The sequence below is a fragment of the Aulostomus chinensis genome, chromosome 18 (assembly GCF_037954235.1).
Source record: "Aulostomus chinensis isolate RoL2024-O1b breed Wild chromosome 18, RoL_Achi_v1.0, whole genome shotgun sequence".
Classification (NCBI taxonomy): domain Eukaryota; kingdom Metazoa; phylum Chordata; class Actinopteri; order Syngnathiformes; family Aulostomidae; genus Aulostomus; species Aulostomus chinensis.
The window spans coordinates 16969746-17039058 of record NC_141337.1 but is presented as its reverse complement, the minus strand read 5'-3'; the positions used below and the strand labels follow the sequence as shown (position 1 = coordinate 17039058).

The window sequence follows — 69313 nt, the reverse complement described above, 5'->3', positions numbered from 1 at the left end:
AGCAGTTTGACTGATGATGTGTCGATATTGCTGATGGAAGCATTAGTATACCAGCGTTATTGTATTCTTGAGCAATTTCCCTTCTGCAGAATCGGTTAACAACAGTACAGTAGAATATCATCATGAGGCTGGGTGATACAGTACACTTGTCCCACTGCTCAAAGCAACATCCTTGGTTTACCGCGCTTTGGTGCCCTAAATGCAAAAACTGATTTAGTTAAACTTTCATGTTCCCCCAGCTTGTTTTGCTGAGCATGCATGCGGCTCCTCATTTATTCAGTCATTCAAACACACGCACCAGGCAGCTCCCCCATGTCGTCCACTACCTTATCCATGGGATTTTCTCACACTTATATTATGTGTGTGTCTACTATTTTGTCAGCAACACAGTGGCGAGAATTACTGAAAAAAATACTATGTAAATGATGAAAATAGCGTCCTCTGCTGCAGCTCTCAGTCAGCAGTAGAATCCTATTTCAAGTTATTTGTCTCTGTAGGCACATTATGATAAAATTTTAGAACCAGATAGGTTAGGAAGTTTAAGAGAATCTTTCTTTGATTGACAATAAATAAATTATTGAATAAAAAACCCTAATGAAAGATATATATTCCAAAGGTCGGATTATTGTGACTGTTAGTATTCCATTCACTAGCATTTAAATAAGGTAAATTAAACTTATTTTACTGACAATCCCTTCAAGACCTTTGACCCCACTTTGAGAGCAACTGTTTTACTTGACCTTGTGGTGCAGGTTGTCTATTAAGGGAGGTCTGCAGAGACGTATTCATCGTTAACAAAGGACTAAAGGCAGTTATGGCAGACGTGTTTTTAAAAGGGTCACAAAGTAAGCTAACAAAGTGTAATGAGGAGTCATTTATCATCTTATATTTTAGGCTTTAATGGCAATGGTGTGTGTGTGTGTGTGTGTGTGTGTGTGTGTGTGTGTGTGTGTACACGTCTGAGGAGAGCAGCTCGACACTGACCTATTTTCTTAGTCAGACGCTCCCTAGAGGGGGCAGCATATTCTCTCTCCTCTCCATCTCCTGAGACTAGAAAAAGGAAACGAAGAGAAAGGAGAGAGATGGGCAGAATGAGAATGAGACAGAGATGGAGCTGTGAAATATCTCCAAAACGCCGGCTCCTTATCAGTTAGATGACACAGATGATTTATTTCATCTTCATGGTGGGTATTTCAAAGTGTTTCAAGTTGTAATAGCTCATAACTCTCCCAAACCAAACTGATTATTTACATTTTCAATTAAAGTGAAACACGATAGTCTGTAAAAGAGATTGTCTTAATATGGCAACAGAGTTGTGAATTTCTTGGAGGCGTTAATTTGGAGGGGTTCAATGGTCCAAAAGTGCATATATTTCCTTCCAAGTGAGAAGTGGAAATGGTGTGTGTGTGTGTGTGTGTGTGTGTGTGTGTGTGTGTGTGTGTGTGTGTGTGTGTGTGCGTGCGTGTGCGCGTGCGTGTGTGTGTGCGTGTGTGTTTTATCTGTAGGTCACTTCCTCTTTGTACCGTCTGGCTTCTGGATCAACACATCCCTGCTGTCTTTCTTCATCCCTCTATCTCTCCCCCCTCATCTCTTCCTCTCTCTGGTTCACTCTGTCCATCAGGAAGCACTCAGGACTGATGGTTGGGTTTAAATTGGGATATAATGTGATTAGGCAGCACATGCATTTCTGATTGCTGCGCTGTTTTACTGGCTCAGAATGCCCACCCCACCCTCTCTCCACCTTAATATGAACCATTCAAGCTCACAGTGCAGAAAAGATAGCTTCTATTGTGCTAAAAAAACTAAATAAAAAGCATATCTGGGTTTCTCTTACTGGACTGAAAATGTGAGGAAAATGCTTTTAATCTATTGGTCATAAACATCCAAGTATAAATGCATGGCTTCCATAAACCTAACCAAGAAGATACAGCCTCTAATGCTGATAAACTTTTATGCTTATAATCTGTTTTTGAAGTGACTTATTACATAGTTACTCACTTACTCTATATATTTATTTTATCCTTCCTTTTTGAATTACACATTACCCCAGATTAAAGAATATACATATAAATATATACCTACTGGCCTCTTCATTAGTATAGTTCTTCCGTAGAATTTAAAGGTTTTAAGGAAGTTTACAATTTTGCTGTTTTTGTTGACACTGTCAAAAAGGAACAGCAGATGCTAATATCCTGCTAATGGAAACTAAGACTCACTGAAATTTTTAGACAACAGTTGAAAACACACAGATATACTAAGGGTCAATACACTGCTAACACATTCCTTGGAGAGGCTAACACTCAGGTTCACATACACTCCCAACAGTTGCAAACACACTGTTAACAGATGCTAACACACTGCTATCAGACGCGAACACTCAGCTAGGTGTATATATACACTCCCAACAGTGGCAAACACAAATTACAGATGCTAACACACTGCTATCAGATGCGAACACTCAGCTAGGTGTATATATACACTCCCAACAGTTGCAAACACAAATAACAGATGCTAAAATACGCCTTATACAAAGCGAGTAGAAAGCAACAGAAGCTAACTCTTTATACATACTTCCAAAATTTGCGAACACACTGCTAACCGAGGCTAACATCTAACTAGGCCTGTATATATGTCCAAGAGTTGCCAACACACTGCTAACCGAGGCTAACACCTAACTAGGCCTGTATACATGTCCAAGAGTTGCCAACACACTGCTAACCGAGGCTAACACCTAACTAGGCCTGTATACATGTCCAAGAGTTGCCAACACACTGCTAACCGAGGCTAACACCTAACTAGGCCTGTATACATGTCCAAGAGTTGCCAACACACTGCTAACCGAGGCTAACACCTAACTAGGCCTGTATACATGTCCAAGAGTTGCCAACACACTGCTAACAGAGGCTAACACACAACTAACATAGGCGAGCGCATGTCTGTTTAAGTTTTGGCACACACAAAAATAATTGGGCAGGCTAAGATTACTATATGTAGTTGGTAACATCCATCACAGTGAGTAACAAAACGGATATTGTATTGAGTATACAGCCTCGCTCCACTCCAAGTGGCCCCTAAAAATTTGAACATGGGTTTACAATCTCAGTAGGTCATCCCATCGACTCAATGGGTTTGACCACAAGCGTATCCGTTCCCTGCTCCTCACAAGGATGCAGCCAACATCTTTTTTTTTTGGAAACGTAATAAAGCTACAGTAAAGACTTAACTGCTCAAACCATGAAAGTCCATTTTTGAAAAACACTTTTGCCCCTTAATCATCTCCAGGTTGCTATACCAGTACATGATATGATATTTGTTTGAACCAGCAGTGTGAGCACAACAGTGAGTCACTTTGTATGTTGTCATCATCATGAAAACATACACCATATATCTAATGTGATGAAGCACTGTAGCTGATGATGTCATGTGTTCCATGTTGACCATGAGTCAGAGGTGAAAGTATTTATACACCTTCTAGCTCCCCTCGCTTCTTTCACCTTTGCTATTGTGACTTCTCTTCTACAGCACTGTTGCCTGTTTTCTTAATTATCATTTAATGTAGGTGTCTGCAGTACATTTTGCTGCGATGCTTCATTTTCTAGCTGCGAGTTTTCACTTCTTTCATTTGCAGAATGTCTTAGCACGACGAGTGGCTTCTTGTTACTGGCTCACTGCTGCCGTGAGTAATCTTGTTGTTTTTTTGTCCAATAGACCCTTCCAGTCTTAAGGAGAAGACATTCACCTTAAAGGAAGGAGTGAAATACAGAATAAAGATAAAGTTCAAGGTAAGCTGGAGAGACCAAGTTCCTCTGGTACAACTGGATTTACTGGAGCATTACAATATGGACTGGTTCAGGTTGCACGTGTAGGGGGGGAATCAAGTCATGGTTCTGTATTTACTGAAAGTAATAAAGATGTAGACAGGAAGAGAGGCTTTTCAGAGTCAGCCACCACACAATCAAGACCTGATATCAAACAAAACCATTATCTTTTAATGAGTCTTTTCAGTGCTGTTTCGATTCAGAGTGCCGGTAAGGATTAATGCTTGAGAAGGAAGTCCTTTAACAGCAACAGATTAGTTACCACGCGACCGATACTTGCCTGCATTGTTTTCATGATGATGTTTCTGGTAGCTTCCTATCGCGCAGTGAAAAGGTGATGTAAAAAAAAATCCTGAACGTGACCTTTTATTCAGATCCTAACAGGAACGGCTTCTTCCATGGCTCACACTCAACCCTTGGCAGAAGTTAACTTTCATGAAAGAAAATCCATTCTGTGGTAATATGCTAATGTAGTCATGATAGGCCACTGGTGACTGTGTTAGAGATGTCACCTGAATGCTCTTCTCTGGAGAGTGAGACCTTCTCAAATGTCAGACTGGAGAGTTTCCCGAATATCAAACTTGTGTGTGAGGAGGTTAAAACTCCTGTATGGAGGAGGTGGGATCAGATTTAACAACTATTCCTCTTCAGGACCGGACGGTGACATCTTGCTGGATGCAGATAATAATCCCACAAAGAAATCTGAAAAAAGTTTCAATTTTGATTTGGCGTGAATTTTGATTTAGATGGATGGAACACACTTGTTTATGTTATTAACAGATTTTTATTGAGACAGAGAGGTTGCATGCATGGTGCATATGTGTGTGTGTGTGTGTGTGGGGGGGGGGGGGGGTGCGGGGGAAGTGCATGTGCATGTGTAAACTAGAGGAAAGGGAGATGTGCTGAGAATGGCCAATCAGCTCAGCTGCCTCTGGTCAATTGTTATGGCCCCTGCTGGACAAGTGGCTGCACTGCAGCCTTTTACATCAGTATGTGCTAAAACACAAACCCGATAAACTGTGTCTGGATTAGGTGAGTCACTTTATATTGGTCTGGTTAGATTTAAGATGGATCTGGTCTTGCTTTTTCCTGTTCTTATCTTGTCCAGTAGTTACTGAATAACCTATAGGAGTGGATGTGCTTGTGTCATAAAAAGCCAGTGTAGGAAATTGGCTCCTCTATTGTGGATAGAAGCACATAAACAACTAATAACTTCATGTTGTGCTACTCCAGGGCTACTTTTGTCAGACAATGCTGCCCAGATTTTATTAAGAAAGAGAAAAAAAAAACCTCTGTATGTGTGTGCAGGTCAACGATGACATTGTCTCTGGCTTAAAGTATCATCATGTGACCTCCAGGAAAGGAATAAATGGTAAGTTCACTGCAGCATCCAATGTCCTTCCATCTTAGTCACACTAGGGTGCCACAGGGAGGACATATTTCTGTCAGCCGACCTGGAAATTAGCATCACCGCAGGTTTGTTCACCAGAATTTTTGCTGAAAAATACAAACAAACGTTTATGAGACTGACAGGTTTTGGATTGCAAGATCAGCTCTCTTGAAATGTAGACGCAGTCATTAAAAGGTCAAAGCTGATTCTTGGCTATGAACTAATGACACCGCAGACACGTGACTTTTACGTTACCACAGTTGCCCCACAATGCTTTGGTGTGTGATGTCATGAGGTTTTAATGTCCCCGACAACCTTCACTGAAGGAAGTAGTGTCCTCAGGAAAAGTGAGCAAGGTGTTTTCATCTGTTTTTCCACATTCATACCTTGAATCCATGTCTGTCCTCCTACAGTCGACAAGGTGACTTACATGGTGGGGAGTTACCCTCCACGGGCAGAAGAGCTCGAGTTTCTGTTCCCTTTAGAAGAGGCACCCAGTGGCCTGATGGCCCGTGGCCAATATCAGATCCAGTCCAAGTTCACTGACGATGACAAGAACATCCACTTGGCCTGGACCTGGAACCTCGACATCAAGAAGGACTGGGACAACTAGAAGGAGAGAGCCACAGGGATCCTCCCCTTTCACATCTCTTCTCTCCCTTCTCTACGTCCACCTCACCCAGTCTGAGCAGATTTGCTGTTCTTCTCCTCGTCTATCCTTCTTCCCTCTAATTCAAATTCAGGTCTCCTGAAACCCACAGAGATGTTTAGAGAAGAGACCCCCCCCCTTACCCTGCATTATACACATCTCCAAGAATCCTTTCCATCTATATCCATCCATCTCCCCTCTCTTCTCCCTCCCTCCCTCTCATCCAATCAGGTTCATCCATTCAGCACAAGTGGATGGTCTGCAGTAGCAGTCGGAGGCCAAAAAAGAAGAAATACTACAAGTAGATGAGAAAGTCCTTGAAAAGGAATCAAAAAGCAGCAGTTGCTACTCCTGTAGGTGTAGCCTTTGAGATGTAATCGTTATTTACATGGTAAAGTCGGGATGTACGGCGGAGCGGCATAGAAGAGCGTATGAGCTGAAAGGTGTTGATTCAATACACTCAGTACATTCCCAAAGAGAAGAGGTGAAACATGCCGGGGCTTGTCTGTACAATACCCACCGAATCAATAGCATCGCCATGGGTTCCAGTCCTGCACGCTGAGAGAGGAGATTATTCCCAATAAATCTAAAAATGTGTAGAAGGAAATGAAAGGAGAGAAAGCTCGACTGAGATTTGTTGATTTTGATTCGCTGCCTTTAATGTCTGTTCCATCCTCCAGCTTCAGGGGTGGGTTCCATGTCAGCTGGTAGTGGTTCTCAACTTTTTACATGTAGAGGATCCTAATTAAGATGAAGTTACACTCACGGGCCCCCGTTTGTTGAAATGTAGCCTCTCACACTGAAATCTTCTCTGACGTATTGATGTGGCAGGGAGACGGCAGGCAAACGTTGATCAGAGTCATAATTAGTCTCCATTCTCTCACTGCGTTCTCTCAATGAAGTGTTTTGTTACTTTTACGGACCACCTGCGACCCTTCAAGGACCCCTGGTGGTGGAGAACCGCTGTCTTAGGGTGTTGGTTGATTTTATCTGTGGATGAAGAGGTTCGTGTTTGTCTTCATTTTATATCATGACCTCAAAAAAAGGTTTAAAATAATTTGACTACTTGTTCTTTAATTCTTCGATCTCAGGATTGTTGCCTTTTATTTGCAGACACATTTTTTTGGGGACGTGTGTGACCATTGTGACAATTCATCGCACATCCTCGACTATCAATCATAAGAAAAAACAAATACAGGAACCTCCTATTGACTTAACCCCTAAATTTTCCTGATTACTTATTTGCAAACCACTGGGATGCATAAGATCTTGGACTTTGTTTTCAGTGCTTTCAAAAGCCCTGTTTTGTAAAGTCTTTGTGGAGCTTTTTGAAAAAGCAGACCAAGAAAAGACTGTACCTGAACTGTGTATATTGTAGAAAGAAATGCATGTACGTCCTGTAGGATTTGATACTATTCGATCTGTAAAATCAACTAAATTGGACCCATCTAAACTACTCTTGTATATCGAGGACACAAGATGTCACTGTACTTAAATGAAACACTCTACGATGGTAGCTGGACCATGGTACGTCAGAGATGTATGTCTCTTTAAGAAAAAAAAAAGGGAACTCATTATTGTGTTGGATATGATATTGTCATTGTCGCTGAACATATTGATAATTGAAATATCATCTGAAATTGTTGTGATCTAAGACTAACTGTACATGTTGGCTTGTTGGGTGTTGCATGGTTTAGCAAGATTCTCTCTTCCTTTTTTTACGACTTTATTGTAAAAATCTATGTGATTAAAAAAAAAAAATACTGACATAATACCCAGATGTCAATGGTTGCCATATACTGCAGATACAGTATTTAAATGGGTATTTTTCAAGGCACGGCTGTCTGCAGTGCCTCGTACCCCAGCCTCTAACCATCAAGTGCTGCAACTTTAAATATTGGTGTCAAATATCCTGTATCTTTTAATAAAGGCAATTCAAAGAAAGAATAATGTCTTGTTCGAAATATTGCGTCCCAGTTTTTATTCAAATTTATCGTGGAACTTTGAACATAAGAAAAAAAAGATCACCTTAATAATGAAGAAGATCATTGACGTCAGTTAGCACAGCTAGTGCTTAGCTTAGCATGAAGAACGTTTAGCTTATCTTAGCATAAACGTAAGTGGAAACAGCAGCAAGACTGATCCTCGCTGTGTTTTAGAAATTTTGATATCTGATGCATCCTATCATGCACTCACAATCAAGAGTTAACAAATCAGAAAGAAGCGGCGAAGGAGGCTCAATGAGAGAAAGACTTGATATTGAAGCATGACACTTATGCACATTGTTATATTTTGCATTGTTTTTTTGAAGTGCATTTCATCCAAGTGCTCCTTCAACCAAATATTTAACCGGAAGGAAAAAAAAAAAAACAGATCGGGACACAGGCCAGTGCGGGGGATTGCACCGTTAGCAGCTAGCAACAAGGTTTCTACATGTACCTCGTGTTAAAACTGGCGTTGACAAAATACTGCAAATAATTTTCGTTAGATAATCATTGACAACACAACTTTAATAAAGCTGCACAAACACATGCTTGACCCTCGACCTTGTGTGGCTTCAGGACGTAAACGGGGAACTCCGAGTAACCGGCGGAGGGCAGCGACAGGCTTTGTCTGCATCACGCCGTGAGTCACGACTGTACATCGGTGATGGAGGCTGATGAAAAAAGGTCGTTTGGTTCTGTTGTGAATAACGGGAATTGTGGCTCGAGATGCTCTTTTGGGAATATTTGCTTCACATTTTTGGTTGCCACTGTTATACACCTATGAACAAGTAAAAATATTCCGCACGTATGGAAAAGCATAAAAGATTTTCTGTTTGTTTTTTTTTTATTCTTTTTTTATTTTTTTAATTCACATCTTAATAAAATATATTTCAACTGAAAACTATTAAATGCTTTTCACAGCCAAAATTGTTCTTTTTAATCGTTTAAAATCTGTTCCTCTCTGTCTTAGTCTTGTTCTCAAAATCAGTTATTTTATTTACAGTACTGTTGCCATAGCGCAGGACTCTTAATTATTAACCATTTGAACGTGATCCTGTATTTCACCACTTATATCTACAGAGGGCGCTGGTGCTAAGCTAAATTACATGTTGGTTAAAAGGAACCTTTTCAGTCTTCCATTGAAAGCTGAAGTTAATTCTACAGCTCCTATCCACTTTTATGCACACACAAAAAGATAAGTACAATTATTAATTTTTAGAAAAAAAAATGCATATTTTCAGCTCCCAGAAAATGCAGGTGTGTTCTAGTGAGATTAATTAAAAAGGCAGTCAGGTATGGAGTTGATGACAGATCAATATGGCAAGCTAATCACTGTATCACTAGTATTGCCCATCGATGCAAATATTCAGCTTGACAAAGTCATTTTTTGTCTTACAGGAGAGTAAAAGCCAGACCAGCTCTTCTCTCCGTCACCGCCTGTTCTACTCCTCCGTGAGCCAGGCTTCCCCTCCAGCAGGTGTGGTCAGTGCAGTGGTGTTGTTGCTGCTGATGGCGTGCTCCAGCAGGGCTCGCTGGGCTGCAGCAGGCAGGTAGAGGAAGGCGTAGAGCAGAGCCAGCAGCAGCAGAGCCAGCAGCAGAGGGAGGCCCCAGTCTGATGTCATTATCGGCTCGTCGCAGCGAGCCTGCAGGAATGACTTATTCGGCATGTTTACAGAACTAAAAGTCTGAGAAAATAAGAAAATAAATGAACACCAGTTGTTTTTGTTTTGTTTTGTTTTGTTTTTGAGAAAGCCACAGCTGGAGGATTTTCACCTTGATTATTGAAGTCAAATGGAAGAATGTCGCTTTGATGAGCTGGACAGTCGACTCTATGAATCTGACATACTGAATTACTGAAAAACTGTTAATCCAGAGAGATGGTCGAGTTCTAGTCCTGCTCCAAGAATTTCAATTACTGAAAAGATCCAGTGAGCACAGATGACAAATCCAATCTTGAAAAGCATACAGAACCAGTGAAGTCCAGGAAAAACAATGGCCTCCTACGATCTCTCCACAAGCATCTCAAATATTTCAGATTAACGATCAAGATTCCATGAAGAGCACAAGAATGTCCAGATGTGATCACGGTGAAGTGATAGATCCTCTCTCTCTCACTCTCTCTCTCTCGCTCTCCGTCTGCTCCCATCCGTCATCTGACGGGAATGTTTGTGATTTCCAGGTAACAGAGTTGGGCCACGAGCATCTTTGTTAGTGTGTGATGCTTTCTTGTTACAGTGCAGGCTCAGGTAAACCCACCAATCTGCCATCCAGCGAAATGTTATGCAACAATTACCAGAAATCCGACAATAGAAACACATTTCAGTGGCAACACCTGTGTCTCACACACACGCGCGCGCACACACACACACACACACACACACACACACACACACACACACACACACACACAGGGAGGAATTATGAAATACCAGTGATATAATAATTTAATTCTTGATCCACTCTGCAGGGATTACTCTCTAACTTGATTCAGCCAACGTGTGTCAGCACAGTATGTTCTAAACATCATTAACGTGGGAGCTGGATGGGGAGGTCCCAGCCTGACATGAGTAGTGAGCATACGGATCCACAGCTGAGAACGTAATGATGCTGCATGAGTACTTTGAGATCGACGTGTTACTGCCAATGACATTGTCAGTTTGGAGAGGTGGAGGTGCTGGAGTACCACACTGTTTTTTTTAACAAAACAGGGCTGCACGGTGGTGCAGTGGTCAGCACTGTCGCCTCACAGCAAGAAGGTTCCGGGTTCGAGCCCCGGCTCCAGCCTGGGATCTTCCTGTGTGGAGTCTGCATGTTCTCCCTGTTCCTGTGTGGGTTCTCTCTGGTACTCCAGCTTCCTCCCACAGTCCAAAGACATCAAGAGAGGACGAGGCTGATTGATACTCTAAATTGACTGTAGGTGTGACTGTGAGTGTGAATGGTTGTCTGTCTCTATGTGTTGGTCCTGTGATGGACTGGTGACCCGTCCAGGGTGAACCCTGCCTCTCACCTGAAGGCTGCTGGGATAGGCTCCAGCCCCACGACCCTTGACAGGATAAGTGTAAGAAAATGGATGGATGGAATTTAGCAACAAGACTGGATGAGACAGGAAGTGAAACATTATCAACTTCATTCATTATTGTGACTTTTTATCCAAACCTTTTTCAGTTGCTAACAGCTAGTGCTACAATCCTCCTAGCCTCCCCCATGAATGTACCTAAGATTGCTGAGCTAGCGTCTGGTACCCTGTGCAGCTCAAATTACGCCGTTCACATGGCACTTGATGGAGCAATGAAAGGGGAAACATTGCCTTTATTCACAAGGATGTGTACCACCAAAATGATGTTAAAACTGTAAATTGAAGCTGAAAATGCAGCACAATGTTGATTTAATTAATTTCATGATAACAGTAATAATTTGTCGCCGCCATCCTCGGCTTATCTGGTTGGTCCGGGTCCCGGGGGCAGCAGCCTCAGCAAGGAAGCCCAGACTGTCCTCTCCCCAGCCACTTCCACCAGCACTTCCAGGGGAATCCTGAGGCGTTCCCAGGCCAGCTGAGAGATATAATCCCTCCAGCGTGTCCTGGGTCGGCCCCGAGGCCTCCTCCCGGTTGGACATGCCTGGAAAACCCATCCTCACCAGATACCCTAACCACCTCAATTGAGCATGATGCTCCACGCACACCTCAGCTCTACTCTGAGTCCCTCCCAAATGACCCTATCTCTAAGGGAGAGCCCAGCCACCCTGCGGAGGAAACTCATTTTGGTCGCTTGTATTTGGGATCTTGTTCTTTTGGTCATCCCAGCCGTATGTGAAACGGCTGGGATGAACTGCCCCACCAAGAGGAGGTCGAGGCTTGATGGAGCTGAGAGGACCTCTTCATCCGCAAAAAGCAGAGACGACACCACAAAACTCGACCCCCTCCACCATCCGGCTGCGCCTAGAAATTCTGTCCGTAAAGGTTATGAAGAGAGTCCAACCCTCACTGGGAACAAGTCCAACTTACTGACGGCAACGTGAACCAGACTCTCACTCCTCTGGTAGAGAGACTGAATGGCCCTTTGTATGGAGCCATCCACCCCATACTCCTGAAGTACCCCCCACAGGGTGCTCCTGGGAACACAGTCATAAACCTTCTCCAGATCCACAAAGCACATGTGGACTGGTTGGGCAAACTCCCATGCCCCCTCCAGAACCCTAGCGAGGGAGAAGAGTTAATCCACAGCTCCATGGCTGGGACGAAAACCACATTCCTCCTCCTCGATCTGAGGTTCCTCCTCTCCAGTACCCTGGCGAAGACCTTTCCAGGGAGGCTGAGGAGTGTGATCCCCCAACAGTTGGAAGACACCCTCTGGTCCCCTTTCTTAAAGATGTGTGACCAAATCACAACTGAAGCACTTTTTGCACTTACTATGGGTTTTTCCTTCAGTCTGAATTCTTGTTTGAGTTGTACGTCGCTTTGGACAAAAGCGTCTGCTAAATAAAATTGTAGAATTGTAGATGGGGGCCACCACCCTGGGCTGCCACTTAAAAGGCATGTCCATGCAATGTTGCAGGGATTATTGCAGTAATGATTCACTTTTGGAAATTTTAAAAGTGTGGAAATGAAGAGCTGCAAAAATCTTATATTTTATTACAACAACCAAAACAAAAACAATCTTAAGTCAGGTTTGTGTTTCTTTGATCCCTTTGGTCAGGGTAGACTACTTGTCATATTTGTCTCAGCATACAACCGAATATGTAAATAACAGTACAGTTAAAAACCGATACAGCGAAGAGAACTGTCCTCCATGACTGTGTTCAGTTTTTCCAGTGTTGGCCGTCCACGTAGACGCTGTCTGATAGGAGAGACACACAGTCTCCCTCGCATCACATGCACCATCAGAGCCGGTGACCCCAGCCAGCTCAGAGTGTGGAGGTGAGCTAGAGGTGAGGGATTAGAGTCCTCCCAAATAATGAGTCGTAACCCGGAACAGAGCCGACTGACAGAGCAGAAATAGATGAAACAAATGCAAAAACATAATCCCCTGTGTGAAGTCAGAGGGCACCTTCAGGTCACATAAAATGTGCAGTAGCAGATGTTACAATCCATGATGAGGACTCTGTCCCCCCAGCCAGTAACTACCTGGTATACTTAGAGCCAAGAAATCCAGACCATTACAATGTTATCAGTTTTGTGTCATCCATCCATCCATTCATTCATTTTCTTCCACTTATTCTTTTAAGGGTCGCGGGGGGGGGGGGGGGGGCGGAGTTCACCCTGGACGGGTCACCAGTCCATCACAGGACCAACACATAGAGACAAACAACCATTCACACTCACAGTCACACCTACAGTCAATTTAGAGTATCAATCAGCCTCGTCCCCTCTTGATGTCTTTGGACTGTGGAGGAAGCTGGAGTACCAGAGAGAACCCACACAGGAACAGGGAGAACATGGAGACTCACACAGAAAGATCCCGTGATGGAGCCAGGACTTGAACCCAGAACCTACTTGCTGTAAGGTGACAGTGCTGACCACTACACCACTGTGCCACCTCTTATAAACATATTTGTAGCAAATATATTTTAAAACAATTGTAAAGATGAAATGATATTTTAATTAACAGTATCCTGGTACTTTAGATTGCAGTTTTGACCATCCAGGTAAAAAGTTTGGGCACCCATATTTTAAATATCAAAAGAATGCCTGGTATTATACTTCAGTACAGCAGGTGGTGCTGTACGCCTTTCACATTGATCAGAGCTGTGCGCCATAACAAACAAAGAAGACTCCGCGCATGCGTATTCACTTCAAGGCATCACCAGGGAATGTTTACGTGTGTGCTTCCTTGAAGATGAACTTGTACTCTCGGTATGTATACTGTACTTTCTGTTTGTACAAATAAAAAAACAAGTAGAAGACGTGTTGACATGTTTGTAAGACAGATAAGCAGAAGGTCTAGTTTGTGTTAGCATGCGGTAACTTCCGGAGCATGGATGCTAATAAGCTCAGTCGTGAGTGTCAGTGTACTGAAGCAGCCCTAGCCGGGGTGGTGTCAGTCAGCACTTGTGTCTCTGCCTTATTTGTCCCTCATTGAAAAACAAAGAAAATCTTTCTTGTAAAATTGCTGCATTGCTCAAAATTAACTATAGAAAAAATGAAAGTAATTCCAAAATAACGGAGCAGTCTGCATGATAGTTGCATTTTTCAAGTAGTACTTTCCCATTTAACTGAGTACTTTACCTATTTATATTAGTGCAGTATGATTTGTGTAAAAGTCTAATGTTATTATTGTGTAATGCTTAGAATATTGTGAATTGCAATATAATAAACAAATGGTGTCACGTGTCTATTTGTGTGTTTTTAATAAAAAAGCAGAAAAGTTAGAAATACACAAACATTCGTGCGGCACTGTTTTCAAAATAGTTTTTTCAACTAAATTAAATAAATGGTAATAACTGAAATGATTTTTTTTTAATGATAGTTATGATAGTACAAAATATCTGTTGTACTGTTAAATGATAATTTCATGCATTTCTGGATTCAGCCAAAAGTAAAGTTATCACTTCAAATCTGTTCGGTCAGTCCCTCTTGGACTGACCTGTACATGAACACTGAGAGCCTGCTTTTCTCTGCAGGGCTTTGTGACTGGTGTTTGTTCATGATGACCATGGAGCCTGCCAGCCTGGAAAGCCTTCGGGTGCTCTTCCACAGTGATGACTACATCGTAGTTGACAAACACTGGGACATCCGCATCGACAGCAAGATGTGGTACGAGAAACACACCGTGCAGACACAACTTCGGCACCGCTTCCCTCAGCTGGCAGACCCCAGCACCTATTACGGATTCAGGTGTGTAGAACACCAGCAGGATCTTACCAACAGGATTGCTTTTTTAATATGTGGCTACTAGTAGTTTGTAATATTTGATGAGCGGTAAAATGGCACCCTCCACCAGGTTCTGTCATCAGCTGGATTTCTCCACCAGTGGAGCTCTTTGCGTCGCCCTCAATAAGGCGGCAGCTGGTCAGGCTTACCGCTGCTTCAGGGACCGCACCGTCACCAAGGCCTACCTCGCTCTGGTATAGAGATCCTCTCAAGCCTTTAAATGGTGTAACAAATATATTTGCCTCGTATGACTAAATAGATGTTAAACAGCTAAAGATACATCTTCTGTGCTCTTAAGGTACGTGGCTGGATGGAGAGAGAGACGCAAACTCTGGACTTTTCTATTGGAAAGAACTCTTCAGAGGGCAAAACACATATGATGTGTATAGAAGGAACAGAAGGTATCTGAAGTGTGTGTGTGTGTGTGTGTGTGTGTGTGTGTGTGTGTGTGTGTGTGTGTGTGTGTTTAAAGCACAACTGTTAGAATCACTGGTCATGTTGACATGTATATTATTATTCCACAATTCATCAGAAAATCCAGCAGGTTACAACATTGTGGCACAAGATCTCTTGTCTGTTTGTGCACAAATCAACGAATGTATTCATATTTTGTAAGTATTTTTTATTGACTTTTAGCTACAAGCATTTCTACAGCACTCTTTGTGCAAGTTTGGTACAGATCTCAGAACAGTCCTTTCAAAATGAAACACATACAGACAGAACGAAATAGCACCGGATAAAGATAAAAGGGACCTATGTACAAGAGTAGTGTTTTCTACATAATAAACAATATGGAAATGTAATCGGGCCAATGGGGCATTACGTATTCAGCTCATTTTTCCCAGTGTGAGATGAATTGCTTCAGTTTATGATAGACAAATGCCGTTATCACTTCCATATCGTAATCGTCTCCTGTAATTTCAGTCCATCCAGGCTGTTCCAAGCTGTATAACTCATCTAACTTCCTGATATATATTCAGTGTCTTATTACTCATTAACATGTCAAATGAGGTAACAAAACAATCGAATAAGCTTTTATATCATGTACTTTACTTTCCTTAACCCATATTTCCAAGAAATTATAACTGACAAGTCTTAGAGTGTGTCGGATAAGCCTGCATGTGAAGATTATTGGTGGAAAATGAATTTTCCTCAACTATGTAAATAGCTTAGTTGGAATATTAGTGTTTTTGGAATAAGGGCAAAAACAGGAATAATAGTTGAATGCTAAGCGGCAGCCAATGTTGTCTGTGTGTCTTTGTTGGGTTAGATGAGCCCTTCATATCTACTTAGGGGCCTGGTTCTCCGCACGTCTTGCTCATCTTCTTGTTCAACTCGTCAGGTTGTGAGAACCCCAAACCTTGTCAGACGGAGCTGACAGTGCTGGAGTTTGGCTTGTATGATGAAGAACCCGTCACCAAGGTTCTGCTGCAACCCCTCACTGGTAAAACACTCATTTATTGTTTTTCACACGAAAGAAAGATGATGTGACACTAAATATTTTTGCCCATACCCTCATTTCTGTCTGTCCCCCCAAGGCCGGACTCACCAATTAAGGGTCCACTGCAGTGCCATAGGACACCCAATCGTCGGGGACTTCACCTACAGCTCAGGAGCAGACGACACCCCCTTCCGAATGATGCTCCACGCACACCTCCTCCACATTCCTCTTGAACCACAACCCCTGCTTGTCTGTGCAGGAGACCCCTTTCTCCCCACTGTGGATCCCAAATGGCTCCCGCAGCGCTCGTTACAGACACTGAAGGCCACAGTGGACACCCTGCTGGAGCAGAGGGTGGAGGAGGGAAGAAGACTGAAAGAGGAGAGAGCGAAACAGCGGCAGGTGGAGGAGAAGGAGAAGAGGAAAGGAAGCAGCAGGCAGAGGATGGTGGAGAACGAGGAGGAGAGGAGGCAGTGTCAGGAGTGGCTGAGTGAATGGGCGGGAGACTGATGGAGACTCTAATTTTCGTTTATTTTAGCTGTTAATTTATTGAAGCCATGTTGACCAGCGCCAATCCCCTCACTAATAACCACACTTTGAAAAAAACTTGTGTGAACATGACATCTTTAAAAAAAACCTGATCTAACTGGGAGCTGCACACTACCATTTCCCATGTGGCAGCGTCATTGCTAAAGCAAGAGTTCATGTTGATGTGTCATTAACTTTTTCTCTCCCGACATGTGAAGTCAAGCCATATGAAGTTTTGTTTGTAACTTCTCTATCGCAAATTTGAACTAACAAAATGGTCGTTTGGGGATTTGTGTAGATGCACTTAATGTGAGTTTTATCTATGGAAATGTTGGTAAGCTCATAATTTAAGACATCTAAATGGAATCCCATATAAAAGCTGAGAGCAAACTGCACCGTATTCTTTTGTACATTTTAACATATATGTGTATGAACAGTGTCCACTTACTGCCTTTGTCTTGTCACTTATCTATTATTTTACAACTTTGACATTAATTAAAAAAATATAATTCAAGCTCTGTGTGTGCCATTGTCATACGGCATGACTGACAAGTGTAATTGCATCTTTTTTCTGGTATTTTTGACAAAAACTTTTTTCTTAAATCCTATAGATCAAAGTGAAAGTCAGTAACCTAACATGGGGCTGGTGTACGGTTGTAGGAAAATGAATGAACCAATGTTGATGCTTATTCTCATTTTATGTGTCTTGAGTGATTCAGATATGCAAAACAAGCATATAAGAGAGTTTGTATGCCACCTTTTTCTAAAAAAGAAAAAAATTGCCTGCTTAAAATTCATATCACCTGGCTGAATTCATTTGTATGCTAATTTGTTGTGTGTTTGTGCTATTTTGGCATCAAACCTGTAGGTGCTATTCAAGGAACTACAAGATTTGAGGCCAAATTTGACCTCTTTAAGTGTCACAAAACCAACATAAAAAATGGAAACATCTTTATTTATTTTGGAACCCCCAAGAGTGAAGATAGGATTATCTGCATCCTCTTTTTTTCTATTTTTTTCGCTGATTCTAGCAGACATTTTTGTAATAAAATGATGTGAATTATAAACATATCACATAGAATAGCTTTAACTTGGAAGAGCACTCCATTACCCACAATACCTTGCCGCCGTCTTCCACACAAACAGTGCGCTGCTAGGAAGCGGACGGCAGCTACAATCTGAATGAGATGTCAACAGTTCCTCTGTTTTAGACAGAGGAGTACAAATAATTGTTCATTCGCTATATTGTCATTTAACTAGAGTTTTGACGCTTTTATTGAATAAAAAGGAGCGGTCAACATGAGCTTCGAGGTCTTCTCGTATGAGAGCTTGGTTCATGCTGTGTCGGGAGCAGTGGTAAGTTAGTTTAACTTCTGTCGTTAACAGCATATTTGGAGGCTGTTATAGTTCGAGCTAATGAACAAAGCTATTGCTAGCACCTAGTATTGGGCTTCATAAGCTACCGTACCTGCCCGCACGGCTCAGTCGGGAAAATGCACTAAACTCTTAATGTTTTTGGCGCTACATGAGCTCGTTAGCTTGTCTAATGGGAATTAACCCACACGGAACAACAAAGTCGAGCCAAGAATGCCTGTGGCTTGTTTCAGGGCAGTGTGACTGCTATGACCGTGTTCTTCCCCCTGGACACTGCCAGACTGAGGCTCCAAGGTAAGAGCACGTAGCGATGCTGTATTATTTGCAACAATTGTAGCCACAAATGTAACATTTTAAATTACCAGCTGCCATGTCTGTGTCCTAGTGGATGAGAAGAGGAAGGCCAAATCAGCTCCAGTCATTCTGGCAGAAATTATTAAAGAGGAAGGACTGTGAGTGATATTTGAACCTCCAGCGCCTGCCAGGAAATCAGTGTTTTAGTGCATTAACGACTAAAAATTACTACTAAAAAAACCAAAAACCCTCAGATATGAGTGGAAGTGCTCTGCAGCGTGTACCTGTGTTTTGTGCCCTGCTGCAGGCTCGCTCCCTACAGAGGCTGGTTCCCAGTCATCTGCAGCCTATGCTGCTCCAACTTTGTCTACTTCTACTCCTTCCACAGCCTGAAGGCCAACTGGCTGAAGGGCCGTCAGTCAGCGCCCAGTACGGACTTGATCATCGGAATAGTTGCAGGTGAGATGTCTCAGCCTTTTCACTCCTGACCTTTTTTTGTATGCAGCTGGTAGCATTATCCTCACTTCCTCTTTCTCGGCAAAAACAACTGGTAAGAGCCACCATTTCTGCAAGCTTTCTGCAGTACTGCAGTCACAATCTTGGTCTCCTCTTCTTACTCAAATGATGTATGACGTAAACCACCCAGACTTCCCGGAAATGGTGCGTTAACAGCAATAAAATGCTTTCATAATAGCAACAACAATCTGCAGATATATTGTTTTACATGTTCCTTTTATCACACTAGAAAGAGAATACCAATGTAAATGTAGAAACTAGTGATATCGGGTTTGATTGTTCAACCGGGTCTTTGTCTCAACAGGAGTAGTTAATGTTCTGGTAACCACTCCTTTGTGGGTGGTGAACACCCGACTGAAACTTCAGGGTTCCAAGTTTTGCAACACAGACATACATCCCACCAACTACTCTGGCATTTTGGGTAAATGAAGTCTGATCCTACTCTTTGTGTCTTGATGTTATTAATCACACTCTAGTGTCTGTCTTCGCCTCTCAAAATAACAATGTGGGCTTTTTCACTTGTGTTTTGTCAGACGCTTTTGTCCAGATCATCCGTGACGAGGGTGTGAGAGCGCTGTGGAACGGCACCTTCCCCTCCCTGCTGCTGGTGCTAAACCCTGCCATCCAGTTCATGATTTATGAAGGTCTGAAGAGGCAACTGAGGAGAGGAGTTCCCAGGGAGGTGAGATAGCAACTTTTCTGCTTATGTCTTTAAATCCATAGTTAGCATTTTAGCCATTATCTTTGCTAAAATTACCTTTGAATGCATTAAAGGAACTCATGTACTTGTAGCTCAGCAACAGTGACCTCTGCTGGCCTATGTGGTTATTACAGGTTGCTGTCATATACAGACAGGCAACAAATTAAAGGGAAACCTGAAGTGAGACCCCAAATAAACGCAGATGCTTCTATGCACTGAATCACTGAGCGATAAGATGACAACAAAAATGAATTCATACATTTCTTCATTTGTTTCATGGGAATTCGGGTCCAAAATAAATTGAAATTATTTGCATATCACAACAGGGCCTTCTGCGATTTGAAAATTGCAGGATTTGTTTAAATTACATGCCAAAAAAACCCCCAAACATTTTAAATCCAATATTGTGGTGGCATACTGTGTACAAATTATAAATTCCACAGACTTAAAAAAAAAAAAAACTGTCAACAAATAAATCCCCCATTTAGTTCCTGATGTCATGTATTCACTCCAACCCCACCCATGCTGAAGCTACTCGTTCTACAGCGATATGAAGTCACTAAATAAACAATGTCTTCTAGAAGAATGTCATCCATCCCTATGGAATCTACGCCACAGTGTCTTGAAGCTGCTCGTTCCATTGTTTTTTTTCCTTTAATTTGTCACCCATCTGTTTGTCAGTAGGGAGAGTGCCAACGTTCAAACGCGAGATAAGAGACTTTTGTGTATTTGTTATCAATTGTCGAGTTAAATCCAAGTGTCAAAAGTAAAAGATATTGTGTGTTGTGGTAAATCAGGAATGAAGATGTAAAGGAGAGGGGTTACTTCAGGTCAGCGCTTTGTCCAAACACATCAGTGGAAAAATGGTGGTTCTGCTCTCGCGGCTCATGTGAGGCTTAAGACGGAGCGCAGACACGGATGGAACCAGACAGTTGGAGTGAGCGTGGGGATGGTTCCTCACACCACTTGCCTGTTTGATATTTTCAAGGGCAAAATATTCTAGCTAGGGACATTCTGATAGTCAGGGTTAATGAAAGAAAGAGGTTTCCTTGGTTGACTTTACCTTTGAAACCCTTCAGAGAAGTACACCCTTCAGACCCAGAGGCTTCTGCTGCAGCAAAATGTAACTTATTTTGTCCGTCCGTCCGTCCCCCCAGCTGTCATCCGTGGAGGTCTTCATAATCAGCGCTGTTGCCAAAGCTGTCGCTACCACTGTTACCTACCCCCTGCAGACTATACAGTCCATCCTGAGGGTAGGTTGTGTGCCTGTCATTCACATGTGGAGAGCTGAGGTTGACCAGAATTCACAATTTAAATGTCTGGTCACAGTCCCTCCCACCCCCACAGATCCAGCACAACTGGTCAAAACAAAAAATATATATCAATTTCATATTTTCCTACAGATTGAAAGCATATTCCATAATGTAATTGGAAATATATTATAATTGCCGATGCTTTAAGGTAATGTGTAATTTAATTTTCTCTCTTCTTTTTTTCATTCCTCTTAACCACCACAGTTTGGTCAATTCAGCGAATCCACAGACAAGTCAAGACTGCTGTCCAGCCTCAGGACAGTCAAGAGTCTTCTGGCCAACAGAGTCCGGTGGGTGGAGCGACAGGAGGGCAGGTCACATGTTGAGTGTGGCAGTTGAAATTGTGAGCAAACGCAGCGGGAGCCGTTCAAAGCTGCCGCTGCGTTTGTTGGGTATCCCGGTTGGTCACGTTCACGCCCGCTTACAGAACCACGTACTGAAACAGACAGTGATTTTTCGTGACACCATTAACGAAGGTGACACGTGGTCACATGTTCATCACACCGTGTGTGCTACTGCACTGAGACCCAGAGAAGGAGGTCGGGGACATTATTTAGGTTTTATAACTCAGGTTTCCACGGTCAGAAAAAGGCAAGGTAACGCTGTGCTGTAGTTGAACAGGTTTATACAAAACCACAGCAGCCTCTCTACTCTGACCACGTGATGTTTGTTTACAATGACAGGTGCACTTGACGAAGCTAAACGCCTAATTTGATGCAACCCCCCCCCCCACCCCCCAGAACTTCATGGAGTCCACCTGAGTGTGAAAACCACCTTAGTCTGTTGCTCAATTTCATATAAAACACATTTGAACATGCAGAGCTTTCAAGTTGCAGTTGTTTTAAATGTGAAAACCACCAACAGCGATGGTATTAAAGGAGCCCAAGTCTGGTTTTAGCTAAAAGACATAGATTCCTTGTATTTATAGTCAGATGGAGAAGATTACAGTTGGTAAATTTAAGGATAATTCATCTGGCTTAGAATTGGTCTTTTAGTCTTAATTTGACAAACTAAGACAAAGAATTTGAAAATCTAAGCCTGAACAAACGGATCTGACTCTTAAATTTGTATCAGGACAGTGAAACTTGTAGAATGCAGTTAGATAAACTGGAAAATATCTGATGTACTATCTGTGTGTGTAACTATTAACAACCCCTTCAGTCTAACTGACATGTAACATGTTGGTGTCCTGCTGTAGGAAGTACGGTGTTCTGGGCGTGTTTAAAGGCCTGGAGGCCAAGCTGCTGCAGACGGTGCTGACGGCTGCACTCATGTTCCTTCTCTATGAGAAGATCGCCAGCTGCACCTTCAGAGTCATGGGACTGAACCCCGTCCACTCTAAGAGACACTAACGTCACCACTATGGACCCGCTGTTTTCACGCAAACATAAATGTGTAACTGTGATGTCATCATGCAAATAAAGCCCTCGACTCTAGGACCCGTAAATCCAACAAGTCTACAGTTTAGAATACGCTAGGTTGATCTAACGTGAAGTTCAAGCAAAAATCCTTTCATCATGGGATTAAAACCTTGTTGCCAGCAGTTATGAATTAAAAATTCCTGTGCTGTCAAAAATATAGATTGTAAGCACATTTTAATGCAGTTTTTTAATTTCTAGGGGATTCCTGCATCCAAATGTTGACAACATTTTGGCCAGTGATTCACTTTTTTAGGGAAATAGACACAGATAATCCAAACTGAGGTGGCGAAAGTAGCAACCAGGAAAACCATTATTGGCAAACACACGAATGACCCGCTTTGTCAAAGACGAACGTGGAAGAAAGAACAATGAATTAATAAGTCGTTGACAGTTTTTATGCCAGTAACCAGCTGGGAAACTGATTCCTCAGTGGAGACTGATGTTACTTTCCCTTTCCATCAAGTCTTGAGTTCTGGAAATGAAAACTTAGTTCCTTTCCCACAAAGTGAATGCTCACATCCAGTAAACCTAAGTGTTGTGAGTCATTTCTCACTTTGGTCCATTGATCGTCCGATTCATTGTCTTCCCTTGGGATTTGATGTATAAAACAAAATGGCACACGTTTATGCGAACCGCAGAATAAAATATTCATGTGCTTGAAAAAGACAGTTTCCGTCCATGATTTTGTATTTGTGGTATCCCAGCGAACCCCTGCTTGAGCTTGAAAAATGTACATGTCAGTAATTACATACTTAAGGTTAAACTAGATCACATAAAAAGGTCCATTTTATACCTAATGAGCACTTTTTCTTGAGCGCTGTCCTGATACACTTTATTACATCGAAAAAAATCAACTCCACAGTTGATTAACTTCATGAATAAAATCAGAGGTAAAACTTCTGAGGAATATCTAAATTCTATACAAAGTATTCACAAAAGTGGAAGATGAATTCTGTATTATAGAAATTATCCAATCAAAACGCTCTCTGACATCACTGGGAATAATTTCAAGTCAGGCGATTTTTGTTTTTTGTTTTTTTCCACCGGAGGTCCTGGAGTCCCTCACCAAGTGCCTTGCTCTTTCATAGATGTTGTGCTGGTCACTTGTTTAAGCACAACTTCTCACCTAAAAATTATTTTTTGGAATGAAAATAAGATTAAATACAAGATTAAGATGACATGAGAGAATACAGCTCTTTCGTGTGCATATCCATGAATCCCCTGTGCTGCAAGAGCAATACGTCGTCGTTTTTTGATGTGATTCCCGATGGAGCTTTAAAACTTAAATCGTCCGCTCCCAAAAGAGTGTATGACACATTACTTTATCCCAAACACCTTTTCTGATTGACTCTGACTGCTCCTCCATAAGCAGCGAGGCTTCAAACAAGGGAACGGGAACTTTATCTTGGTCACGACTCCTTTGAAAACATCAGTTTGAAAGAGTCATGACTGATAGCAAGGACATATTTGATTCCCAAGATGAGGGAGGTCTCATTTAAAAAGTAGGCACAAAGTGTCACTCAGTTTTTAATTAGTGTTTTAAAGTATTTCCAATCAAAAGATAAGAAATGGGTTAATTAGTAATGTGTGTTTCGTAAAAGTCGTGATGAAACAGACACATCTCCTCTGGATTGTCTTCCACTGAAGACGGATTTATTTCAGTTGGTGTGGAAAAGAGCGATCATCTCAGATAATATACATCGTAAATGTCATAGTAAATATTTCATCAGCACCAGCAAATCGAAAGCCAATTCTAAGCTTGTTTTAGACCAACTGACAGTCTAACGAATGAACTGCGCATTGGAGAGTACATCAAGAATCAAAGGCATTGGAGCTTGTATGTCATCACATACGCGTCGCATCACCATAAACGTTGTCAACTCCCCTCTTCATTAATGATTTAACCTTTCCAGGTATATTTTTCTGACTCTATCGCTCAAACTGAATTGTTGAATAAAGTTCGGAGAAACTGGCAAAAAAAAAATTGGACAATACATTGCTTTTGTTAGACGTATGGAGAACGCTGAATTTTACTCTATCTCAGCTTTCAGACTTTGATCCCAATGTTTATTTTTCAACATGATCGCTCAAACGGGTGCATTATCACGAAAACTGATGTTCGTTTTTGTTTCAGTTACGGCGAAACGTCACAGCGCTACTAAATCACTTCGCTCGCCCCCGGCCTTGCTTACCTGTGCATTTGGGCACAACTTCCAACAAGCCAGCGCTCCTACATAAACCCGCACACACGTGGAACCGCCGGGGTCGATGGCGCAACTCTACACACGTGTGGTCCGCAGAACTTTCTGTACAGCCAATGGTGACAGGTCCATCCCTATGCTATACAAATCGAAGACAGTACAGTCAAATTACGCGTCAGCAACCCGGACTTTCACAATTACGTAAGCACTTCAAGCAGGAGGCAGCGGCTCTCTCTAACAACAAATAGCACTGGATCATTTGTGCCTTTCTATCATCATGGCTTCAACAGTCCCGAAGGAAACTGAGCCGCATTGTGTTCTCTGCTGTCAAGATGTCGACATCTTCGCCTTCGGAAAATGTGATCACCCAGTGTGCTACCGCTGCTCCACCAAGATGAGGGTGCTGTGCGAGCAGAAGTACTGTGCCGTCTGCCGTGTGGAACTGGACAAGGTGAGTGGTAATCCGCCACTGTGCCCCGAGGATGACGACCGGTGGTGCTAGCTAGGCCGCGTCATCGTGGGAGTTCGAAAAGTCAGCTGAATAACGGTGTAGTTGATAAATACTTAACTGGAATAACTGTAAGGTAAACTCACTGCTTGTAGGACAAATGCACTGACCAATGTAGCCTGTCAAGCACCCTGATCACTTTTTTTCTTAGATGTCGTTAGCTTAGTTAACTCATATACTGTTAGCCGAACTAGCGTAAGTTAGCTCTATCTAGCTAGCAACGTCCCGCTGTCCAAACTGACAGCGTCCTAGTGACACTGATTGTTAGTAATGTCATTACCCATGTGTGGTTTGTTGAAGCGGGACTTATAAGCTGTCACCTCTCAAGATAACCAGCTTAAGCCCACTTTAATGCTACAACCGTGCCGGTTAGCAACGTGGGTATTTATTCTTGTAGCTTTCTTTTGTGGAATCCAGCGCTTAAGCTAGCTAATATAAGTGCTGTGTGTCTGCCAGTCACACCATTCTTGTGGAAAATAATTCCCCTCTAAAATTGGTAGCTAACTGGACTTTAGCCAACTTTACAACTCAGCTGGACAGTGTCATACCAACCAGGGCCTGTCTACACACCCTCCCTTCTAAACAACATTTGCTGTCATCGGCTTGACGATATACCTGGTTATTGGGGAGTCCTTTTATTCTTAACCACTGCTATAGCTGGATTTTTTGGAATTATATGATGGTATTGCAACACATCTCAAGTGACTGGTAGTATAAGGTGAGGACATTCCTCACTCAGCACATTACATAAGGACTTTGATAGTTGTTGTCTTTCACCAGGAGAAATGAGGAGCACAGTGTTTTCTTGTGCGGTGCCTCTTAATGTAAATGTCATACATATTTCCCTCGGGAGTGTTACAGCTTAATCTTACATTTCCTAAAGAGTGGCTGTAAGACACCATTCTTATTTCCTGACTGTGCTTTGGTTCCCAGGTGGTGTTTGTGAAAAGACCAGAAGCCTTTTCATCTCTGCCCCACCAGCAGTTTCCCTGTGACAAGAAGCATGACATCTATTTTGGTGATGAGAAGATCTATGCCCAGTACAGGTCAGATGTGTTCACTGGATGTGACTTTAACAATTCAAACTGAAGAAGCTACATTTTTGCTTAAAAAAACAAAAACAAACCATGATTGTCATCGTATTCCTCAGTAATTTCACTGTCTTAATCTCAGTTGGTCTAAACTTGGCTTTTAGTTTGATAGGTTTGTGGTTGTGTTAGCTGGCACCTGGCTGATTCTTCCCGCTGGGTGTGTTTTATCAGGCGTCTGCTGTTGCCAGAGTGCCCTCGCTGCTCAGAGGCGAAAGTCTTCTCCATGTTTGAGGAGCTGGAGCATCACATGAGGAAGGTGCACGAGCTCTTCTGTTGCAAGCTCTGCATGAAGCATCTAAAGGTACAGTGCAGCATAACACGAGCAGCTGAAAAGTGTTTCGGGTTTGGGAAATTAAAAATGATACCGTAAACTGGTTTAACATCGCCGAGAAGGCGGTCAACTCGTTTTAGAATGATCAGTACATCGATTGGAGGTTTCGCCTCATGTACAGCCTTGTCAATAATGATGAACTGCATTGGGGATTTTATCTGAGGAACATTCGAAACTATCAGCTCTCCAGTGCAATCTGCCAGGAAATTAGTGAACATCTTAATAGAAACGTTGCAGAAATCATTGCAAACTACGAGTTGTGTCCTTCATCTCTCCCGTTATTTCTAGGTCTTTTCCTACGAGCGGAAGTGGTACAACCGTAAGGAACTCGCGCATCATCGAGCGCATGGAGATCCAGACGACACCAGTCACCGAGGTCATCCGCTCTGCAAGTTCTGTGATGATCGTTACCTTGACAATGATGAGCTGCTGAAACACTTGCGAAAGGACCATTACTTCTGCCATTTCTGTGACGCTGACGGTTCTCAGGAATACTACAGGTGTGACATTCATGCAGGAACCACATTTGGGTTGTTCTCTTGCTCGCGTTGAACCGGAAACCAGATTTTTTTTTTTTTTTTTTTGACCCTACAGTGATTACCAGTACTTGAGCGAGCACTTCAGGAAGAGTCACTATCTGTGCGAGGAAGGTCAGTGCGCCACGGAGCAGTTTACCCACGCGTTCCGCACCCAGATTGACTACAAGGCTCACAAGGCAGCAGCACACAGCAAGAGTCGAGCTGAGGCGCGACAGAACCGCCACATCGACCTGCAGTTCACCCTGGCGCCGAGACAACAGAGAAGAAACGAAGGTTGGTTTATTGCCATTGCACTTATTATCGTAGTATGGTTTTGATTTGGAGATTGCTATTGTGAAGTAAGACGTGTCTCTTCAGGTCTGGTGACTGGTGAGGATTATGAGGAAGTCCGTCACAACCGAGGAGGAAGAGGAAGGCCACAAGGGGGACAGAAGAGCTGGAGGTACTCCCGGTGAGTCCAGGCATTGAGTTGCGGGGCGACTGTTCAGCACTAATAATTTGAATTCCTATTCCAGTGTAATTCCAGGCAAACGTGATATCATTATTATTTTTTTCTATAATATTCATGCTCGTCCATACAGGGAGGAAGAGGACAGGGTGGTGGCAGCTGCTGTGAGGGCGTCCTTGGCGATGCGGAGACAAGAGGAGAGAGGTGCAGTGCTGGAGAGGAGCGCTCCCAAACACTGCAGGGAGGAGAGGGCGGAGAGAGCAGAGCCTGAGGAGCCCAGACACAGGATTGGTCATGCTAAACTGACACACAAACCTCCAGGTAGAGACGTTAAACATCTATTTTAAGTTAGTTTTTGTACCATTTGATGTAGCTGCCTTGTTTTCAGCGCGGTTTGCAGAAATGACAGCAGTTTCAACGTATTCATTGTGCCCTGTTTTCCAAGTGAGGACCATGAACAGTCCTATTCCAGGAGAGGAAGAAGACGATTTCCCAGCTTTAGGGGCCACCGCTGCTGCAGCCATGTAATGTTTAACACACAGCACACATTGAAGTCTTCACATTGCAGTTGAGTATGCTGAGTTGTTGCTGTGTGTGTCCCCTCAGTGTGAAGCCAGCTCCTCCTCCAGTGACAGCAGCCCGCAACGCCCTGAATGAAGATGACTTCCCCAGCTTGTCAGACGTTAAAGTCGCAGCCCCCATGACCCCAGCCTACTCTACCCAACGCAACAAGTCTTCCTCCTTCCAAGAGGAAGATTTCCCTGCTCTTGTGTCCAAAATCCGGCCCCTCAAGACCGCAGCAGGCACCAACTCCGCGTGGTCCAACCATACCACTAAAACCACCACCCATCCTGCTCCTTCCTTCAGACCTCCCCCCTCGGTCTCCTCTGGCCCTCAGCGCCTCTCCTCCTCTAACTTTTCATCTTCGAAGAGAACAAAGAAAGTAGGGGAGAATGGGAAAACCATGTCAACACCCTCCCCTCCTTCTTCAGGTGATGAAAGTGGAGGACTGACACAGCAGCAGTTCCGCACGGTGCCCACCATGTTGGACATCTCCTCTCTGCTCACTGTGAAAGGCCACAACAGCAAACCTTCACCTGCGACCTCCACCCTTCCAACCCCAACCCCAAACACTGATCTCTCTACCTCTAAAGCCAACAAGAAGAAAAAACAGCAGAAGAAGAAACAACAGAAGACCACCGTTGATCCCCCAACGTCTGTGTCTTCAGGGTCGGTGACGGCAGCTGTAAATACAGCCTCAGTGGAAACGGCAGCACAAAAGGAGAACGTTCCAGAGAGAACCAGGAACAAATCACCGTCTAGCGGAGTGGCTAATGGTTTCCTGGAGAAATCACCACCCACCAGCAAGAAGACAACCACGGTTTCACAGAAGTCCAACAGAGACCCGCCTCCTGACGAGGAGGAAGACTTCCCTGTCCTGACCAAGAAACCACCCCCAGGTAATCCAGAGTGCTGATTTTATCCCGCCATTGAATTAGCCACCAAACATTAGCTGGAAGGCTTGCAGACATATGTAATAAACATGGGAATGAGCTGCCTTAGTTAATATTACTTGCACTTTCATTTAGAATGAAATGGCAGAAAATGGCTATAACCATTTCATCATTTAAAAAAAGTTGATCGTACAATGGAAAAATAAATCCATCCACCTTTTTAAATTGGTGTCCTACCATCTCAGCTTTCACCACGACATTCTGCCTCCCAACAGGTGGAAATCTAGAGCACTGAAGCTGTATCCACAGAAACAGTTAGTCGGGATGGATCGAATACTCATTAGATGTAAAAAAAAATAAAAAATCAAAGAATTATGTGACTTAATTGTATGGAAACTTCAAAATGGATTTTCAGTTGGTGTGCCCTCTACTGGTTGAGTTGATAAGACGGCCTACCTGTTCAATGTTTTACTCTGCTTCAGTCCTAGATGGCCCTGACGCCACGTTACACCACAACACAAGTTAATAAGTATCTGTACAGGAAGTCTTAAAATTTGGATCTCTTCTGTGTGTGGGGGTGAGCCGCCGTGATTTATCAGTCAGGATTAAAGAGTTCTTTTTTAGCGGCCTGTTTCACCTGTTGCCCATATATGGAGTGGCGCATCCTCTAGTTGGTAAGGGATCTGTCACACTGTTTGTCACTCAGGGTTCAAGACCTCCTTCCCTACGAAGGCCTCGGCTCCTGCTGCTGCTCCACTCACGACCATGCCCCCACCTCCACCTGGCCTGGGGACCTCTGCCACTAAACCTCCCCCAGGTTTCACTGGGATCCCCCTCAACTGTAACGTGGTGGAGCCCACTCCCTCTGCAGCTGACCCGTGAGCCAAGCCCCCTTCTTTGACATCTGTTATTTATCCTCTTGGTGCTGCTACATGTCTATTTGTATGTTTGATTGTCCTCTTTCAGGCCCCCCAAGGTGTCAGGCAGTAGTTACCTGGTACCAAAGAACTTCCATCAGAGGAACCTGGAGCTGATCCAGTCCATTAGAAAATACCTCAACAATGACGAGTCCATGTTCAATCAGTTCAAAAACTACTCTGCACAGTTCAGACAGGTACTCAGGAGCACTGAACTGATCCTAAAACGATGCCGTCAGAAACCTGCTGTAACTGCACCCTGTGCTGTGTGTATCTGTTGTCCCCAGGGTGTCATATCAGCGGCCCAGTATCACCACAGCTGCAGGGACCTGCTCGGAGACAACTTCAGCCACATCTTCAATGAGCTCTTGGTGCTTTTACCAGACGCTGGCAAGCAGCAGGAGCTCCTGGCCGCTCACAGTGACTGCTTGGCCCTTGAGGAACAGTCGGGGGCTAACACAAATGCAGCGGCCGAGCTAGACTGCTGCGTGTGCCCCGTCTGTAGACAGGTATTAGCCCCCAAAGACTTCAATTCCCACAAAACCCTGCACATCAGGGAGAGCGAGGAGTTCCCCTCCTTGCAGTCGATTAGCCGTATCATTAGCTAGCCTTTGGCACGCCCTCCTCCACTTTTTGCCTCCTTTACTCGCTGGGCAGATGTTTGATTACTCTCGCAGGTCATCAACAGCTCGTCAGTGCGGAAATTGGCGCCCAGAGGTGGATGAGCCTTGACGGTTTGCTTTCTGATGGCGACTCCTTGAAAGTGTTGCGTAAATGGTTTTACAGATTTGGCACACGTGTTTGCCCCCCATCTCAACTTGTTTCAACTGGGACGGCTCCAGCTGGCACTGGCTTTGGCAGCATGTAACCAGAACTGTTGATTTACTGAAAGAGGAGGCGCTCGAGCTTTACTTGAAAAATGCATCGCTCCCTGAAGTCAAACAACTACAATGATTTACAGTTCTAATTTGCTCTGTGCTTTCAATTTAACATCAGAGTGGATCGTGTACAAGTTGGTGAAGTAACAAAATAAAAGCAAACATTTTCACATTGGAACTGTTGAGCACCATATTTATTTTAATAAGCTTTTATTAATTGTTTAATTTTGTAGAGGAAGGCTTTGTTCTCTGTCAGTGACAGGAAGTGAGACACATCGGGAATTGGAACAAACTTTATTTCACAGTTTGAATGTCTTTCATTTCATTTTTTCTTTTTTAAATTCTTTTCAAATGATTCACTTCTTAATTTTCATGTCTTTATTGATTGATTTACTAAATTTGAGCCATGCTGGACAAAGTTTGTATTCCTTCACATGGGAACTAAGTGGAATAAACAAGTGAACCACATGTGCTTGTATTCTCCACAGTGATGTACACATTACATGTCGAGGGCTGGTGGTCAAACGAGCCTTTTCATGTCCGTCCCCAGGTTTCAAGTGTGTATGTATTTTGTCATAATTGCACCACTTTCACAACGCACAAAACATAAGCATTCCAAACACGACACAAATAAAACTGCAAAACACTGGTGGCGAGTCGTGGCAGGAACCGGTTACATCCATGCACGTGATGTGTTCTCTCTCAGGACCTTCAGCTTGCGACGCTGTGTGTGTGTGTGTGTGTATTGTCTATTCGTCATACAGCAGCTCTATTTTCTGTCTGTCTCTAATAAAGCCGTTTCAGCAGCGATGTGTTGCTGTGGTTTTGTACTGTGGGGTCAGATTTAAGTACTCTGACCGCTACTCTGTACTTAATGAAAATGACACTGTTTGCTTTTCTAAGAAGGCCGTCGGCTAAAATATCCACCTTATTTTTCTGCATTTAATTTTTTGTACTTTTCAGAATTACCGCTTCACCCCCTCCCCCTTTATTCCTGGTCAGACTTGCACCATTAAGTCTTCCATTCCTTGAGCACAGGCTTGCAAATCAGTGCAAACAAATTTTGGAAATTTCTTTTGGAAGAATACTCAAACCTTTTTCATCTTCCAGAAATATTGCATGCGCTGAATCAGAAGCCAGCGTGGCTTCAAACGCGGCGCTAGATGGGACCTGTTGATACCAGTATGACAGAAGGTCAAGGTCACGGTGGCGTCCGACTGGCTGACGGTTCGATGGTTTAAGGTGGTCACACATTTAATCTGACACAAACAGGCAGTCCAAAACACGTTTTCTTTATTGGAGTGACGGTCCGACTGCAGTCCAAAGACATTCAGGTAATAGTGACACACTTCTCCTTACACAATGTTTTTACACTGAAGAGGTCAAACACCCTTAGAACAAGAAACTCAGAAGAAATAATGTCAAAGGGGAGGCACGCGAAATTCAATGTTTACTCGTTTGTCAGTCGATGGCCTTCATTTCTATCAGCAGCAATTCTAAAAATCCATGCGAAGTTTCCCCCCACAATGAACGGCACCAGCGCTACTACGTCATCACCTTTTATTATTTCAGTAGAACAAACTAAAACATGACACATTAGACTTTGATTCTTGTGCCAACAACCCTTTTAAGACTTCCAACAAAGAGTGCGTTCTAGTTAGCAATTTTTTTTTTTCCAGTAGTACAGGACAAACCAGACCCTGACAGCATCACACACACACACACACACACGCGCGCGCGCACATACACACACACTTTCCATTGATTTCGTTTACATACTGAATTTTACAACCAACCAGTAATATAATAGTGTACATTGGCCAGAGCACAAACACAGAGAATGCTTGAATTATTATCTTTACCTACCACACTGACTGAAGACCGAAGCACTGAGAACAACAACACAACCTGAAGGTGGAGGTCGACCGATTCGTCCGGTGGCAGCCGATATTCTGCATTTTTAAAAATAACCGACCAGCAGGCAAACCTGCGGGTGACGTTACGCCATTCCTCAGCCTGACATCACTCGCTGGAATAATTTAGTTCAAGTCTTAAATAATGTTCACTGGGAACAAAACAAGAAGTTGGGTGCTTAAGTATGCAGCACTTCGATTCGTTGATGAATGTTTACGTTCATACATTTTCATCATCTCAGAAACAAAGAGATTCAGCTACAGTATCTGCTGACAAACGCAGTGAGGTGAACGAAAACTTCCTTTTTGTTTTTCTGTCGTTTTTTTTTTTTTATACAAAGATTAGATTGAAGACATATTTATTTATTTAGCAATCTATTAAGTTGAGTACACTGCACCTGACGGTCTGTCCGGGGTGTACCCGCCTATCGCCTGGCGACAGCTGGGATAGGCTCCACCAACCCTGAGGCAGGATAAGTGGTTGATAATGGATGGATGGAAGTAGGCAAGTTTAGCAATTTTGTGTATAATTTGCAATTATTATTTTGACATATTTTACCAGATGCAAAAAAAAAAAAAAAAAAAAAAATCAGTCGAGAACATTAGCGTCATATATCAGTCACTGGCTGCTCTGATCTCCACCTATCAGCATCGGCCATGGAAGAACCCATATCGGTCGACCTCTACGCAGTAATAGTACCTTAATACCAACATCAATACCCAGTCACACCCAGTGAAATGGCTATACTGGCTTTAAATCAGAATTATAATGGATTTCCGGCTTTAGAGAACAAAAATAAAATTAAAAGTTCCCACACACGTCTCACCTTGAACAGCATTATCATTCCAAACCTAAAAAGACAAACACGCGGATGTCATGGAAGGTATCCTCATGTACCAATTTGATGTTCCCCTGCAGGTTGATATTCATTTTATATGAACTACTGACTGTCCAAGAGGTAGGAAATCAATCAAGAACATGCAACAGGGAGTAATTGGCAGTGATGTTCTCTTTACGCAATTTGATGGATGGAAATGATTAAAAAAAACAAAACAACAACAACAACAACAACACAAAAACACCAGTAAGTTCTTTTAATTGCTCCAAACAGGTTCCACCGCACACCCGCGTACATGAAATCATTTGGAAATCAACTCCAAATGTAACTGAAAGAAAATACTACACGACTCCACCAAGAGTACCTGGAAATGTTCTGAAACAGAGAACAGAATTTGCCCAGAGGCTCTCCTCTCAGTTTGCCAAGGAGCTTCCACAACTGCTCTCATCTGACTGTCTTGTGCATCTTTTTCAGCCAATAACCGAACGGAGAATGAGACGCAACTCTTACGATCACATGATTTGTGAATGTGTGTCTTAACTTTCACTGTAAACAGTAGATATGATTGTGAAGTGGAACACAGGGCCTGTCAGCAGGCCTTTTTTTTTTTTGTCTATGTAGCTGGGTCAGATTCTAAGGGGTTAAAAAATAGGAAGAAAAGAACATTATGGGATGGTGTCACCCTGAAGCTTTAGCGTACTATGTGTGGCTAATCCACAGCTAGCAGTATCATGCGAGCGAGATCATTCGGGGTGGATGAGGAGCAACCCTGTCAATAAATAAGGGTCGGTTGAATCAGCTTGTGGCTAAGTTTGCAAAACACCTCCGAGTCAAATTAAGAATGACATATTATTCAATATATACTTGGTTCTATATAACAAGTTCATGCATTTTTATCATGATTACTTGAGTCGATGTTGTCCTGCTGCATCACCTCTGAGCAGCAGAGGGCGCTGTTGACATGGGAGCAGATTGAAGAGCAGGCAAGGCATTCCAGGACAGCTCAGTTCAATCCAACCAAAGGAAGTTTGATATTTGGCTCTCGTTTCACACTTTAAATATCTTGACAGTGAGAATATATGCAGCAGAAAGCCTATTTTTATATTTTGGATAATGATAAAAGACCTCCTCCTTTATCCTTAAAACCTCGACGAATACATGTTTGAGAAAATAACTTTTATGCACCACAATTTTATAACGCACGCTCATTTCTCACAAACAGGCAGACTGCTCTCATGCATGCTTAGGCTTGTCTCACACTCACGCATTCAAAAACCACACACCAGAAATACAGATTCACTGATGGCGAGTGTACCACGACACGGAGACACAGCTACACGGCTACACACCGACATGGTTTTCATGGTTGCTATCTACATCAGGGCCCTTTGTGACCCACATCTACCTCTCTCTCTCTCTCTTTCTCTCTCTCTCTTTCTCTCACCATAGCAACAACCCCCATCCTTCCTCTATGGACTACAGGATCAATGAATCAGCCAACGAGTGATCCTTGATTTTTTTTCAGAGGTTGGTTTTTTTTTTGTTTTTTTGCCTGAATCCTCCGGTAACTAACCCTCTCAGAAAATCTGACATGAACAATATAGTGGTAATCTGAAGACATTAATAAGAACACAGGGCAGTTTGGCAGCTTCTAAAACGTAAACATAACCTGACGTTCCCCGATTCTTCCTGCTCGTACCATTTGAACACTCAGCATAGGCCATCGTCTCAATTGACACGTGACACACATTCCCTTGGCAGAGAAATAAAACCGACGGAACGTTTGTGTTCTTTAAAGAACCCCAAATCACACAAGATCAGCTCTCGTAGACGATGCACTCCAGGAATACATCACCTTGTGGCTCTGTTTTCCTTTAAAATGCTGATTCCACGACATCAACAAGGACTGTAAATACTTGGAGGGATCATTTTAAAGTTTTTTTTTTTTTTTAAATATTATTCAAAAGAGCTTCAGCTGATCAGATCAACAATTTCAAGGAGCATGCCAACTTTTTGGGAAACGCACTTATTGGCCGGCCTTGCCTGAGAAGGACAAGATAGACACCCATCTCTCTTCTGTGCTGCATTTGGGAGATGAGACCCTGAGACCAGCTGACTGCTTCTTAGCTCATCACAATGAATGGTAGTGGATGTTAGCAAATGTCTGTCAAAAGTCAAATAAATAAGGTTCAGAATCTTGGTCCATCAGAAGTAATCCTCCCCACCCTCTTGAACAAAGTCGGCCATGGTTGCTCTTCTACTTGTCAACAAATCTTTTATTTTGTTTGCCAAAGTTACAACGGGGCTTTTGAAGTGCCGCATCAAATCAGTGTGAATATTCAGAAAGTAGTTCCAACAATGTGTCTGATTTTAAATTACAATGTCTTGTTCTGAATGGTGATTTCACAACTAATGTCATGCAAAATCTTAGTTAAATTATTGCAGGCGAAGACCCTTTAGGGAGAAAATTTTATTGAGTGACTTTTAGCAGAGGTATGCTAGCCTGCCAATCCACTTCCATTCACTGCGCTAAGCTAACTAACCATCAGTCACGCATCTCAGCTCCCTAATGAAGCACACTGAGGAGAGGATGGTAAAAAGGCATTCCCAAAACGTTTCCTCGAAATGTTCAATTTGCCTGAGATTTCTTTTTTTCGTCAAAGCCAAGTGTGTCATTTGAGACAGAGCCTAAAACGGGTCTATTCTGATGCTAACTAGCCTACCTACAGTACAGTACATACCGACCTAAAGAAGAATGTGAGATATTGCACTTGGTCACAAAATGTTACTTTTTTTTGTACAGCATGTGGAAATCTACTAAATTAAGTCACTGTCTGAGACACACAGTACAGTATGGCACTTAGTTGATCTCTACGTTTGGAAACATGCAGATTCAATACACATGATGAGTTTTAACTGCAGCGGAGGAAAAGGACGAGAAAAACATTCCCACTAAGTGTTTGGCACGAGAGGGAACATTTTATCTTGAAGGTGTTCAATTAATGCAAAGAAGAAGCTGAAGGTGCTGGATGTGAGTGCCGTACGCACTATATTTAGTCACCTAACACTGCTTTGTGGTGGAGTCGCTCACTTGTTGATCTCTGTTTGAATATTTATGGTTTGTTTGTCCAAATCGGCCTCCTCCTCTATGATTCCTCCTCTTGCTTTCTTTTTTCTCATCTGCTCTGATCTGAGGACTCTGAATCTGCATCATTCAGGTCTAGACAAGCGCAGTTAAAAGGTGGAATGTTACAGACAGAAAGGGAACAAGAAAAGGAAACAAAGCAGCGGTTGCCTTGTTTGTTTGTTTTTGAAATCATTGAAAACCCAGATCAACACATGAACAACTGCAGGTGGAACAACACAGAAAGCAGTTTTCATTCTCTCGCCTCGTCTTACTGCGACGCCATCAGGTCTCTCCTCTCTAGTAAATGGGAACCTGGTATGTGGGTGCTGTGTTGTTCTCGGTGAAGGGTGGGTTCTGGTAGGTCTCTGTTGACTCAGTGGTGCCTCCTCCTGGTGAGTTGGAGGGGTACGGCTGGGTGGGTGCGCTGCCATCCATGTGCTCCGTGGTGAACAGGGTCATGTCTGTGCCCAGCAGATACTTCTGGACCGCACGTACTGTTAGACCGGCCTAATCAGGCAGCAGGTGGGAGACAGGTGGAGGTAAGTCTGAGTACATGTACCACAACCACATCATAATTCAAATAGCTGAAATGATATGACACCACATCACACTCCAGCACCACGTTTCACGAAATTAACCTAACAGATGACGCCATTCTAACTCTAGTCCTCCAAGTCCTTGTCCAGTTAACTTATACTCATACTACTCTCTCCAAAAACCACGTTTGGCCCTCAGGTTCTCCAGTTCAACCATAAACACGAGGGGGGGGGGGGGTCCTTTGCTGCTGGGGAGGAGCTCATTCTCTCATAATCCATCCTTTGTTATTGTAATATTGGAAGTTTATTAAAAGCTGTTCAGTCAGGGACGGACAAACCTGAGCACTGTCCAACAGATGGCAGGTAAATCTAGGAGACTGGCGTCTGTCTGTCAGTGACGGTCATCGCTCCACAACTGGTAAAATAACTGACTATTAGCTTTGCTTTGCAGCCAACAAATGCCCCTTTGACCATTTCCAGGAGGCATTTTCTCACGTGTCTGTTTGTACAGTAGCATGTTCTTACCCATGTAAGTATGGAGAAGAAGGAGAAGGCAATGGCCGCCCGGGCTGCATCTTCTCCCTGGTTGAGTGGCAGCTCATCAGCCGTGGTCCGAGACCACTGATTGGCAAGGAAGCAGAAACTTACAAAGTACAGGAAGGTCCAGAAACCTGTAAGAAGCCAGTCAGAGTGTTCAGAGCTGTGCTGTCACAGTCCCTCGGGATAGTTTGGAGTTCTTCTTGACAGATTCAGGGTTGTGATTGGTCCATTCTCTCTTCCTGTCTTTGTCAGATCCTCTCTCTCTAGTCAGCCGCTGCGTCCGAATCGCCAAGTAGGTCTGGTCCTAGGTCTCAGAGGAGGTCGTAGGCTCTCCGAAACCACAACTGGCGCGAGCAGAGACCTACTTCGCAGCCTGAATTCCAGCCTAAGCACGCCCACATTGTAGGTCGGTTCGGGTGCATCCTACGGAGCAACCTATGGCCCACAATGCACCGCGGACTTCTTCTTCGTCCCCTAAAAACTTGCGGACCCGCAAGCCAAGTTTGCGCCACCAACAGTCTCCCATTCTTATGCAACACCAACATTTATAGTCACTGTTGATGACTAAAGGTGTGGTCACACCAAACGCGACGCGGTGTGAACACACCTGTACAGGTGCGTTAATGTGCTTAATAATAGAGAATGAATGAGGAGTGCGCTCAGAATGGAGTGCAGTACGACAGTCAGGCCAGCAGGTGGGGCTTTCGTTGGTGCTGTCTACCTATTTGCGCTATCTGTGCTCTGCCAGCAGGGGTCGGGCTTCACAACCAGTCTTCTACGGTGTCCGAATGGTACCGCTGTGTTTAGGTTGTAGGGGTAGGACGTAGGTTCCCACTTGGCAATTCGGATGCAGCCAGCGTCTGGTGTAGTTTACCTGTCCTGTCCAGCTTCATTCCTCATATCCTAACTTGTTGTATTGGTGGTTAGATAATGAATTTCAAGTTCTTTAATTCCTGTTCCTGTTTCTGCATTTGGGTCCTCCTGCTTCTGCAAACCTTGTCACACCGGACAGAGCGCGTGTATTTTCACACAGTGCTGTGGCAAGCAGCCTGCCGGTGTTACTCTCAGTTCCTGGCTGAAAACTGAATAACTATCCTATGCTCCTAAACCTAATCTATACTTTACAGGTTTACATTCACTTAAAGTGACAGTTCAACCAAAAATGAAAATTCAGTTATCACCTACTCATGCGCACGCTGATGGAATGTCAGGTGTTTTTTGGTTTTGTTTTGTTTTTGTCCACAAAGCCCTGCTGGAGTAAAAGGCGTTGCAGTAATATTCCTAACAGGTGAAGTGAATGGAGACCAAAATTTAGGTGTACAAAAAAAACCCACATACATAAAAAAGCCATAAAATTCCTCCATGCTGCTTTTCTGACATAATTCACGTGTCCTGAAGCTTCAACATGCCAAGTTGTTTCGAAAAACATCCGCGATGCCGTGATTTTCACCTCAATAACAACGTAGCGTCACGGCTAAGAGCTCCAGGCTACAGTTAGCGGCTAAGATTTCTAAACAACTTAGCATGTTGAAGCTTCAGGACACTTCAGACCAGCAGCAGGGCAGCATTTTATGGTGTATGAAGTGTTTGTTCTATGTTTTCGAGCTGGTCACCATTCGCCTCAGTAGATAGACGGATTACTGCAATGCTTTTCCCTGTGAAACTCCAGCAGTGGACATTCCATCAGCATGATGGTGAGTAGATGAGCACTGAATTTTCATTTTTGAGTGAACTATCCCTTTAACGTCTTGAGTAAAAACATGCGTCATTTGGGACAAAGAAGCAGACCGAGTTCCTGTTAGACTTTTGAGTTTTGCCTTTCATGTCTGTTTAGAGATTGGAGTAAAGAATGAGCGGTTGTGTTTTGGGGGGCAACCTGCGTCGGATTGTAGATTCTGATGAATTTTACTTGACATGTCTGACCAATTTTCGACAAACACTTGAAATGGTTGAAAGAAGAACTTTTTGATTTCTGGAAATTCTGTTTTGAATGCGATGGTTGGAGTCTCCAAACTTGAGCATGATGCTGTTCATTGAGGTGTATTTTAACCAGAGATACAGGCATGGATCATGTTCTGGTTTTGATGGCTGGGAACAATTCTGATGAATGAGTTTTGATGATACTCCATTCAGACTCTGTATCCAGGAAGGTCTGTATGATGATCTTTGATAACTAATATCTTTTTCACCTTTTTCACCCTGAAACACCCCCCCCCCCCCCCCCCCCCGGAGGTCCGCCTCGCAGTTTCTCTGTTCTTAATTTATCTAGGAATGGATACAGTGTACATGCTATATTTTGGAGGATTAGGAAGGTCATGTTATTCAGCCAAGAATGGAAGAAACAGCAGTTTAACCTACACGCTCACCGGTATAATCTGTTTTTCCCTCTGCCTGACAAAATGAGTGCAGGGGCGTCACCAAAACAGCGTTTTATCATTTGAAAACCATTTCCACAGTGAGGCCACTTCTCTCTCTCTGAGAGCAACAGAGGGACTAATCCGCCTGTTTCAAACCTGCAGGTTAGACTACTAATGCTCTCCTGTTTGGTCTTCCAAAGATTACAATAAAACAGCTGATTCAAAACTCAGCCGCCGGAGTGCTGACTGAGACCAGAGGGAGAGCAAACATCACGCCTACTTTGAGGTCTTGTCACAGGTTAAGTCAATCTTGAAAATGATTTTGAAGTTAATAAGGCACTCCATGGTCTTTAACCAGACTACCAACAGACACATCTTACAAACCCTTTGAACGTGTGAAGCAGGAGGCTGGAGCAGCCAGGCAGAGTATCTGAGAGGAGCTGAACATACTAGTACTTTTACATGTAAACTAACAACCCTTTCATGTAGTGTCTTATGGTTTTTTTTTTTTGCTTGGTGTTAATACAGATCTTTATCTTATTTTACTGTTACTAATTACTAATATTATTTTCGATCATTTTAACTGCACATTTCATATTTATTTTTTAATGTCGTTGCAAATTTTTAAATTGATATATTTTTTAATCTTATTTGCATCATTATTAGTCCATCATTTTTACTACTCATATTTTATTCCTCTTTAGGTTTGCTCTGGTCTCCGAGTCCTGTTTATGTTCTCAAATCTCTTATTTCTCCTCTTCAATCACTGTACAGAACTTTGTATTATATTTTAACATATTTGCAAGGTGCTGTAAAAAATAAAGTTTGATTTACTTAATTTTACGCGCAGTCCCTGCTCGGATCTTTCTGTGTGGAGTCTCCATGTTCTCTCTGTTCCTGTGTGGGTTCTCTCTGGTACTCCAGCTTCCTCCACAGTCCAAAGACATCAAGAGGGGACGAGGCTGATTGATACTCTAAATTGACTGTAGGTGTGACTGTGAGTGTGAATGGTTGTTTGTCTCTATGTGTTGGTCCTGTGATGGACTGGTGACCTGTCCAGGGTGAACCCCGCCTCTCACCTGAAGGCTGCTGGGATAGGCTCCACCCACCGTGACCTTTAACAGGATAAGTGGAAGAAAATGGATGGATGGGTGGAATTTTATGCACTCTTCACCTTAATTGGCAATTTTTTTGGGGGGGGGGGCAATCTGTAGTCGTTCAAATGCTTTCTATGCAGCCTCAAATACTGGCTGACCATTTTAAGCAGGAGTCATAATTTCGGCTCAGGTTCTGTTGCATTATTTATATTCAGTATGTCAGACATTCCAGACTTCCAGGTAGACGCTGAGCCCTGCAGCCCTCTCTATATAAACCCTGTTTCGAGCTTTGTGCACCTCAGTGGTATCTGACTCCAAATGAACAAATCTCCCTCATCTGTGTGTACCCATGCAGCCTCTTCACCTGAGAAGCCGATCTCAAGCATGACGGCCTTCTTCCTGTCTTTAACGGAGCTGATGGAGGAGAACTTGTAGTCGAGCAGGCCAAAGAAGGAACACGCCAGCAGACCCACCAGGCCCACGAACATGCCGTAGTTGCACGCGTCTGCATTCTTGTTAAAGATACAGTGAAGGCGCTCGCTGCCGAAGTTCACATAACCCTCGTTCATGATGGAGGCGAAGACCACCAGGGAAAAAATCTGGAGGGGGAGAGGGGTCAGAAGAGGAAGATTAGATGTGTGAGAGCAGACGGAAGAAAGACAAAAGAGAGATGTTCAGAGATGATCTCATCCCTCTTTACTAAACACACACACAGAGTTGCAAGCTCACTGCTACTCCACAGCCTCTCACTGAGCACGCTCAGACGACAGCCTTAACCTAATTTCCTCTCTTTCTCTCTGACTGACTGAAGAGGTGGATGCTTCACTTCCCCGCAACAATCACACAGACCTCAGGCAGTGTGTGAGTGTGTTTGTGTGCATGTGTGCATGTGTGTGTATGCGTGCGTGCGTGAGCATGTGCGTATTCTCGGCAAGGAACTGGGATACTGTAGGAGTTGAAACAGCCATTTTTTTTTTATCAGCACCACGCATCTTTAACTCTGTCTTTCCTCCTTTTTGGACTTGCACACTGATCAGCTGACTCACACTCAATGGTATGACCATGTGACACACACACACACACACTCCAACTCGGGGGTTTGGGTCATATGATGGTGGACGGACATACAATGGGATCATGTCAGATTCACAATTTTAACTAATCCCGTGTGTGGTTATAATCGGATTAAGAGCGCAGACAGGTGGCTTCAATCGGAATGCAGCAAAGAATCACGTCGACTCCTGAAGAATTCATTTCAGTTAATACTGATAAACTTTACTTTACTTTCAAAAAGTAAATGAAATGTAATAAAACATCAAAATCAAACAGGTTTCATGGATGTTAAATTATTAATATATTTTCACTAAATGTTTTCCCACATTAAGAATGGCTTTTATCCGGTTTTGCAAATGGAGAGAGGAACTTTAACCCATTTTATTTTGAAAAACTCAGCGTAAATAGTTGAAGGGAATTACCAGAGACTCACATTTTTTCAGACTCCATCATTCAGTTCGTAGAATGTGAAACCAACATCGTGATATTTGAACAGACTGATATTCACAGCCAAGCAGGAGCTTATCTGGGATCTACTTTTTAGTGGCTCGACCCGCCTCATCTCCTTTATACTTTAATCTCTTTGTTCTTCCAGTAGTAAACGTCTCGCACACGGATGAAGGATTTAAAACGGGAGGGAGCAGCCGCTTCAAACAAAAAAGCAAAACAAAACAAAAGAGGGCAAATGGGAGTTTGTTACGATCAAGGAAGTGAGAGGGAATCAAAATTGTTCATCAGTTCAGGGCTTTCCCGGCATATTTGAGAGGATGTGGCTACGACACAGTGGTTGTGCATCCTCATAACTCACAGTTTCTCTGACTGAATGGATGCTAACATGGCAGAAGAACATTGTGCCAAATAAATGGAGATTATAAACCGCATTGTGATTTTTTTTACAAATTTATTTAAAAAAATGTTTTTTTAGGTGTGGTAACGGTATGGCTGTGTGAAAAGAGCAGTCAATTATGATACAAAAATAGATCTAAAGCCTAAAATCTGACCATCAGCAAATATGAAACAATTCCTTAAACTGTAGAATTTCATTCCAAAATTGAATTCCAGTGAAAATGCAAAAAAAAAAAGCAATCCCCCATGATACTCATATGGAAATGTCAAAAAACAAACAAACAACAACTAACAACCATTCTTCACGAACACATCGACTAATATGATGACGTCAAAACCCTCCCATCACCAGGAGGATTCCCACTGATCAAGGATCTGCCACGGCTCCCAACACGATTTGGCAGGAATCCACCCTTGTAATATCTCTGCTAACTTCATTCTTCTGACTCCTGTTTTTCTATTCAAATTTAATTTGCCACAAAGTTGATATCCGATAAAACAGCTGAGACCCACGACCCTGCATTCGCTTTTTAAATGACGTGTTCAATTAATACTTAGCTTTTTTTTTGTATTTTCAGGGAAATTCAAGAACAAAACCTCCTGATGTGAAGCTAGCAGGCTTCCGGCATCTTACATGTCTGAATGTGACGCTTCGCCACCACACACGCGGTTTATCTTTGCCGATAAACGTTTAAAGCGGAGAATATATTCGCATACGGACGACATTTTCTCACATATTTCACCCTTTTAAAAAGAAGGACCTTCCCTTGTGTCGCCCAAAGGTGACGAACCAAACGTCAAGCGTCTCCGTGGCGTTGCGTGCGTAATGCGCGCGGACCAATCACAGGTGGGATGACGGACGACGACCGTTTAGGATAAATCAGCGAAATCATAAACTGGAAATTGATGAAATAAACGGATACGGGATAGGGGCGAATCTAGAGGAAATAAACAACAGAGGGAAGAAAGACGCGCGGAGCAGGAGAACAACGGGGCAAACTGGTCCGTCGTTTTGTAAATTTTTAATCCTAATTTGGTCCACTGCACATTTTAGAGTGTTTGTATTCATCAAGCACTCCCTGGCGAGATGTAAAAAGAGAGGAAGGTGATGGTTGGTCGGCTTCCGTACAGCCAGTTTGATGGTCAGGGAGTCAGATAAGCGCCAGGCCCTGGTTACACCCGCACCTCCCTATTAATACCCCCGTTATAAACATCTATTCACTCATCACACACACACACACACACACACACACACACACACACACACACACACACACACACACACACACACACACACACACACACACACCTTCAGTTACCAGTTATCGGTAGGTTTCTAGGGTCTATATTCGCAGTGAGAACACGTCACGGGTCTCGCGTAGCATCAACAACAGACAGGACCCTCACACACAAACACACAAACACACACACACACACACACACACACACACACATACGGTTATCAGTTATCGGTGGGTTTTTAGGGTCTATATTCGCAGTGAGAACACGTCACGGGACTCGCGTAGCAGCATAAACAGACAGGATCCTTACACACACACACACACACACACACACACACACACACACACACACACACACACACACACACACACACACACACACACAATTCCAGCAGCGTAAAAACGGTGTACTCTATCTCACCCAGGACAGAACTCGGAGAATGGTCTGCGGCTGTTTGGCGAAGGTAATCGGGTCGATGGTGGACCCGGTGCGGCCCGCTCCGAACGATCCCACTCCGTCCATCTTCTGTGGCGCTCTCTCTCTCTCTCTCTCTCTCTCTCTCTCTCTCTCTCTCTCTCGCTCTCTCTCTCTCTCTGTCCGTGCGCTCCTCGCGGCTCCACGCTCCCGGCTCCGCGGCAGGATGGACGCGCCGCCGCCGCTCTCCGCTGCAGGGACGGGTCTTGCGCGCGCACAGGGGAAGAAGAGGGGGAGGCGCGCGGAGGGAGCGTGCGTGACCGACGTGCTCGCGCTGCACTCAGAATGATGTCGTGAGTAGAAGCATCCTAAATGTTTCTCACATGTCATAGTAGATTTATGTCATATTTCCGTTAATTTTCGAAAAGTTTGAACTAGTAGCTCCACTTCCTGTGGCAGCAATGATGCATTATTGATTTTAATTTCATCTGAAGGTACCAGTATTCTGGCATGCCTTGATAAATTTGGGCCACTATGACATTTTATTTTTGAACAGGGTTACTAAGACCCCTCAATTAAACAACCGTGAAACACTCAGTTGAATAACAAACCTACATTTCAGTCTCAATCTAATGCTTTCTTACATGCTTCCATTACATAACACGGTCAATTTTTCAGGGGCAGGTAAAACTTTGAAACAGTCAGAACCATCCATCCATCCATCATCTTCCGCTTATTCCTGTTAAGGGTCACAGGGGGGTAAAGCCTATCACAGCGTCAAGGGGCGAGAGGTGGGGTTCACCCTGGACAGGTCACCAGTCCATCACAGGACCAACACATAGAGACAGACAACCATTCACACTCACAGTCACACCTACAGTCAATTTAGAGTATCAATCAGCCTCGTCCCCTCTTGATGTCTTTGGACTGTGGGAGGAAGCTGGAGTACCAGAGAGAACCCACACAGGAACAGGGAGACTCTACACAGGAAGATCCGAGCTGGGACTCGAACCCGGAACCTTCATGCTGTGAGGCGACGGCGCTGACCACTGCACCACCGTGCTGCCGGTCAGAACCAATAGAAGATAAATGTGTTGAATACAAAGAGCTTTGTGCACCCAAAATTGTATCTTGCCCTTCAAACACTCACAAAAAGATGTCTTGAGTTCACGAAGATTTTTTTTTTCCCTCCTGCATGTCTTCTTTGAGACTGCAGGAAGAGCCAGACACGTGCATTTAGCTTGACGCTAACGGTGGCTGATGGATAACAACTGCGACAGCGGGCAAGAGCATCAAACGCTGGAATCCTCAACTTCTTTATTCAGGTGTGCTCAGAGATCAACAAACACTTTGGTTTGCAGCAGAAGCAAAGTACAACACTTCTGGTTCCAAGCTCTGTAACGGAAGCGCTGAGCGGAACCACATTCAGTTGAACCAACTCACTGGTGCCGCACCAGGAGGGTTATAGTCGGTTTGCTTTTAGCTCAAACTCAGTGACGGACAGTTTTGCTGTTCGTCCAGTAGTTGGTGGTTATGAGCCAGCATTCACTTCAAGCTAAATACACTTAGCTGCCTCCTCCTGCATCCCAGTCAAGGTTGAAGGTTTTCTTTATTGTCGTTGAACATTTCTGTACAATGAAATGTGGTTGGACACAGTCCGTCACAAATAGATAATTTAGAACAGAAAATAAATAACAGGATAGAAAAAGAATAAGAATAAAGGATAGAGGACAGTGCAGTGAGTCCCGTGGTGATGTAGGCTTGTGAATTGAATGTCCATCAACAGTAAAGTGCAGGATGAGAGGTGCAGCAACTGTCCAGTTCAGGCTGGCGTCAGAGCTTCCACAGCCCTGGAGAAGAAGCCGGTTCTCAGTCTTTCTGTCCGTGCCCTCATGACCCTGAGCCTGCCAGAGGGAAGGGGTTCAAAAAGACCTTGTCCAGGGTGTGTCCAGTCAGACCTGATTTTTCCAGCTGTTTTCCAGCTGGGCGGAGTAGATCTGATGCAGGGGTGTGAGAGGGGTGCCAATGATTTTTTTGGGCAGTCTCGATGATCTGCTGCAGGTCCTTCCTCTCCTCTGAGGTGCAGCTGGAGAACCACACAGTGCATCCATAGCTCAGGACACTCTATGGTGCACTGGTAGAAGATTGGGAGGAGTTTCTGTGGTGGGCCGGATTTCCTGAGGGAAAGAAAGAAGCAGAAAGAAGAGTCTCTGCTGGGCCTTCTTCACCAGCTCCCTGGTGCTCACTCCCCACGTCAGGTCCTTGGAGAGATGAACACCAAGGTAAACTCTCCACCTGTTCCACCACTTCTCCATTGATCATCAGACTGGCGTGTGATGGGTCCCTGCTTTTCCTGAAGTTCATGACGAGCTCCTTTTAATCACTGCGTTTGTTATTTTTAAGTAAGTAAACATTTTTTACATCTGGTGGACCAAGTTTTGCCGGCCCCGGGTGGAGCATGTCCAAATGTAAAGCCTCTGAGACAAAGCTGTGACCGTGGATGAGCTCCATCACAAGAAAGAACAAATTCGATCTTGAAAACTGATTTAAAAAAAATAAATAAATAAAAAATCAAGTTTAGTAAATTCCTCACAATCTGCTCTTTAAGTCCACACACACACACACACACACACACACACACACACACACACACACACACACACACACACCAAATTTTATATGAATCATTTCTCATGCAATAAAAACCCAGTGGTAAAGTGAATCTTTATGAAAGCGGCAGTGAGAATATTTTGACATATAGCGCGTACATGGAGTGTACCACCAGAGGTCAGTGGAGAGGTTAGACACATTAAAGCAGCAGGGTGGGGGATGAATACCAGTTACGTGTGTCATGAGGAACAGAACTACAGCAACCTTTTTGTAGGATCGAAATAAAAGTCAAACAAATGTACCCGCAAAGGTCTCGGCTGCTTTTGTGTCCTTAAACAACGTAATCACTGTGACAGATCAGGTCACATGACTCACCCCGGAGAGCCTCAGCTCGAGTGGAACCGACTTGCCACAGCAAGGAGTTGACAACTGTTTTTATTACCCCCGATTGATTTCAGCTGATTTGTTAGTTCCCTCTGCCGGGAGTTTGAGGACCTGTGGCACCTCTGAAGGGACCCAAAACCTTTAAGAAAAACACAACTATGCCTTCTTTTTAAAATTTCAGGTCTAAATTTTAACAATAAAACCGAATACACCACAAAAAACACATTGAACTAATAAAAAAAAAAATTAACCTATTAAAAGGCAGATATCGCTTACTATTTAAGACTAAACAGGTACAACAGTAAAGACCAATATACCTTAATTGCTCAACTCATGAAATAATTTTCTGCTGTAACGGACAAATCAGACATGAAAAGATGAGTCACACGTCAATGAATGTTTAAAAAAGGAAAATACATTCTGTGTAGAATTTGTAGTATCTGCACAATTCAAGTACTGGGATAGCTGTCAATGAAGTAAAACAACAAATTGTGATGTAAAGTGATGATAACGTGTCCCAGCCCTGGCACATTCAGAAAGAACTGCCAGTTCTGCAGAAGTTCGCCATCTTAGCACAAATGTAGCTGTAAACTCTAGAACTAGAGAGGAATACATGTGTGTTTTCATCCACTCTTAGTTTATTAGCAGCTCACTGATATTCAAGAACAAGAAAACCAACCAAGAGAAAAATCCCCCTTAACATCATCATTCATCCGTATGTGACGTTTCACACCTGAGCTTTGACCTGGTGGCGTTTTCGCTCAAAGTTCTGCAAAATGTTTTCCTCATTCTCCCTCTCTCTCTCACACACACACACACACACACACACACACACACACACACACACACACACACACACACGATGCCTCAGTCACAGGAACCATCTTTCCATCCGTCTTTCCACCTCTCGTCCACACGAGAGCAGTCGAACTCAGGCTTCCCCAGACGCACATTGATGTTATTATGGAGTCGACAGAGCCACTGAGACAGGGCGTGACGACTGCTGGTGTCTGGCTGGTTAGTTTTCAACCTGTGAGGTGTGGGAAAAAAACAAAATTACAAATCAGAAGATAAAGTAGGCTTTCGAGGAGATAAACCAGTAACTCCTGGCTGACTTTCAAGCACACGGCCTAGTATAATCCACGTATGTTAAGATTTCAGATACGGCGCATTCTTTTGAAACAATTTGCTTGCACTCCGTTTTTTTAGCGCTGCATCCCAGGTGTTGTAGTTCAAATCAAAGTGTTTGTGTATTACTGAGCTTACGACTGGAAAGATGAAATGTGGATTACACTGCACATCTGCTTGAGAGTTCGTAAACAGACACTTTTGGACAGTTCATTGATGTCAACACCGTTAGCTTCAAGCTAAATACAGGAGGCCGGCTCTTTGTGGGTAAACGACTGCTTTCAGTCAACATCTTGATCGATTTCACATTTTTACATTTTGGAAACAGGCTTCACACTACAGATCAATTCACAGGAGAGCGTTGATTGAGTTTGCGTTGTGTTTTTTTTTTTTTTTTTTAAAGGTTTTTAATTTAAAGTTTAGCGTTTTGTCATGACACAGTGTGATACTCCTTCTTTGAACAATACAGCGTTTGCTGACGTAGCAAAGTCCGCCGTAGTATGGTTGCGCTTCCATTAAGGTTTCCACTAACAATTATTGTCATCATCGATGGTCCCCAGGTTATTTTCACAGTTAATGGTTTTGTCTACAAAATGTCAAGAAAATCTCAAAAAATGCTCATCACTCATCATAACTCCTTCTGTCCATCCAACAGAAGAAAACCCAAAGATTTTTCCGTTCTAAACACCCCCCAAAAAAAGTTTCAGCACAACTCTTATAGTTTAGAGTCTAGAGTCAGCAAGTATTTGACATTTTTGCTTGAAAAAAGATGACAAGATCAATATATCATGAAAATAATTGATGAGTAATTGTTGCAGCCCAGGGGCCTGCGATCAGTAATGAGATGACGTGATGACGCCCATTAAAACTATCAGTAACATGAATCTCATCAGCTGACATAAGGAACTAAAATCTGGTGATAAAATTTGCTCTTGGGCTCTGAAAAACATGAAAGTGTCAAATAAAATGAAATCAAGACAGGATATAACAGGATAAGATATCGCTGACGGCAGAAAAAAAGCTCAAGCAGAAGTTTCAAAATAAAGGTCTAAAATGGGGGATGTTGGTACAGGGTTTTGCATGGATCATGATGGATTGTTGGTCATTTCATGGATCTGTTAATAGAGGTTGATGTATTGCTACACCTCCAACCGTGTGTTGAGAATGTTTTCTTCGTGTTGTTTCCTTTGGCTGCTGTGTGGCAATTTCAGGCCATCATCAGCCACAGTTCTGTTGCCGACACCCATTTTCCAAAGCAACAAATGTGTGTTTCTTTACGAAGAGCTGTCTGAGGTGTTGTTGCTCATGATGTTAATTATATAATATAATAATTGAAGCGGAGCTGGCGCAATAAAACAAAAAACACTAACAAAACATGCTTAAGTTCCTTGAAGATAAAGACTCTTGTACTAATTGAACCCTGGCAGAGTGATGAAAAGACTTTCTATTCCATCTGGAGGAGGCGGGTGGTCTGACCTGCCCCTGAGGTCTTCTGCACATTCATCACAGGGGAAGAACTTGGAGAACAGGTTAATGAACTGTCCCATCTCCTGCTGCTGGCTGGCTGACGGTTGATCTGGGTAATACGCTGCCATCGTGTGCAGGAAGGACCAGGTGCTGCGTCCCAACTCTTCCCTGTCAAGTGGACACTGAGGATCCTGCTCTGGCTGGGACGCTGCAGTTTGGGGTTCCTGAAGGGTTAAAAGAAGTGTGAAACACAAGGAAGTCAACTGCATTTCATCTGGAAGACCTTAACCTCACCTTAACATCCTGGGCTCAAGGTTTCAACTTGGATCTGGGTAACCTAATGCTACACTAAAGGCTCATATTTTTGCGGCCGGCTATACAGGAACTCAGTCGAACCATCGACTCTGAGATATTTAGACAGGAGGTAGCGTGAGTCAGTCTGGAAACGGACAGCTTTCCCTTCATTTTTAATTGTACTTAATTGAGCCATTAACTTGGTGTATGAATAACAAAGAAATAAAGATGACATTAACTTTACCTGGAATAGCTCTGATACCACTTGACAAGGACATTTGATACTTCTACTATCGTCTTAAAAGCCACTTTACAAAACCGAAATGTGGCAATCACAACATCCTTGAGACATAAGCGTGTGGGTTCATATCAGGGGATCATGAACACTTCCCTTCCTGCGCAACGAACAGCCTGTAACGAACATTTGCCTTTTGGAAGTCAGTTACGTAATTCTATGTAAACAAAACAACAAAAAAGGACCTCAAATGTTAGAGAAAAACTTTTAAATAAAGCCCTATGTAGAGTATCACTGTTGGTCATTAAAAAAAAACAATTAATTAATGAACGATGAGTCATGGTGAGAGCCAGCTCTCCACAGATGTCCCCGATACCCGGGTCCACCTGCAATGACCTCACGTCACCTGCACAGCTGCCGTAGCCGGTCTCTTCTGGACCTTCATCCACGATTTAAAGTCACTACAAGCCCGGCAGGGCTTTTGTTTTGCATCGGTGCTTCGCTCCTGCTCTTTAACGGTGCTGTCCTCCGATGGTCGGACTGACACCGGTAACGGAAAGCCTTCAAATCCGGGCGGATTGGACTCTGGTGGTCCTCTCGGTCTTGTGGGCGCAGCCATATTTGCTCTCTCACGATATTACCTAATAACACTCTGACCTGTAAAAGCGACACGCATCAGTAAAGTCAGACTGTTTGAATTCATCTTGCTGTGAAAAGGCAATTTCTCGCCATTTAATTCTACCAGGCACCGCGCGGACGGCGTTTCGGTAGGGCAGTACACTTCCCGGTCGATTCCAGCGACAGTAATAAGGTACACGGAACCAAGGTTTTCTTGGTTTTTACCGGCCATTCCACGAGCACGGAACGTGTTCCGGTTGGTGATGTCAGCTATCTGTGCATGCCGCCGAGAGGAGCCTCTGTTAAAATGTAAACTTGTAGTATTTTGAAACATTTTAAAGTGTTGACATCATACATCGTGTACTAATTCAAATCTTTACGCGCTAATTAGCGGTTTTGTTGCCGTTTAGTCCCATTGCTTCGCTAATTAGCCAGGTAGCTAACAAAGCTTTTAACTATGTAGTAACACGTTTCTGTTTTCTCCTGTTGACAGAGTAACCGTAGTCCAGCCAAACTGACACAATGGGCATCTTGGAAAAAATCGCAGAAATTGAGAAAGAAATTTCTCGGACACAGAAAAACAAAGGTAAGTGGGAGCAGGCGCTGAGCTAACTGCTAGCCACGACCATCATGGAGGAACTTGGCTGCCAGCTGTGTGTCTCTTCCAAGTGTGTTACTCATGTTACTCTTCAATGTCACTGAAACGGAAGGAGACACCCGAGGACTAACATATATATTTAATCGATGGCATATAAGTTAAATGTTGTAACATGTTAGTGTTGATTGAGTTAGTTAATTAGTTATGTGGTTTCATATGGCAAAAACAACGTAAATGTTTCTGGATCTGTCACTTGGCCTGTTTATTACAACTAAGTCAGAGATATGAAAGTTACTTGGTTGAACCCCCTCTTTATAAACATGAAACTGGTAAAGTAAACAGCATTTACAGTCTCTTCATTCATTCATTCTTTCAGCCACTGAGTACCATCTGGGTTTGCTGAAGGCCAAGCTAGCTAAATACCGAGCTCAACTGCTGGAACCCTCCAAGTCAGCAGGGACCAAAGGCGAGGGCTTCGATGTTATGAAATCTGGAGATGCCCGTGTTGCTCTTATTGGTTTCCCCTCTGTGGGTAAGGTATGTCAACATAGTGGGTTATATGGTTGGCTTGTTGCTCCAAAGATGGTCTCACTAAGCCTTCATAAGAGATTTATATTTAAAGTGTTTCTTATCGAGGCTGACTACTATTCGTTGAGTCAGAAAGTCTTGAGTTCTTTTTTCTGTTTTCTTGCTAAATTCACATCACACATCTTCAAATGTAACATTTTTTCCTGTTAAACTAGTGATTTTCTTGCATGAAGCTGAGACTTAAGAGGGAGGAAAACAGGAAAAGGTTAAAATGCTAAATACTCTGTTGTGTCCTGCAGTCAACTTTCCTTAGCTTGATGACATCAACGGCCAGTGAAGCTGCTTCCTATGAGTTCACCACCCTCACCTGCATACCTGGCGTCATCGAGGTACACACACACGTCCAATTCACTGAGTAACAACTTCACTCTGTGTGCCACTCACACTATTATGTCTCACTCCTCAGTACAAAGGGGCTAACATCCAGCTGCTGGATTTACCTGGGATCATTGAGGGAGCTGCCCAAGGTAGGTTTGATATGATCTAAATCTTGACAGATACAATCATACACTTTTATGTCACATATCTAGAAATTTTCATAAACTAAGAATAAGTCACATGAAGTCACTAAATAATTAAAAAGTAATCCCTGTAAACACCCCCCCCCTTCACAGAACAAATTTTGAATATTCACAGGTATTTTTATCCTTAGATGGTATTTGTGCCGTTTAATACTCCACAACATCTGTAAATTTGACTGATTTTTACTGTCAGAATAATAAGTTTTGTGTTTTCAAGATATCCGACACTGCAAACGATCTGAGTTTTTTTTTTTTAAAGAATAGATAATTATGTTAACCTTTTACCTCCTTCTAGGTAAGGGTAGAGGTCGTCAGGTCATCGCCGTCGCCAGGACAGCAGATGTCGTTATTATGATGTTGGACGCCACTAAAGGAGATGTTCAGAGGTGTGTGAAGGTGTTAAGGGTTTATGTTCATGTCTGTTTTTGCAAGAAATTTTGACTCCGTCTCTCTCTCTCTCTCTCTCTCTCTCTCGCTCCCTCTCTCCCTAGAGCACTTTTAGAAAAAGAGTTGGAGTCAGTGGGCATCAGACTGAACCGGATAAAACCTAATATATATTTTAAGGTACGACTCCAGTTTCAGTGCACATGTAAAAACATGGCTGTCCCGTACACTGGAAACAAAGGATCAGGAACAGCAACTGTTACAGTATTGTCAGGGGTAGCAGGAGAGAAAAATGTCAATACAGTGCAGTCATGATAATTACAAGAATAATGGTGATAAGTTATGTATGTAGTATTACACCGGCTGTATGACCTGCAGGCTGCATTCAGGCTCATATGGAATAAGCAGGTCTTCAACGTAATCGGGGGCAACTCAGAATGTGTCTCAGAAATTCTAAAACATGCAAGTAACCAATGAAATGATACTGAACTAGTTGCTATGTGGCCTCTTGGGTTGGCTTTTGTCAGTAATCTTGCAGCGTGTCGGTGTAGTTGAAGTCTGGAAAGGTTATGTTGACGTAGAGTGGAGCAGGGTGAGTGGTAATAATCTGAACAGGATGAAACGAGGGTGTGACGATTACCAGATTCGTTGCAGATAAAAAGAACCACGTTTTTGGGACGCTACTTAACTGAAGATAGCATGACTGAATAATTGATTTCACCTTCTGATCGAAGATGATCTTATTGTCAAAGATGACGCTGGGATTTCTGCACTGTGATTTGGTGGAATTATGATGGACTTAAGAAAAAACAGCAGTCACAAACATCCAACAAAACCATTTTAGGCAGGTGCTGGACTGGACGATGCCAGATTTTAAAACAAAAAAGCACTGCAACTCCCTTTACCTGCAATTCACTGGCGCATCCCTGAGAGACATTTTAGCCCAATGTTCTTCTTCAGTCTAAAGAGACATACAGAGAAGCCATTTTAAGTGAGCCAGGTAGGGTCACATGGTAGTCACATGATACCAGGGGAAACAACAGAAAAAACCCCACCATCAAACAAGAATCTCATTTGTGAATGTGAGTCGGGATTGGACCTTAGAGCCATCTGACTCAGAAGTTAGAGGCGCTTCTACTGTTACCAATGATCACAGCCATACAGCCATTCGTCACTCTGTTGAGCTTCTCTTTGTGCCGTTGTGTGGTCGGTATGGTGAATGGGTCACTGATGAACGTACAGCCCAAGAACTGGACCATCGCCTCTCACCGACTATTTGACGCTCGGCCCTGTAGCCTTGTACTGTTCTGAAGCACAGTTGCCCCCCCCCCCATCTCACTCCCCCACTAGCCTGCTGCGCTCACACTGAGCCAGAGCAAGCTATTGTCCACCGTCGTCCAATTATGTCCCTTAAGTGGACCTCAAACTGTTGTCGCCAGTCTCATACCACTGCTGAAAATGATCCTTTGTGTCTGCCGAGTTATGTCAGTCCCAGATTCTGTGCCCGTTCTCAGTGATCATAACAGTAACGTTGACTTGCCATTACAAACCCACAAAATTCATGTATGATGAAGCTTGTTGTTTACAGTCATAGTTCTCTATATTTAAATCATGAACATTAAACTTCAAAATGTGTCTTTCTGTGTTTCTTTGTAGCCAAAGAAAGGAGGCGGTCTCTCCTACAACTCCACAGTCCCTCTCACTCACTGCTCAGAGAAACTGGTCCAGCTCATCCTCCATGAATACAGTATCCTTCACCGCCGGGAAGGCCTGATACGTTCAGACCTGTGAAAGCAAATCTGAAGTAACCACGGGACATTTTTGTCCTTTAGTTGCGTTGGTTTCCTTATCCTTCCACCTCAGAAATCTTTAACGCAGAAGTCCTCTTCAGGGAGGACAGTACGCCGGACGAGTTCATCGACGTCATAGTTGGGAACCGAGTTTACATGCCTTGTCTATATGTATGTCAGCGCCCACCTGAGTTCTGAAGTCTTAAATTAAGTTGTAAATGGAGTTGTTAAGAGGATTATTTGAGAGGATTTCTAACTCAGAAAACAATACAATCCTTAACAAAGTCAAGTTCACCTCCAATCAGATTTACAAGGTTGCCACCTTTGTCTTTTCCTCTGATGTTGTTTTTGTGGTGCACAGGTGTACAATAAGGTGGATCAAATCTCCATCGAGGAGGTGGACCGCCTGGCACGCAGACCTCACAGTGTCGTCATCAGGTGGGACGCGGAGATGAGCCTGAATGCCGGTTGATTTGATCGACAGCTGCCATCTCACTCCTCTCGTATTGTGTGTTTCAGTTGTGGGATGAAGCTGAACCTGGATTATCTTCTGGAGAGGTTGTGGGAGTATCTGGCTCTCATTTGCATATTTACTAAGAAAAGAGGAGGTAGACTTTTTTTAGTTACCTTTGACCCGTTCATTCATGAGCCTGTGTGACTTCTAACTTTAACGTGCGTCCCCCCCCCCCCCCCCCCCACCAGAGCGTCCAGACTTTAATGATGCCATCATCATGAGAAGAGGAGCGAGTGTAGAACACGTGGTTAGTACAACACGCGCCTGTAACCACGCATCAGATGCAGATGTTGAGGTTAACCATCAGTTAATGGTGTTGGTGAATGTGTCTCCCTGCAGTGCCATCGAATCCACAGAACCTTAGCCAGCCAGTTCAAATACGCTCTGGTTTGGGTGAGTCACGTCCCTTTCCCTCTAGACCAGAATACACAGCTGCTTCATTGTGGTCAAAGATACTGTGCATTTGAAGTAGGAATGAGTATTGATTGGATTTTATCACTACTGATGCTGCTTATCAATACCAATACTTAAAGATACTCTTATCAATACTGCTCTCCAAAGTTTGGTGCCTAAATAAAGAGATGAAATTAATACTTTTCCATGAACTGGGCATCTCAGTGCCTTGATACGTTCGACACTGGCTACTCAAATTTCCCTCGACAAAATATCTCTGAAGAGATGCGTCCGAATTTTCAAATACTCATTAAATATTTAAAAAAACGAGGAATTATGTGACTTTTCCTAATTCTTTTTTTTTTTTTTTAGTTTTGCCAGGGCAGCAGTGCAGGTAAAACATCTGCAGCGCGTTCAATAACAAGCTGTTTTCTGATCAAGGGCAGTACAGGAGTCGCTCCGAGAGCCACTTGTTTTCAGGAGAAACAACACAGAGTTTCAGGCAAGATGGCCGCAGCCAGCTGCTGCTGTCGCTTTACTGGAAGTTCCTGTGCTTTACAGGGCGACAGGGGATGAGACCTGACAGAGTTGATCTCAAAGGAAACTAAAACAGCACGACAAGGCAGCAATGTTTGGGATATAAACAATACGCTCATACTTTTATGTATTGTTTGTCGTTTGTTTTTGTATTTATTTTTGCACTTTATATTTTTATGCACAATACTTGCTGCTCTTTTTCTGCGCTATTTTGAGAAAAGTCCAGTAAAGCTGAGGGTGACGTGAGCCGAACGCTGACGAGGCAGCCACATTTCCTCTCTCCTGCTGTCTCTGTTCACACTCACAACGATGCCGTCTTCTATCAGCTCGGTGTTCTTCTCAGCTACATATTTTTCCACCTCCTTTCATCTGAATAACAACAAAACGGCAGTTAAACCCGTGGTAAAATAAAGATAGGAATTAGCGATACTTCAATACAACCCAGCAGTACTAATTGATACAGTCAACACGCATCCCTAATCACAAGCGGTCATAGTGATCACGTCTGATAACTTTGAGTGATTACTGGAACCCGTCTCTTTTTGCTTCTCGCAAAGATTACCATCAGATTTTTGTGTATTAATTATATGAAAATAACACTTGAGTGTTTTGTTTTGTTTTTCCAAGTTCTTTTGAACAAACCAACCAACTTTCTCTGGAAGTAGGATTATTCTCAGTCCTCACCGCCAGACTAGGAGACAGATACCCTTCTCACCTCTGGGCTCCATTCGGGAGCTGAAACCCACAGAAATGGTAGTGGGAGGGATTTGTTAACAAACCTCTTTTGAAAGCCATCCAATATATCAGGTACTGGATCTTGGTTTGTCTGAAAGTAATCCTCCTCATCCTCTCTGACAAAGTCAGCCATTCTGAATAGAAGCCATCGCTCTTGTAGCCACCAAATGATTTGTTTTGTTGGTTGAACTTTTGAGACTTCAGATCACCAAATCCGGTGGTTTTGTCTTGTCGTTTCAAATTATTTCACCTGGAATGTTTTGACCAACCCTGCATCCATCAATGCAAGCAAAGACCGTTAGAGAGAAAAATGCATTCGATAACTACTGACAGCGGTACGCTAACACTTCCCATCTACTATCACTCATTGCGCTAAGCTAACTAGCAGTCGGCTTGTGTCTCAGCTCTAATGCAGCCCAGAGGAGAGAGAGTTATCTCTATTCTTTTCCAGATCTGGAGAGGATGGACAATGGAGTACAAGAATACTTCTGAAAGTTGGCACGTTTCTTTAAATGCAGCCTTTTCCTGTTGCTGCTGCAGAGAGAATAGTTAGAAGAGCCATTAGGCACTGTCAAAGAATCCTCCCACTAGCTTAGCGGCCAAATCTTGTTATAACAATTCACTTCCTCTCCGTCCACTCTGAGCTATGTCTTGTGTTGGTTTACAGGGAACCAGTACTAAGTACAGTCCTCAGAGGGTGGGCCTAACGCACATCATGGAGCACGAAGATGTCATCCAGATTGTAAAGAAGTAAAACAAGCTTCTGTTTGGACACATCTGGAGGAGCTGCACCTTCTGTGGTGGAGGAGATAAAATGGAAACAAATCAAACACCTGTACAGTAGATATACAGAAATGGAAAATAGCCTCAATTCTTATTTTGTATATGACATTTCATCAAAATCTAAGTTGGTTGTGGACAAAAACGCCAGTATTTACCTTTTGATGAAGATGCGTTAAAGAGAGAAATGTGGGCGAGAGAATAAAGTCCATTAAACATTAAATGCGTCCTTGTGTTTGTTTTATTCTCATCACTTTCACCATCATACAATCATTAATTGCATCTCAGGGTTCATTGTGTCACATAGGATCTGACATGAAAGGAAGTTGTCCATTCCATCCATTGACTTCTGCTTATTCCTACATTCAGGGTCGCGGGGGGGCTGGAGCCTATCCCAGCATCTACGGGTGAGAGGCGGGGTTCACCCTGGACAGGTCACCAGTCCATCACAGGACCAACACATAGAGACAGACAACCATTCACACTCACAGTCACACCTACAGTCAATTTAGAGTATCAATCAGCCTCGTCCTCTCTTGATGTCTTTGGACTGTGGGAGGAAGCTGGAGTACCAGAGAGAACCCACACAGGAACAGGGAGAACAAGCAGACTCCACACAGAAAGATCCTGTGCCCGAGGAAAGGAAGTTATATTTTCCTAAAACATGCATTTTTGACTAGATTTAAAAACATGATAGTGAATTCTTTTAAGGAGTGCATGTTCTCCCTGTTCCTGCGTGGGTTCTCTCTGGTACTCCAGCTTCCTCCCACAGTCCAAAGACATCAAGAGGGGACGAGGCTGATTGATACTCTAAATTGACTGTAGGTGTGACTGTCAGTGTGAATGGTTGTCTGTCTCTATGTGTTGGTCCTGTGATGGACTGGTGACCCGTCCAGGGTGAACTCCGCCTCTCACCTGAAGGCTGCTGGGATAGGCTCCACCCACCGTGACCCTTAACAGGATAAACAGTTGAAAATGGATGCACTAAAGAGCAAAAATTCATATGTACATCAAAATAATCATATTATAACAGTACAATCATGTCTGGCTACAAATCATAATCCAAAAATGAATGAAAATGAAAAGTAACTCTGTGCCTTCTAATTTGGATTTGTCTGTTATCCAAGGGTGACAAATGAATGAATTGTATTAAACTGCCTCTTCACCTCGCTGTGAGAGGTAACGCATTGAGGAAGTTCCTCAGGCCAGCATCCCACACACCTTCATCTCTTCCCAGCTGTACAGCAGGAGAAGGTCTGTCGCCTTTGTCCTCTCCCCATCTCTCCATTCCTGCCACCCAGCTGTCGTCGGTGCTCCAAGCCTGACTGACCATAAGTACGGACTCCCAGCCAATGCTCTCCATTCACCAACACACACACAAGCACAATGGCAGCATTAAAAATTCACTAGCATCTCTTCAGTCTGGGAGAGTGGGACGACAGAGAGAGGGGCTGCGAGAGTAACGCTGCTGGCCCTAAAGATGCCTTAAAGATGTTTCACCAGACCGCACTGAGGACGGAGAGATTCTGCTTTGGGATAACCTGAAGAGGAGAGGAAGGATGGCGGGATAACAGCGTGGTGGAAGAGACAAAACAAAGGTGTGTTGGTCAGGGTGAGACAGGGTGTGTAGAGTGGTGTGACACTTGATGCTGCTTCGCTTCATATGGCTCGACAAGTGTGTGTGGGGGGTGGCAGTGTACATAAGCCAGAACTGTGTGTCTTCTTTCATAAATTTTATAGTTGGGAGCCATTTAGTGCATTGTTTAAAACTGTGATGATTCTGTTCCGCCAGCAGATGATGAAGTGTGCGTCCTGCTCACTTAATGAGTCGGTGTAACCTGGGAGTTTTCCCAAGCTTTCTGCTCATCGCCGCAAACTGTTTTCTTATGGACAACCTTAGAAATCAGGGTTAGGATCAGGGCGCTGTCAGAATTTACAGTTGTGATCAGAATAATTCAATTAAATGTCCAGAGTTACTAAAAAACAACAACAACAACAACAAAACAGAACGGAAAAACGCACATTTTGGGGAAATAACACAAACCAAAAGTGGGCCCCGGTGTCAAATATAAGCACCACTCAATATTTTGTTGCAGTAAAGCTTCTTGAGAAAAGGAAACTTGCATCTGACATCTGGAAGTTTCTTAATCTGTGCCCTCCAAGTGACTTCATCGCATTATTGAAAATGTCACACAGTCCATCTCCCCAGCATTAACAGGCCTCCCAGCGTTCAGCAGTGTTGAGGTGATCACGCTGCTGATAAGTTTGTTTCTGCTGCCCTCTTCTGTTTCAACCGGCTCATTACATGAAGCTGCTCATCTGAACTAAACATCCAAGTGTGCGATCTCCTCAAGAGGGAAAGCCTGACTTACATGAAGGGTGAATGTCTATTGACTGACTGGTTCATTTCTGGAATCACAAATAAACCATAGGGGGGTGGCTTTATGAGCTCAAGACTGCTATTTGTGAGAGCTTGACAGCAAAATGCGCTTTTTGAATGTAGTATTGCTTTTCTACATGCCTGAAATTTAGTTCTGGCTGGCTGGTTCCATTAGTAGCTCATAGCTCTTGTGTAACAGTCAAGTCAAGTCAAGTCAGTTTTAGTTGTATGGCTCCAAATCACAACAGAAGTTCTCTCATGACTCTTTCCAGGTAGAGCAGGTCCAGCACTTCACTCCTTCAGTGAATTTACACCCAACAATCCTCCATCAGCAGCACATCCTGCAACAGCAGGGATGAACACCTTCCTTTTAACAGGCAGGAACGTGGAGCAGATCCAGGATCAGTGGGGACGGTGCTTTGACCGGTTGGGGGGAAAGAGAGCAGGAGAGCAGGGCAGAGACAAAGACAGATAATGGAGGAAGACAGATATACAGAAGGAAAGAGAGGGACAGAGATAAAGAGAGAGAGAAAGGGAAGAGACTGATGAACAGACGGGGACGTGAGCAGGTGGAGCTACGGGTGGCAGCTTGAACCTCTTCAGGTCTGCAGCCTCCTCCAGCAGCACCCGCGATCTGGGATAAGGGGAGCCTGAAGGCTCCAGAGAAGAAGACGAGTTAGTAATATGTATGAGTAATATTTATGTGTAAGACATAAAGGAGGAAAGAGAGGAAAGAGAGGAGGAGAGAGAAGCCCAGTGCACCATGGGAGATCCCCCAGCAGCCTTAGCCTATAGCAGCATATCTAAGGACCAGCCTAAGCAGCCCAACTATAAGTCTGATCAAAAAGTCTGCTCTTAAAGGTCGAGAGGGTGCCTGCATCCCGGACTGAAACTGGGAGACGGTTCCACAGGAGGGGAGCCTGATAGCTGAAGGCTCTGACTCCTGTTCTACTGTTACAAACTCTAGGAACCACAAGTAACCCTGCATCCTGGGAGCGAAGGGTTCTAGCTGGGTAATAGGAGACTATGAGCTACTGATGGTTGAGGACTTTGTATGTTAGAAGGAGAATTTTGAATTCTATTCTGAATTTAACAGTGCATCATTCCCATAAGCATGGATATCTATCGAGTGTTTCCTCATGATATAACCCTACAAAAGCAGATGTAAGGTGACCCAGTATTAGTATCTGAGCTGCCAAGTGTCACGCTTTGAGAGTGAGAGTCACGCAATGAAGCCTCTTTTCACGCCACACTTGCCATTTCACACGCACATTTGCCAAAGTTGAGATTTGCTCAAATTCCACGAAATCCGTTTCAATCGGCGTTAAAAAGGGCGCACTGACCAGAGGTCTCACTCTTGGGATTTTCTGGAACTTGGCAGCTCTGACTGGTATGATTATAGGGTGGCATGGTTGGTAACAGAAGGGTCACTGGTTCGATCACCTCTCACCCCGGTGACTGACAAAGTGTCCTCCGGCAAGATCCTGAATGCCTGATTGCTCCTGACGAGTATGTCGGTGTAGGTCAGCCTCCACTGAGTGTGTGTGTGTGTGTGTGTGTGTGTGTTTGTGTGAGCATTTGCGTGAATGAGGTAACATTGCAAAGCACTCTGAGTACTGCTAAGCTGTGTGTTGTGTGCGTGCCTTTGTATTTCTACTTACTCCAAGCTGACTGAACTCAGGCAGTGTGTCATGTACGTCATACTTTTGTCTTTATTTCAATAGCAAATCTCTCTTGAATAAATGCTCAGGTTCTTTTCTGAACAACTCGTGCCCTGACGTTTGTCCACAGGACACATCAGCTGATGGATGCACATAAAGAAGGACATACAGAAAACCACTCCGTTTTTTATTACAATTGTTTTGTTTATTTGTTTTTATAGGAAATAAATTGTCTTAGGCACTTGCAGCAGATAAAGCCAATGGTATTTTTTGTCATAGTATTTTATACATTCATTTTGCTGTTTACACCAACTTTTTCTTGTTCGTCGTACCATTTTTTTTTTTGCCTTTGTAATAATTTGTTATCCTATTTATTCAAATACACTGATTATGCATGCTGGAGTTCAGACTGCTGCCAGCTTGTTCTGACAGGCTTACACCTGGCAACATCTGACATAAAACATTGTGATAAATATACATAGTATCAAATGCTTTTGACAAAAAAAAAAAAAGTTAACTTTTGGTGTCCACGGCCTGTAGTATCTTATTTTAAAATGTTCAGGGAAAATTCTAACACTGTGTTGCCTCCTGATAGCAGACTATCGGAGAGAAAGCATATGTGAATACACATACTTAGATAGACATTTCCTCAAGGTGATATCTGTGTGTGTGTGTGTGTGTGTGTGTGTGTGTGTGTGTGTGTGTGTGTGTGTGTGTGTGTGTGTGTGTGTGTGTGTGTGTGGGTGGGTTGGTGACAAAGCTCCTCCTACACACTATACAAGTGTGTGAGTCGCCTTTTATGTGGCATGTGTTTGTGAGCGGTGCTGATAAGGGCCTCTAACACTCAAACACACAAACCCCTCAAAACCCTCTGTCAGGGTCTTTGCTTCAGCCGCTGACGTTGAGAGGCCAGTGTGGGATGATGATAGCATACCGTGTGTGTGTGCCTGTGTGTGTGCGTGTAATACAACCAATTAACCAACAATGGATCTACCCAGTTGTTTACTCTGGCACTTATCCACGGGGGAGCACGGTAGAACTACACGTACAATACAAGTGTGTTTGCTAAGAAACCTAATCATTGCACTGCTGATGCATGGATTGATGTAAAGAATGGTTCTTATAGCTGAAGCAAATGCTTTCATTTGTTCTGTGGATGAACCGGTAATCAATGAAGCTTCACTGAAACGCGAGTGTATGTTTACTGTGGACAGCCCATTGTGTGCCCAGACAGTGTGTGTAATTTAAGGAAATGGAAGAGAATGAGGTTGTGTTTGCATGTGCGCGTGGGCAGAACGCTATAAAACATCAGCAGAGGGTCCACTGACTTAGATTTCTTTGCCCAGGCAGCAAGGGGATGGTTTCAGTGGATATTTGTGGAGAATAAGTGCTCAAACTACCGTTCTGTGTCATTTAAAAGAGCAGATGAGGTAAGTCAGACATTACTCTAAAGGTATTCTATGTATTACATGAGAGGATATGGTGTATTTCATAAAATGTGCTGTGGGCTGACTCTTGTGACTGTGCTCTCGCCGAGGAAACGAGGAGAGCTTCATTGATTCTGCTGTTGCAAAATGCTGAAATATCTATCCGGAGACAGTGCAAAAGAATTTCTGAAAAGCAAAGTGAATGCAGGTTCTCAGACCTGCCTTCTATGTAATGGGCAGTAGGGGGCGACCTCTCTTGTTTCTATAAGAAGTCCAGCAGTATTCTAGAAATCATCTTTTCACCTGAATTTATTACCTGAGATGGTGGTCTGATTCATCGTTTCAAGTCCTCTTAGGGTGCAACATAGCAGAGTCCGCAGGACCACACTCAGGTCCAGAATGGTCACGTTTGATTCAAAAACTACAAGATAATAACTAACTTAAGGTTTCGAATTCACAACCTGATGATCTCCCGTCCCAGAGCCCGCACGTGTCCACATTCTGGTTATCGCTCCATTTATTTCACAAATGTTATCTCTGTTTGCATTCATCTTTTTTTTTTCACCTTCCTGCTGTGAAGGTCAAACTCAGATTTTTAAATTTGTTTTGTTTTTTTTAAATTTACGATTAAGTTTCACAGAATAGTTGTACAGAAACACCTATTTCTCACAGATATTTGCGGGCTGCATGCTGAAACACAGAGGAATGGTTTTCGCTTGCATTTAAAATGGCAATTGATCAAAATTATGAACTCATAATACCTTTTGATTTGATTTGATTTGACGGTTAGATTTTCAAGTTCAGGAGCTCAAGCTTCAGCTTTGATTGCACCGTGTGTTGCTTACCAGCTGATAGAACAACAACTCAGTCTCCAACAATTCTATGATTGCCGTAAAATGCAAAATTTATGTTTATTTTCTTCTTCTTCTTCTTCTTTTTAATGAGCAGCGTGTTTAACTATTTCCCGGAGGTTTATTGTGGCGCGTCGTGCTCCTTCAGCACCACGGACAGCTCTCATCAGTCAACCCAAACTCAGTAAGTTACTGTGACGTCAAGCTGTCCTCTCTGTATGTGTGGACGGAAAGAAAGAAAAAAGAAAAAAGGCCAGTTTACCTCAACTATTACTTCATCTATTCTAACTGTTTCGATCAATGGAAGAACCTGAAGTAGGCCCAAATTTAATATCAGAAACCTGAATCCTCTAAATCCACAGTCACCTGATGACAGTCTTGTATTTCAGGTCAAAATGACTGACAGTTCTCTCTTTATTTAAATTCAGGAGCAACAAAGGGAGCATCTTATTCTCAGGTCTATTTATAAGAGTTCATCAAGCCAAGTGTTGATGCTTGATCCTCTGAGTCAGGTCTTTAGCAGCTGCTGTCGTGTCTCCATTGTTAAGAAGCGAGGTAATCTGGCAGCGAAGGTTAAGACTTGAATGGAGTTTAAAGGCTTACAGGAAACCTGAGTCCAGTCTCCTCATCCTCTCGCTCCCTTCTTCTGCCACGCTGTCCTTCAGTCTATTTTCCTCCTTATGACCGACAAAGAAAACCGTTCCTATGCTATGGTCCTTGTTTTCCTCCATTTTGATTCACATGGAGCGACCGCTGTCATTGTTCTGATGGTGATGCTCCTTCAGGTTGGTTTTAGGGTTAGAAATACACTTGTGACAATTAATCATCAAGTTCCGGGCATAGATGTGACTGAATGATGTGTACCATATAATAACATCTCTTCTGTCTATTTACTTGTGTGTGTGTGTGTGTGTGTGTGTGTGTGTGTGTGTGTGTGTGTGTGTGTGTGTGTGTGTGTGTGTGTGTGTGTTTCAGTCATTAAATGAGCTGGCTGGCAGTGCTCTGCTCAGGTGATCCTCTTTATTAGTCTTGAGTTGTTGAGTGCATCAATTGAAAGCCTGCTGTCAGTCATTTGCACGCCGATGAAGAGACTCTCCCCTTCATCCCTCAGTCACGCACTCATTCACTTCCGTCACCATGACCCTCTATATTAGGGGTTCCCAGAGAGGAGATCAGAACCCCCCAGGGGGTTACGAGACACAGACAGCCAGGCTGTGCAATGATGAATCTGAAGAAGACATAAATGTCATGAAAGATTAAAAGATTGCGCAATAAATTTGAATATGAACGTCTCACGGAGGGGGTGACACATCCTGGGGACCTTTAGTTTAGCGTCAGGGGCTGTCAAGTTTGGAAAGCCCTGCTCCATATCAGCGGTTGCCACCTGAGCCTGCACACCAGTTTTCACTTCTTCTCTCTTCAGCACCTGTAAACTGTCGTTCATTCATTTGTGTGTCCCTTCACCTCTGTACTAGTGCCCAGCTCCCTCTCCTCTTTCCCCCTCGCTGTCATCTACTCTCTATTCATTAGCAGCTCCCTCATTTAACAGACAGCAGATACATGTCGCACATATCAAATAGATCTTCTTCTCTTTACCTGTTTGGTCACCAACAACCTTCGCTGTGGGTGGATCTGATGAAAACTTTTGAACCCTTCCTCCTCCTCTTCCTCCATCTGCATACTGCAGTCAGATGATCCCAACAGATGCTTTTGTTGTTATTGCCGCACCCTGCAGCAGTGTAGAGTTGTGTCATGGTCACTGCCCTGTGGGATATTTGATTCAGCTCAGATCCTATTTGAGGTCAAGACTGTTTATCCGTCCAGTTTCTGTCAGCAGAGACAAACGTTTTAATTGTATCTGGCGTAAGTGAACATAGGATGATGTTTTGTTCTCTATATACCGTGTTGAAAAAAAAAAATTTCCCCCTGCAATTGATGAAAAAGTCATGAAGCCTGGCCTTGTTTTCTTAATGCCGTCTCCCAGGTTTATTTGAAACTCCTGGATATTAAAGGGTGGATTCATGTAATCAACTTGAAATTTTTTTTGCAGTTTTTGGGGAAATTATTTGTGTTTTGTTTATGGTCCATCTGCTCTGTGGTGTCTGGCTGTTAACCCCTGACTCAAGTATGTATAATATATAGGTAGGGGAGCAGACCAGGGTAGGTTTGACCCTTTGTGATATATTTAGAGCAGCCTGCGATGAATGTTTTATCCATGCTGTGTAGGCACAACAGAGGGCAGTCATGAAACATTCATATCTGCCACTGAGATGACCTCCTTGAATATCAGCCCGTCATCCAAGACTTAACATCAGACCATTCTCAATGAATTGACATCGGACGTTTACGCAACCGTCACACCTACCATTATTTGCGTTGAACTTCGATGGACGGCAAATGATTCCATCATTTCTTTAATCCCTGAGTCTGGTATTGGAGAGGGGAAGAGAGATCTGAACTCTGTTGTCAGATCCAGATGTTCATTTTAGTAGAAAGTTGCATATTAGAAGCAGTTTGCTGAGTAGAACTATAGATTTAGTGAATGTGAAAGGAATCTCGTGATTTTTCTTTAAAAGGGCCCAATTTTCATGTATGTTTAGGGGTCAAATGACTGGAATCATTCCAATATTGAGTGAGTACACTTGAAACTGTGACCCCTGAATTGCTACGATGTAACGACACTGTGGTACATCAAAATTTGTCTTCATGCTTGATTTGACACTGACTGGATCATTTTATTATTCTCACTGTCTGACAGCATCATTGACAGGATCCTGATAGAAAGACATTTTTACCTATTTTTAATTACTCTCTGGTACGGTGGTCTCAACTTCCAGATATTGAAGATATTATTATAAATATTGAGATATTATTATTCATATTATTCATATTATTCATATTATTCATATTATTATTATTATTATTATTATCAAGTGGACTCAAGTGGAAGTTGTGAAGGTGGACCTCTTGGGGAAAAGAAACACTTCTTAAAGTCCCTTTAAAAATATAGGATTGGAAATGAAGTAACAGGAAAAATGTAGTATATATGCTTGAAATGTCCACATTTTTAAATGTCATGTCATCGTTTTACATTACACACATTTTTTTTGGAGAACTTTATGTGCTTTGATTTTAACTAAATGGGATAAAAGCGATAACTGCACCCACTGCTAATTAATCAAGCAATGATACAACATTGCATTGTTGATGCAACAAAATATTTAAGCCATCACTGGGTTTTTGCTGAATCTGGTAGTGGTGTGTTTGTGTGTGTGTGTGTGTGTGTGTGTGTGTGTGCGTGTGTGTGTGTGTGTTTGTGTGTTGTGGTTCTGCATGGCTTTGCCTCTCAGACACAGTTTAGCAACAGCTCAGCCAGCCTGCATTATTGATACAGAAGCGAGCCTGCAGATAAAGTTACCCTGAGACAGTTTACTGGTACATTAAGGTGCCTTTTGCGACTGTGGTCACACTCACTCTGACACACACACACACACACACACATGTACACACACACACATGTACACACACACACACACACAGGCACACATACATACACACACTGTGTATGCACTCACATGTGTTGAGTGTTTAACGAGGCCTCAAGTTGAGATGGACGTGGGAGGGATGAAGTCGCAGTAACCAGAGAGATGCAGAAGGTTGCAGCAGGTCACAAAGGCAAACTGACGTGGATGTGGGAGGATACAAGCATCAGTTCAACACACATACACACTCAGACAAAGACGAGGATACCCCTGAAGGCTGAGACTTACACAAACACATCGGCTCTCCTTGTCGGGGGGGAGGGCTATCCTGCCAGAGTTGGTGTAGTGGCCAAGATGAGGATTCACTGCTGGACTCACAGGACGCAGTAACAATGGGAGTCACACAAAGGACTACACAGACTCTGTCACTGGGATAGTCAGGTCTTCTATTCATCAGGTGACCCTGGGAAGTTACTCACAAAGAGCAACAGCACCAGGATTTTACTAGTATTTTTGCTATGCTGGATGCTATATTTTCAAGGACTAGAAGAGCCAGAGGTGACGTGTTGGTACGAATTAAAGACACTGTGAGCGGAGTGATTTTTTTTTTTATCTATATATTTTAAACTTGATCAGCATCAAGTTTTTTTTGACAGATTTCTATCTCTTTTTACTCATGCCCTGACAACAGCTCTTTTGCTGAGCCTTGAAGACGTACTGTAATGTGAGTGAGCACTGATGGCTGAGATTCAAAGTCCATTACTAGATTGTATTTTGAAGGACTGTGGTTTGTGTTTGTCTCAGTGTGCATTATAGAACAACTGGTCTGGGACAGGGTGTGCTTCAGTGTATGTTTCTGGGGTGTCACAGAGAAAGATCGAATGGAAGAGGAAGAAGAGAGGATTTGAAAAAAGTTTGAAAGACTGTCCCCACTGACACTGAAACTGACCTGTTTCTGAGTCCCAATTCTTATTTAAATAAAGTGCAGTAGGAGACATCATGCCCTCTAAAAAAGGTGACACAAAATCAGCTGCCAAGAAAGGCAAGTCAGAGGAACCGAAGAAAGGAGGAAAGGATGAGAAGAAGGGAGGGAAAGATGACAAGAAGGGGGCAAAGAAAGTTGAGGAACCAGTGAAGGGGAAAGAGGATGGGAAGAAGGGAAAGAAACCTGTCAGTGAGTCCGAGGAGGGGTCAGAGGAAGAAGAAGAGGAGATGAAGACTGAGGAAGAAGAGGGGGATGAGAGTGAAGAAGAGGTAGTAACTAAGAAAGCAGCACCGCTGGATAAAGGGAAAGGTAAAGCAGCTTTG

At 43.3% G+C, this 69313-nt stretch overlaps 8 protein-coding genes across 10 annotated transcripts in view; 6 read left to right on the top strand and 2 right to left on the bottom strand.

Annotated features, from left to right (window-relative positions):
• Window positions 1-7791, top strand: part of LOC147245449 (rho GDP-dissociation inhibitor 1-like) — a 30478-nt gene extending 22687 nt beyond the window's left edge. The window contains exons 5-7 of the mRNA XM_086185658.1: window positions 3709-3782; window positions 5127-5190; window positions 5622-7791. Coding sequence (XP_086041784.1) covers window positions 3709-3782; window positions 5127-5190; window positions 5622-5821 — 338 coding nt within the window. The 3' untranslated portion in view covers window positions 5822-7791. The remainder of the gene's footprint in view (window positions 1-3708; window positions 3783-5126; window positions 5191-5621) is intronic.
• A 5815-nt stretch (window positions 7792-13606) lies between these two features.
• On the top strand, window positions 13607-17193 carry rpusd1 (RNA pseudouridine synthase domain containing 1). Its single transcript, XM_086184705.1, has 6 exons — window positions 13607-13693; window positions 14461-14674; window positions 14781-14904; window positions 15009-15111; window positions 16053-16154; window positions 16249-17193. The coding sequence occupies exons 2-6, from the start codon at window positions 14484-14486 to the stop codon at window positions 16659-16661; spliced, it is 933 nt and encodes a 310-aa protein (XP_086040831.1). The 5' UTR covers window positions 13607-13693; window positions 14461-14483; the 3' UTR covers window positions 16662-17193.
• Window positions 17194-17812: 619 nt separating this feature from the next.
• Window positions 17813-22488, top strand: slc25a17 (solute carrier family 25 member 17). Its single transcript, XM_086184495.1, has 9 exons — window positions 17813-18035; window positions 18287-18347; window positions 18439-18505; window positions 18655-18806; window positions 19168-19284; window positions 19397-19545; window positions 20721-20816; window positions 21081-21166; window positions 22075-22488. Exons 1-9 carry the CDS (start codon window positions 17979-17981, stop codon window positions 22226-22228), a joined length of 939 nt encoding a protein of 312 aa, XP_086040621.1. The 5' UTR covers window positions 17813-17978; the 3' UTR covers window positions 22229-22488.
• Window positions 22489-24550: 2062 nt separating this feature from the next.
• On the top strand, window positions 24551-31132 carry znf598 (zinc finger protein 598). The gene is made up of 12 exons (XM_086183982.1): window positions 24551-24949; window positions 25940-26052; window positions 26269-26398; window positions 26717-26928; window positions 27023-27240; window positions 27325-27418; window positions 27549-27736; window positions 27861-27939; window positions 28022-28875; window positions 29576-29747; window positions 29836-29983; window positions 30074-31132. Exons 1-12 carry the CDS (start codon window positions 24776-24778, stop codon window positions 30392-30394), a joined length of 2703 nt encoding a protein of 900 aa, XP_086040108.1. The 5' UTR covers window positions 24551-24775; the 3' UTR covers window positions 30395-31132.
• Window positions 31133-33075: 1943 nt separating this feature from the next.
• Window positions 33076-44881, bottom strand: syngr3a (synaptogyrin 3a). Its single transcript, XM_086183984.1, has 4 exons — window positions 44635-44881; window positions 41438-41672; window positions 37605-37750; window positions 33076-37050 (listed from the first exon to the last, which is right to left on the bottom strand). The coding sequence occupies exons 1-4, from the start codon at window positions 44734-44736 to the stop codon at window positions 36841-36843; spliced, it is 693 nt and encodes a 230-aa protein (XP_086040110.1). The 5' UTR covers window positions 44737-44881; the 3' UTR covers window positions 33076-36840.
• Window positions 44882-45915: 1034 nt separating this feature from the next.
• gfer (growth factor, augmenter of liver regeneration (ERV1 homolog, S. cerevisiae)) lies at window positions 45916-51742 on the bottom strand. Of its 2 annotated transcripts, none has more exons than XM_086184944.1 (4): window positions 51590-51742; window positions 51153-51403; window positions 50227-50441; window positions 45916-48652 (listed from the first exon to the last, which is right to left on the bottom strand). In XM_086184944.1, the coding sequence occupies exons 2-4, from the start codon at window positions 51363-51365 to the stop codon at window positions 48490-48492; spliced, it is 591 nt and encodes a 196-aa protein (XP_086041070.1). In that variant the 5' UTR covers window positions 51366-51403; window positions 51590-51742; the 3' UTR covers window positions 45916-48489. The 2 variants fall into 2 exon arrangements, with proteins under 2 accessions (XP_086041070.1, XP_086041069.1); XM_086184943.1 differs by lacking the exon at window positions 51590-51742 and adding an exon at window positions 51489-51585.
• drg2 (developmentally regulated GTP binding protein 2) lies at window positions 51380-58418 on the top strand. Of its 2 annotated transcripts, none has more exons than XM_086184942.1 (14): window positions 51380-51557; window positions 51858-51950; window positions 52339-52499; window positions 52790-52879; window positions 52957-53017; window positions 53367-53457; window positions 53563-53635; window positions 55112-55202; window positions 55319-55416; window positions 55607-55683; window positions 55765-55853; window positions 55948-56006; window positions 56099-56152; window positions 58092-58418. In XM_086184942.1, exons 2-14 carry the CDS (start codon window positions 51887-51889, stop codon window positions 58176-58178), a joined length of 1095 nt encoding a protein of 364 aa, XP_086041068.1. In that variant the 5' UTR covers window positions 51380-51557; window positions 51858-51886; the 3' UTR covers window positions 58179-58418. The 2 variants fall into 2 exon arrangements, with proteins under 2 accessions (XP_086041068.1, XP_086041067.1); XM_086184941.1 differs by having other exon boundaries at window positions 51381-51673.
• Window positions 58419-63607: 5189 nt separating this feature from the next.
• Window positions 63608-69313, top strand: part of myo15aa (myosin XVAa) — a 46894-nt gene continuing 41188 nt past the window's right edge. The window contains exon 1 of the mRNA XM_086186314.1: window positions 63608-63675. The gene's annotated coding sequence lies outside the window, so the exon portion shown is untranslated. The remainder of the gene's footprint in view (window positions 63676-69313) is intronic.

Coding starts and splice junctions, on each gene's coding strand:
- znf598 (XM_086183982.1), top strand. CDS start 24,776: ATGGCTTCAACAGTCCCGAAGGAAACTGAGCCGCATTGTGTTCTCTGC. Junction 27,419..27,548: donor AAGAGCTGGAGGTACTCCCG/GTGAGTCCAGGC, acceptor TCGTCCATACAG/GGAGGAAGAGGACAGGGTGG. Junction 29,984..30,073: donor ACTCTGCACAGTTCAGACAG/GTACTCAGGAGC, acceptor TGTTGTCCCCAG/GGTGTCATATCAGCGGCCCA.
- gfer (XM_086184944.1), bottom strand. CDS start 51,365: ATGGCTGCGCCCACAAGACCGAGAGGACCACCAGAGTCCAATCCGCCC. Junction 50,442..51,152: donor CGGCTACGGCAGCTGTGCAG/GTGACGTGAGGT, acceptor TTAACCCTTCAG/GAACCCCAAACTGCAGCGTC. Junction 48,653..50,226: donor GCAGAAGACCTCAGGGGCAG/GTCAGACCACCC, acceptor CACACCTCACAG/GTTGAAAACTAACCAGCCAG.
- rpusd1 (XM_086184705.1), top strand. CDS start 14,484: ATGATGACCATGGAGCCTGCCAGCCTGGAAAGCCTTCGGGTGCTCTTC. Junction 14,675..14,780: donor AGCACCTATTACGGATTCAG/GTGTGTAGAACA, acceptor ACCCTCCACCAG/GTTCTGTCATCAGCTGGATT. Junction 16,155..16,248: donor TCTGCTGCAACCCCTCACTG/GTAAAACACTCA, acceptor TGTCCCCCCAAG/GCCGGACTCACCAATTAAGG.
- syngr3a (XM_086183984.1), bottom strand. CDS start 44,736: ATGGACGGAGTGGGATCGTTCGGAGCGGGCCGCACCGGGTCCACCATC. Junction 41,673..44,634: donor TTCTCCGAGTTCTGTCCTGG/GTGAGATAGAGT, acceptor CTCCCCCTCCAG/ATTTTTTCCCTGGTGGTCTT. Junction 37,051..37,604: donor TCTTCTCCATACTTACATGG/GTAAGAACATGC, acceptor CTGCCTGATTAG/GCCGGTCTAACAGTACGTGC.
- drg2 (XM_086184942.1), top strand. CDS start 51,887: ATGGGCATCTTGGAAAAAATCGCAGAAATTGAGAAAGAAATTTCTCGG. Junction 55,684..55,764: donor CCTCACAGTGTCGTCATCAG/GTGGGACGCGGA, acceptor TGTGTGTTTCAG/TTGTGGGATGAAGCTGAACC. Junction 56,153..58,091: donor TCAAATACGCTCTGGTTTGG/GTGAGTCACGTC, acceptor GTTGGTTTACAG/GGAACCAGTACTAAGTACAG.
- slc25a17 (XM_086184495.1), top strand. CDS start 17,979: ATGAGCTTCGAGGTCTTCTCGTATGAGAGCTTGGTTCATGCTGTGTCG. Junction 19,546..20,720: donor GGAGAGGAGTTCCCAGGGAG/GTGAGATAGCAA, acceptor CCGTCCCCCCAG/CTGTCATCCGTGGAGGTCTT. Junction 20,817..21,080: donor CTATACAGTCCATCCTGAGG/GTAGGTTGTGTG, acceptor TAACCACCACAG/TTTGGTCAATTCAGCGAATC.